This window comes from Macrobrachium rosenbergii, chromosome 23 (genome assembly GCF_040412425.1).
Source record: "Macrobrachium rosenbergii isolate ZJJX-2024 chromosome 23, ASM4041242v1, whole genome shotgun sequence".
Classification (NCBI taxonomy): domain Eukaryota; kingdom Metazoa; phylum Arthropoda; class Malacostraca; order Decapoda; family Palaemonidae; genus Macrobrachium; species Macrobrachium rosenbergii.
Window position 1 is genome coordinate 34,830,278 of NC_089763.1, and position 67,500 is coordinate 34,897,777.

Below are 67,500 nucleotides of genomic sequence, written 5' to 3' on the forward strand. Positions count from 1 at the left end.
ATGCTGCGGTGACAATTACCTTATTTTTCTCAGAATAACAAATTAAAACAAATATTTCAGAATAATTATCTAAATCATTTTATAGTGTCATCGTTACAATAGCAAAGAAAACTAGTTTTTAGAGTTTGAACCTTCCATTTAAATACGTTCATAAATTAATGCATTCACAAAGCAGGATCGAGGGGGAAGTTCCCGTGACCTCGCATGCCCCAATAGCAAGTGACAGTAACCTACCTTGTTGCTGACGTCATTCCAACTGGAATGCAAGGTTTATTAATATTGTGATGCTTGCATTGATAATTTTTTTTTCACTTTATTTCTTTTCCTTAGAGTGGCTGCGAATTTTTGATGGATGTGTGTGTGTGTGTGTGTGTGTGTGTGTGTGTGTGTGTGTGTGTGTTTTTTCCTTTGACTGATACTTGTTCAAGTTCAGTTAGCAAACAAGATGCATAAACGTATAAAACCGCCATCTTTTACGATCCCTCCTTTTTGAACGATGAAGATAAAGTTCGCCATTTTCATTCCACCTTACGGTCGATGGGGTCTATGGCGTGATAAAAGGGTGATACACTGAATACCCCATCACGCTGTTTCCATATTTATACGTAAGACTCTCATACTGCATAAACAACATTGCAACATTCATCACGACAGAAGTACCAAATGCCTTAACTTTAGGAACTAGGAATTGAAGATAGAAAGCGGTTGATTCCTTGTTATTTGAGGTTAAATTGAATAATTGTAACAAATCATATTTATTTATTTATTTATTTATTTATATATTTATTTATTTATACATATATGTATATCATCATTGTGTATATGTATAGTTTTATGTACAGTACCACAAACGCCAAGTGAAGACCAATAAAAAGGATCATGATTCTCTAACAAAGCTTCTCTGTGACCCACAATCGTCCATTTTCTCAGACCATAAAAAATAAAAAATGAAAAAGAGAGAGAAGAAGAAGAAGTTCGAAAAACTTTTCCTTTTGTCCGACAACTCAAACGTCCACAACTTCGTCTCTTAATTTAAAAGTCTTGACGAAACGCGAGTGTAAAATGCCCCTGAAACATCGGATTGATAGTGGCAAAGACACCTGCTCTCTTTCTGAGTCTGTCTGGCTGTCTGTCCACCTACCTTTCTGTCTATTTGCCTGTGAATTCGTTGATATCTGTTTTAAGAGACAGACTGAAACATATAAGTTTGAATATAGTGAAATTGTCTTCTTCTGTAAATCTTAAATGATTTTTGTTTGCTCCATATTTTTGTGTCTTTGGCTGTCTGCCTATCTATATGTCTGTCTGTCTGTCTGTCCATCCATTCGTTTACGTCTGTGTAGGAGACAGGCGGAAATATATAACATAAAATGTGAATTTTTTTTTTCCTAAAAAAGATAGAAGACATGCACAAATATCAAACACCGGTTTTCCATAATTGTGTATAGCTTAGCGATGACGTAATTCAGAGGTTGGAAAAAGTAAGCAGTAACTGAAGTATTGCAGTAGTCTGAAAATAATTTATATGGTTTATTTATATATAAAAAAACTTTATTCTAAGAAATATAGGTTTTTATTTCGTTTAGGCCTCAAGACAGCTTACATTTGTAGTTATGGTTTAAGAATGTTCCCTTTGCTCTCCTTGAAAAAGAGAATGATGAGTTCCCTTTTCTTAGAAAAAAAGAAAAAAGGGGAAAATAATTTTAACAAATCAGATGGGAAAGATATCAAACGTTAGGTGCGTTCATTAGTGAATCTGCCCAGCACAAAACGGTTAACCTGAAACTCTCTAGAAAAAAACCGGTGTGTCTCAACGAAAAAAATAACAAGTAAAAAATGCGCCGAAGAATTAGTTTCCTGTACAGCGTATAATACTGTATGAAAATCTCAGCCACAGCCCATGAAACTCTCAGCCGCGGCCCATAAAACTGTCAACCACGGACTGGTGGTGGCCTGTGTTGTTGGCACCCATAGCGGTGCCAGACGCACGATCATGGCTAACTTTAACCTTAAGTAAAATAGAAACTACTGAGGCTAGAGGGCTGCAATTTGGTATGTTTGATGATTAGGGGGTGGATGATCAACATACCAATTTGCAACCATCTAGCCTCAGTAGTTTTTAAGTTATGAGGGCGGACAGAAAAAGTGCGGCCGGACAGACAAAGCCATCTCAATAGTTTTCTTTTACAGGAAACTAAAAAAGCGGAAAGAAACGTTTATTTTTATGAAGAAAAACTACTTGATTCAAAGAAGATATAAGTTTTTCTTTTGTGTAAGCTTCAAGAAGCTTACATTTGTAGTTATAGTTGAGGAATGATTAGTTCCCTTTTTTTAAGAAAGAAAGAAAAAAAGGAGAATGAAATTTAATATATCAGATGTGAAAGATTTCGAATGTTTGATGCGTTCATTAGCAATTCTGCCCCAACACAAAACTGTTCCCCTGATAACTATCTAAAAAAAAATCAGGAATGCGTAAACGAAAAATGGAAAAAAAAGTGAAAGAAGAGAAATAAATCCCATAAAACATCAGGTAATAAAAGAAATGTGAAGTTTCCCACGAAGGAAAATTGCGAATGTGGAAAACTTGTTCTTTGTTGGGGACCCCAGAAGTTATGATTGCCAAAAGTTGACCAGATCGAGGAGGAGCCCGCAAAGTTCACACGATTTGCTTGAACTGACAGCTTCTGAAGAAGTCTCTCTCTCTCTCTCTCTCTCTCTCTCTCTCTCTCTCTCTCTCTCTCTCTCTCTCTCTCTCTCTCTCTCAAGAGAAGGAGAAAGGACACGCCGCGCGCCTCACGAGCGTCATTTGTTTATTGTTTATACTTTTCCCCTCTAGAATCTTAGAAATTCTTGAATTGACTCTGCCGAAAAATCCCCTTTTCTTCCTTCCAACAGGACTGACGTCAGCATAATTTTGACTCAGGGCGTTTAAATTCATGGATTAAGAAAATGGTTGCGTGATTGAACGCTATCTCTCGGCGCCAGGAGGTCGTTCACATTGAGGTCGTTCATATTCCCTTCGACGTCCCCAGGAGCAATATATCTTCCCCGACGTAATCCTCCCAGGTCCCCCGAGGTGGGACGTGACCTCCTCTTGGCTGTTCGGATAAGGGAAGATCAGGATAAAGTGACTTAAAGGCGGGGGGGCGTTGCTTTTGCGCTTAAAAGCTACGTTATCGTTGTACTTGGAGAGAGAGAGAGAGAGAGAGAGAGAGAGAGAGAGAGAGAGAGAGAGAGAGAGAGAGAGGTAAAGGTTTAATCTACACACACACACACACACAGACTTGGAGATGGTAAAGCTGTGTGCTTGCAACTCAGATGACACAAGTTCAAATCCTGCTTGAGGTCTGAAGTGTGATTCCCTAATTTAGTTGTCACTTGGTGCATTCATATATATCTCGTGAAAACGTAATTATAAAGTCATATTACACACACACACACACACACACACACACACACACACACACACACACATATATATATATATATATATATATATATATATATATATATATATATATATATATATATATATATATATATATATATATATATATATATATATATATATATATATATATATATATATATATATATATGACCATCAACCTTACACTTAGAAACTTCGCCATCTGCTGACTTCCTGTTGATTAAATTTGGCCCCTTTTGATATATATACAGCGAAACACGTACCTGGAGGTTATTCGACAGTGGAGAATGAAAAGTATGAAAGAGCAGGTCATGGGAAGCTAGCTAGCTCATCCCCAAAGGGCCTACTAACATTAGGAAAGTTAACTCCCCAATGGACGACATCTTCCTTTTCGCCAACAGAACGCGCCCATGAAAGAACGTACCTCCCCCCCCCCTAACTTCCCACCCACATTTCCACCCACCCCACCCCCCTATCCTCACCCATGATGGAATGTTACCCTCGTGTCCCTGAACTTGGCCTTGGACTGGAATGCCCAAATAAGGGCATGCTATGACGTCATGGTCATTTATCCATTTTTATACCCGGAGATAAGGTTTTTTTCTCTGTTTTTATTTTGTTCCTGACGGTTAATTACAAAGTACGTGACTTGGGGAACTCGTAAATATTTTCTTTTTTGTTTTTGTTTTTTGTTAAGCCAAATGTGTTCGAGAGAGAGAGAGAGAGAGAGAGAGAGTTGGTGTGCGCTCATTTTTGTATAAATATCTGGATACATAATTCATACATACACGCACAAACATACATATACATGATATATATATATATATATATATATATATATATATATATATATATATATATATATATATATATATATATATATAAATAATTGTAAAACTCCTTCTGTCATGTAAGTTCTGTCAGTTCTCGATGCTTATCCAAGGATTTGCAATTCCAAAGATCATTTTACGATTTAATTAATATTTCATGTCATTCTCTTCCAATTTTTTGTTTATATAGAGTAAATTTGCAGGTCTGTACACTATGCACTAATAATAATAATAATAATAATAATAATAATAATAATAATAATAAAATCTCTAAATCTGTCCTCTAATAACCTTTATACAATACTTTGTTCATTGATAATAATAATAATAATAATAATAATAATAATAATAATAATAATAATAATAGTAATAATAATCTCCCTGTTCTCAAATATCCTCCACATAATATTTTAATAAACGCGAAATATTCCCTAACCCCTTTTCTTGTAATATTTCGTAATAACCATAATTCGAAAATTCCTCCCCGGCCCGTCCTCGCGCGTTACCGCGCGCCTGCGCGCCCGCATCCGAAAGGACCCATTTGCATACATATTTGGGGGCTGACTGGATCCGTTATGCCATGAAGGATCTTTATTAGCCCCGTGTCCCATGCAATATGTCTTCTCTCTTTTTCTTTTTTCCTTTTTTTTTTCTTTTAATCTATATGTAAATGAAAGTGTATTATGAATCAGGTGACATATGCATTTTTCCATGTTTTTTTTTTTTTTTTTTTTTTTTTGAGGCTGGGATATAGATGGGTTTGTTGTCTGTTCCGGGAGGTGGGCGTATTTTTCTTGGGGGTAGGTATTAGTTTTTTCGGGGGGGAAGGTGCTAGTGTTTTATGGGGGGGGGGAAGTGTTAGCGTTTTTTGGGGGAAGTTTTACTGTACTTTTTTTGGGGGTAGGTGTTAGTGGTTTTAATTTTTGGGAGGTGTGTATTTTGGGGGGAGGTGTTAGGGTTTTTGGGTGTGAGGTGTTAGTGTTTTTTTTTTTGGGGAGGTGGTGTTTTTTTGGGGGAGGTGTTAGTGTTTTTGGGGAGGTGTTAGTGTTTTTTTGGGGAGGTGTTAGTGTTTTGGGAGAGGTGTTAGTGTTTTTTTGGGGGGGAGGTGTTAGTGTTTTTTGGGGTTGAGGTGTTAGTGTTTTTGGGGAGGTGTTAGTGTTTTTGGGGGAGGTGTTAGTGTTTTTGGGAGAGGTGTTAGTGTTTTTTTTGGGGGAGGTGTTAGTGTTTTTGGGGTTGAGGTGTTAGTGTGTTTTTTTTTTGGGGGGGGAGTGTTTTTTTGGGGGAGGTGTTAGTGTTTTTGGGGGGAGGTGTTAGTGTTTTTTGGGAGAGGTGTTAGTGTTTCTTGGAGGGGAAAGTTTTGGTATTTTTTGGGGTGGTAAGTATTAGTTTTTTTTTTTTTTTTTTGGTTTGGGAAGTGTTAGTGCTTTTTGGGGGAGGAAATTTTGGTATTTTTGCAGGGGTGAATTTTCCTTGAAGGGTCATTGTTATAGAATTGACTTTCGAAGTGTTTTCAATAATACAGAAATGACATTGAGTCATTTGTATAAAACAGGAAAAATGCCTGAGCTGTATTACATCTCTCTCTCTCTCTCTCTCTCTCTCTCTCTCTCTCTCTCTCTCTCTCTCTCTCTCTGTATACATATATAGTGCAATCGAGAGAAAAAAAAAAGGTTGTGAGGCCAGCAACCCCATCCCCAAAGGTTGCTCAAGTAACCGAAAGGTTGTATCCCTTCGGTGCCACAACCTGCAATGAATAAAAACGGATTATGGCAATTATTTTAATAGTCATTATTATTTTTAAGTTCCTCCAGACTTATGATAATGTTATTTACATTCTCAACTATTTAAATCCATCATTGAATCATTTATTATTCCGTCATCACTTGAGATGCATTTCAGCAGGGCAATTATGCATCGTGAATAATAGATAATAATAATTCTTTGCGCACACAAAGAAGTGATTTTTATTTATTTTTCATTTATGTTTCGTAGCCAAAACTCTTATTGAATGTTATTGACGCATTTATTCCTGACAAGGAATTAATGTTGGTTTATGTAATATTCATGTATTGGGGTCCAATGGGAAAAGTCTGATTTCCGTCACCAGTTAGAAAACTCTTTATCCCAATTTCCCCCCAAAAAAATGAAAATAAAATAAAATATCCATTGTGCTTCTGTTGACCAAAGCAGTGTATTGCGTATTTGTTGTTAGTCCACTGTAGTCAATTATGTAACTAATGTTAGTCGACTGTAATTGGTCTTAGAGTAAAGCTATCCCAATTTCCTAAAAAAATTTTTTAAAGATATCCATTGTGCTTCTGTTGGCCTAAGCAGTGAATTATGTATTTGTTAGTGGACTGTAGTTGGTCGCAGAGCAGAGAATGGTGTAGGTTCCGCAACGCCATCCCATAAAGATTTGTTCAGTTGAAGGGAATGATAGGTTTATTTGAGGAAGAAAATAAAGTTTAATATATAACTTTTTCCACATTTTTATATTTTGCAATTATAATTTTTATATCATAAGTAGGAATAACAATGAATATGGGTAAACAAAAGAGAATCGTAATTTCAGCTGTCTATAAAGTTACGATAATTGTTTTTCCACATTTTTCAACGTTTCTGTAAAAAGTTTGGGAATACAAGTGACAAAAATTATTTAGAATGGAACAAAACTCTTGATTTTTACATTCCATGAAACTACGTAAAATTCATTTACCAAATATATTACGTTTACGTAATAAATTTTGTAAAACGAGTTTTAGCAGAAGCCAGCTGACCAGAATTTTTTCTGTGTTTTTTGGGGCGCTGAAAATGTTTGTCACGTCGTTTTAAAACCAAATTTTTTTCTCAAAAAAAAAAAAAATCCGCCGAAGTTCTGCGACGCAATGGAGTTTTCTGTACATATATAATCAACGCCACCGAAAATAGCTCTATCTTTCGGTGGTCTCGGTAGAATGCTGTATGAGCCGCGGCCACTGAAACTTTAACCACGCCCCGGTGGTGGCATGGACTTCATCGTTGCCAGACGCACGATTATGTCTAACTTTAACCGTAAATAAAATAAAAACTACTGAGGCTAGAGGGCTGAAATTTGGTATGTTTGAGGACTGGAGGGTGGATGATCAACATACCAATTTGCAGCCCTCTAGCCTCAGTAGTTTTTAAGATCTGAGGGTGGATCGAAAAAGTGCTGAAGGACAGACAACTAAAATCTGGGACCTTGCCTCATCACGCTAACCAAGAAGGCTTCAGAGTTTTTTTTTTTCTGGTAGCGCTGGAAATTTTATTATGGCATTTCCACAATAAAGTTTTTTTCCCCTCTGACCTAAAAAACCGAACTCAAACTTTGCCTCACCAAAAAAAAAAAACTGCGAATAGTCGAGTCGAAACTGTGTGTGTGTGTTTTTTTTTTTTTTTGTATGTCCGTTAACTGTTTGTTGCCTTTGAAAACAACAAAGAGTTTTTTTACCCTGTCGGGTTTTGCCAACTTGAAGCCGCAAAATATAAAATAGAGGTTCAAGGAAAAACCGGAAGTAACTTTTAAGTGTTCACGGTCCATTAAAACATTTTCCCGAACGGGGGGAAAAATATATACATAAAAAATGCTTAATTGGAGACCTGCTGCAGTACGGAAATGGTTTCACTGAAGTTATTTGTACATGGAGTATATTTTATATATATATATATATATATATATATATATATATATATATATATATATATATATATATATATATATATATATCGTATATATGTGTGTGTGTGTGTGTATGTATATAAAAACATATATTATACATGTATTTACAATCATATCTCTCTCTCTCTCTCTCTCTCTCTCTCTCTTCTATCTCTCTCTCTCTCTCTCTCTCTCTCTCTCTCTCTCTTGGTGTGTATATATAAAATATATATATATATATATATATATATATATATATATATATATATATATATATATATGTTATATGTATTTATATATATATGTGTATATACATATATATATACACACATACACACACATCGAGAGAGAGAGAGAGAGAGATATAGAGAGAGAGAGAGAGAGATATGAAGGAAGTTTATAAAATTCTAATAGAATTCTTGCATTCTTCCTTCCCTAATATAATATATAATCCTGTGAAACGAACGCTTCCTCCGGGACGAATTAATCTTCCAGTTCCAGACATTTCATAAAATGCTGACGCAGCAAAAGGTCCCAGGAGATATATATACGTTTATATATATCTCCCTCTCTGCCTTGCACAGGGAATCACTCAGCGACGCTATTTCCCGATTTATAAGAAGAGCTTACAGTATCAGCTCCGTGAATATTGCAGAAACGACGCCAGAGGAATTTCCTTAATGGACTTCGGTGCGTTTGTCATTTTTTTTTAAATTGATTGGATTGTTAATCACAGTTAGTGCTGATTGTTAAGGACATGATTGATGGAAAGCTTTTCAGTGTTCCCAGTTATTAGTGTTCGGGAATAGGGATTCGAATTCGTGCAAAGGCTTTGGGAATTTTGCGATTTCGTGAATCTTTTGTGTAGATGTTTTCCTGGTTCGTTTTTTTTTTTTTTTTTTTTTTTTTTTTTTTTTAGTAGTCTGTTCCTCTCATAGCTCTTGATTCATGCAGACAAGTGTCTGTCAAGCCATTATTTCTCCTCAAAGTAACTTCATTTTGATGTTGAAAGCGGGTGCAGTATATTTCCTCTGCTCTGTCAATATCCCGAATACAGAGCTTGAATTATACGGGTATAGAAATTTAAGTTTAGCTTAGATTAAAGAATTCAGTTTTCTTCTTTAAGTGGTTCCTGTATTTTATTCATTTTTTAAATTCAATATCTGCGACGTCTTACGGGGTTCAGGAGATCCCAGCTCTGTACTGTTCAAATTCACGCGTTGTACATTATGTTAAAGCACAAAATTCCGAGTTTCATTCCTCCGGAAATGTTATTAATTCCCAATAACACCAGACGAGCCCAAAATTCCTTATTTTATTCCTCCAAAAGTATTATTAATTCCCAATAACACCAGACGAGCCCAAAATTCCTTATTTTATTCCTCCAAAAGTATTGTTAATTCCCAATAACACTAGACGAGCCCAAAATTCCGTATTTTATTCCTCCAAAAGTATTATTAATTCCCAATAACACTAGACGATCCCCATTTATTCTTCCATATATTTATTCTTCCAATAACACTAGATTTGCCTTTATTTTATTCTTCATATAACATTCCTAGAATACTAGGCGAGCTCAAAGTTCCGTATTTCATTCCTCCAAAAACGTTATTAATTCCCATTAACACCAGACGAGCCCAAAATTCCGTATTTTATTCTTTCAGATATGTTATTAATTCAAAATAACACCAGACAAGCACAAAATTTCGTATTTCATTCCTCCGGAAATGTTATTCATTCCCAATAACAAAATAGTCACAGATTTTATACCTTAAGAAATGCCAGTACCACACAATAAAACCAGGCGAGCAAAGGCTAATAGCAGAACAAAACGCGCCACACACACACACACACACACACACACACACACACACACACACACACACACACACACACACACGTCATCACAACAGGCCCCAACCCTTTGATGTCTGCTCAAACTGAGTTTACCCCGAAATTTCCGACCGCAGGTCTCACGCTGCACACAACACCTCTGCGGTCTCCTCTCTCTTTATCCAGAATGACGCGAAAGGAATGTGTAACCCCGAACCGTGAATAAGTAGAATAAACAAAAGTTGCAAAGTCTATATTCTGGACGGAGACTACAGAGGAGGAGGAGGAGGAGGAGGAGGAGGAGGCGGCGGCGGCGATGAAGAAGTCCTCCTGTGTGTGTGTGTGTGTGTGTATGACGAGGCTTTTGAAGTTTCTGTTCCTGACGGCGTTTCATCCGAAGTCCGGTTTCCATATCAAAGAGGCGTCGGTCACAACAGCCAGAATGGGTTTCTCTGTGAAAAGGGGGACGTGTTGACTGGTGGAAATATCAGGTGAAATGTATTTTTTTCCCTTTATTTAATACCTATTGGAACCCCTTTTTTGTTTTTGTTACGATATCAAGATAAATTGTGATTTTTCCTTTGTTTTACATTTATTGGTACCACTTTTTTAAGGGGATATTAGGTAAAATGGTAATATTTTCTTTTATTTTATTCTTATGGGTACCCTTTTTTAAAGGGGGTATTAGGTAAAATGATAATTTTTTCTTTCATTTTAAACATATTGGTACCATTTTTTAAGGGAATATCAGGGTAAATGGTACTTTTTTATTTTATACTTTGCTACCCCTTTTTTAAGGGGGATGTCCGGATAAATCGTAATTTTTAAAATTTTATTTTATAATTATTGGTACCCCCTTTTCAAGGTGGTATTACGTAAAAAATGGTAATTTTTCCATTATTTTATACTTATTGGTACCCATTTTTAAGGCTATGTTAGGTAAAATGGTAATTTTTCCATTATTTTATACTTTTTGGTAATTTTTTTTTTTGAGACAGATTACTGTATTGTTACCCGTTTGCCTTTTGTGATTGTATCGAAAACTACAATTTACATTTCGATTTTTCTGATAGATATAATTTTTAACGTAGATAATATTTAATGTCTGTATTAGAAGAATGTAATTACTCTTTTCGTTTTTCTGCGGACACTTACTTCCAAGATAATGTGGGAAAAATGATTTTATCTTTGATGGTATTCAGATTGACCAACTCTTAACCTTTTCATTACCACGTCCCCCTCTAAGAGGTGGTCCTTCCCTCCACGCCCCCCTTGCATCTGTGAGTAAAATTCTCTCCCAGATTTAAAGGAAAAAAAAGAGAAAGAATTTATTTTTTTATTCTTTTGCGAATGAATTAGTGAGATACTTGACACTGCTTCTTAGCGACTCTTGTTATGAGAATAACGAATATAATTAGAGAATTTTTAATTTTTCCCTAGGGCTCGCGCCCCCTTGGAAATTGCTGACGCCCTCCTAGGGGACGCGCCCCCCAGGTTGAGAACCACTGATATAATAATTGGGAAATTATAGAAATTAAGTAAATCACCTCAAAATTAAAACGTAATCATTTAATTACCCAAAAATAATATTTAATAGTAAATAATCATCGCTAAAATGCACCTCATGTGGTGCACTGTAGGCATTATTAAAGGGTGTTTGTAGCGTCTCTTCAGCCCCTGATGTATCCACTTATTAGCCTTTGTATTTTACCTCCATTTCCGCTTCCTTTCTTCAATCTTTCTGTCCAACCCCTCTAACCATTACTCTCTAGTGCTGCTGTGGACGTTTCTCTCAATTCCAAAATTAGATCTTTGTAATTCACTTCTTTAATCATGTTGATCTCTTTATTTTGCTCTCTAACCACTCTAACTCTGGCTTGATAGTGTAAATTTCACAAAAATGAACCAACACCCGTCCCCAAATAACTCATTCACAAATTCACAAAACTGAACTAACTCCTCCCCATAAAAAAAAAATAAGTAAAAAATTGCGCCGAATCGAGTTTTCTGTACAGCCGTTGCAGCGTATAATCAAGGCCACCGAAAATAGATCTGTCTTTCGGTGGTCTTGGTATAATGCTGTATAAGCCACGGCCCATGAAACTTTAAACCAGGACCCGGTGGTGGCCTGTCCTATATCGTTGCCAGATGCACGATTATGGCTAACCTGAACCGTAAATAAAATAAATATACTGAGGCTAGAGGGCTGCAGTTTGGTATGTTTGATGACTAGAGGTTGGGTGAGCAACATGCCAATTTGCAGCCCTCTAGCCTCAGTAGTTTTTAAGATCTGAGGGCAGACAGAATAAAGTGCGGACGGACAGACAAGGTCGGCACAGTGGTTTTCTTTTACAGAAAACTAAAAAGTAAAGTAATTTACAAACTAATTACATTAGGTAACGTTACTCAAAACATTTCACTTTCCCACGCCAAGTTGAAGGGGTCTGTTTCCATCCAGAATGGCCCGAAAGAAGAAGTTTTGAATCAAACCGATCATATCAGGGTATAAACTGCATCTGTTCTGGACAACAGAGTCTACTAAAGGAGACTGCAGGTAGATGGCTCTCCTTTGTGTTTCCCGAGGACGCCCATTTCATCGGCTTTTTGGCCTGCATATCAAACGAGTAACGGTTACGGTATGCAAAATAGATTCCGATATGCAAATGTGATGTGTTGGCGTTTGGAGAGGTGAATATCGAGACGGTTTCGGCTTATTTTTAACGTTTCCAGTTTCGTTCTGGATTTTCTAAGAAGCTGAGACTTCAGTTTACTTATTATTTTAAAATTTTAATTTTTGAAGATGCTTTGAGATTGTGTATAAAAAGTGAGCATTGTGTTTAAAAAGTCAGTTTGTTTTTATATTTTATCTTTCGTTTTAATTTTTGAAGATGCTTTGAGATTGTGTATAAAAAGTCAGTTTGTTTTTATATTTTATCTTTAATGGAAAGAGAAACCCACAAGATTCCTGATAACTTGTTTACTTGTAAATATTTACATGTTACTTTTAAACTCGAGTACTTTCAGGTCCTAACTGTGACCCTTTTTCAAGAGATGAGGTAGTCAGGCTGACAGTTAGGACCTGAAAGTACTCGAGTTTAAAAGTAACATGTAAATATTTACAAGTAAACAAGTTTTACACAGGAATCTTGTGGGTTTCTCTTTCCATCTTCAGAAGAAAACTGAAAGAAGTTTTTGTTTGGTTTATCTTTAATTTTAATTTTTGAAGAAACTTTGAGATTGTGTATAAAACGTCAGGTTATTTTTATATTGATCTTGTGTTTTCTTTCTAAAATGTCAAAAATGCAGAAATAATTTTGCATCTCATTTCCCCCTTTTTTCTGTCTCTTTCTTTCAGGTTTTATTTTCAGGTTTTATTATGAACCTCGGGGTAAAGTTTTCTTCTTAAAATTTGCTCTTATATTATCATATTTTTTCTGTGGGGTGGGGAGTGTTGGTTGAGGAATCCAAGGCAGAAATGTGTAGAATGATTTACTCCTTAATTTTAAAACAGGAGACAGTCGTCATTATCGACAATTCTGTATAGATAATTGTCATTATCATTTGTCAGTCTAATGTGGTAGGATGCGTTCATAGTCCACACCAGGCTTCTTATAATACCCTTTAACACCTAACCACTCTAACTACACCGAAGGCCTTTGCCGGCATAAGGCCATTTGAATCTAAAACTAACTTTCCTAAAATTAAATTGTCGCAATAATCTGACATCAATCGGATAAATGATTTCGAAGATCGCTGAAAATTAACTAAATCATATAAATAGAGAATTTTCAGAGTGCACTCAAAAAGCATCCATTACTTTAAGAGAAGATAGCTGAATAAAGAGAGAGAGAGAGAGAGAGAGATAGAGAGAGAGAGAGAGAGAGAGAGAGAGAGAGAGAGAGAGAGAGAGAGAGAGAGAGAGAGAGAGAGAGAGAGAGAGAGAGAGATGTGGGTGTGTTGGGAAATAAAAAATTTTTCTGTTGCTCGTAGCAAATTTACAAACAAATATTTCGCTTAGTTTGTCAAGAATTATTAACATTTGGTCTAAACTATCCTACGGCAGATGTAAAATGTCCAGTATTAAATTCAAAATGTAGAATATTGTATAACTCTTAAAAACAAGTTATAAAAAAAGCAGAAATTACTCCGCCACTTCAGTTATATTCCTCTCTGATCGTAAGCTCCATATGAATATATAAGATCAAAATTTCAGTTACGCAAACTGTCAATCAGTGCCTTTGTTCATGATGTATTCAAAGCACTACAAAACAAAACAACAACAAAACAGTACAAGAAAGGAAAGTCATCACAGCTTTACCCATTCCAGACCGTGATAATTGCATTCCCCTTTGTCATCCAAGTTTCATACGGGTATTGAAAATTCCCCGTTTTATATACGGCGAGCACAGGGCATTCACTGTGACCACGAAGCAACGAGCTCTTGCAATTTGCAATAAATTGCTGGAATTTGCATTAACAGCAAGTGGCGTTGTAGAAGATTTTTTGTTCTCCCTTTTTGTTTTATGCATGAGTCGGATTTGGGGGGTGGGGCGGGGGAGGGGGTGGTGTCAATTTGGGATTGGTGTAGTGCAGAGGGGGAGGGGTGTGCTCGAAATTCATTGAGATGTTGACAAAGTTGCGCTAAATGTTGTTTTGTTTGTGACAAAAAAGTTTGCGTAGTCTGATTGCTGAAACATTTGTTATTCCTCAGTTGTAATGATTTAGTATGGTCTTGTTTAAATAATCCGGTTTCTCTTTTAATATTATATCTGTATACTTTCATATTATATACTTTTATAATATATATCTACGTAATATTAGATAAATATATATATCTCTGTGAAGGCCACTGTGAGCAACGAAACATACACACATACATACATAAACCAAAATAAAACAAAATACAAGTTAGTAAATACCACAACTGTAAATGAATAATGTTTAGCAAAGTGGTTAGTAATAATGAGTAAAGAATTTTTCGGGAACTTTCTTCCAGTCTTTGCGACCGTGAACCATTTCTTAACTTTGGTCATGGCGAACAGAGCCTTAATTGGCAAAGTTCCCTCGATTTCATTTCTTCCTTATGCTCGCCAGGTTATGAGTGGCTTCCATATCCAAAGCCTAAAATAATCGGGAAAATGTCAGCCTGTATTTTCTTTTTTTCTGTAATATTGTTCCGTGTATTTCTTGCTTTGAGTTAATTCTCATTATTTGCACTTACAGAATACTGTTATCTGCGTAATATCTTGTTATGATTGTCGCTTATATGTTACAGGCAGGTAGCAATACCAGGCGTTTCGCGAACTGCCTGAAATTTCAGGCAGATAGCGAAATGCACTCAGGGACATTTGATCCCCCAGGGGCTAGTACTAAACACGGCGAAACAGTTACCTACCTACACTGTTTTGCCGTGTTTAGTACTAGCCCCTGGGAGGTCCAATGTATTTCGCCGTGGTTAGTACCAGCCCCTGGGGGATTAAATGTCCCTAAGTGCATTTCGCTATTTGCCTGAAATTTTGGGAAGTCCGTGAAAGGCCTGGTTTCACTATCTGCCTGTATAACATGCTGTATATACTACACTGGTCAACAAAAAAATAGGAATTTTCCTTAACGATATATCCTGTATGATATATATTCACTCAATGCGTGTCCCCCCCAGTGTTTGAGGTACCCCTGTGAGAAAATAGCTTTCCGATTTTCAGCAACTTTCTTTGGAATGAAATTACTATCGCTTTGCCTTTTCCACCCAGGCTGATGCGACCCTATACAGTCGACTGATCAGCCAGTACACAGTACCACACTTTCATCAAAGTTGGCACAGTGCATTTTTCAGGGAGTTTCCCCAAAGACGTCTCCCCAAGTAGAATCGAACTCCGGTCTTATATCAGTGAATCCAGCTGATCTGGAATTTTTTTTATATGCAGGTTTATTTTTTTTTTTTTTGCGTGATTAGGAATGATTCTGAAATAGGGATCTTTGATATTTTATTTTTCAATATTTTATTTTTTACATTTTTCAAGTATTTTGCATTGACAGGAAATAGTACAACGATAAAAAATGTTTTTAAAAAAGTTGTTATTTATACAACATAAAAAATGTTTTCACAAAGCGTTATTTAATTAAGAAACCTTATTTCCAGATCATTATTGGACAGTCTCTCTGGCCATAGAATTTTTCAAATTTGCAATACATTGATAACCGTTTACAAAATACAGATTCAAAGACAAAGGGAAAATTGGCTATAAATTTTACTAATTATTTTTTTTTCTACAATTTTTATCATGAATCTTCTTCAGACTTTCTACAGAGGAGAGTAGGCATGTTTTCTATTAGTATATATAAATTTTCAGTTAATTCTATCAGTTTGTTTCATTTTCATGAAAAATATCTTGACAGGCTCCTTAAAACCCCAAGAAGCATAATTCTTTGTCACTGACTGATCCCTGAAAGTATTTCAAATGCAACTGACCTCTCACAGACGCACAAGAAACTGCTGTACGATAATTCAAGATATTTTAAGGTTTTAAGTAGCAAGACACAACCACATTCTATCCCATTCTGTCTTTTACCGTAATCAGTAGTCATCAGCTTCTTTAAGTATTTGAAGTAAAGAGATTATTTCTTTAAGTTTTTGTCTATATATATCAATAACGCTATATTTTTTTTAAATCAAAGTAAGTTTTAAATATATGAAATCTCCGTAAAATTCTAAATGTATGACATCTGAGTAAATTCCCAAGCCCAACGGTAAGCGAACAGATTGACCTGTATATTCATTACACACACACACACACACATATATATATATATTATATATATATATATATATATATATATATATATATATATATATATATATATATATATATATATATATATATAGAGAGAGAGAGAGAGAGAGAGAGAGAGAGAGAGAGAGAGAGAGAGAGAGAGAGAGAGAGAGAGAGAAGAATTAAAGTATGAAAAATGTGCTAGGCAGCCATATTGATTTTCGTGAATTGAACTGATTCACAGACCAAAGCAAAACATCAGGATTATTTTTCCTACAGAGACAAAATTAACGTTTTAGAAACTAAAAAAAAAAATGAACTGGAAATTCTGGAAGTTTTATGGCCCTGCGTCGGTGAAATGCGAAAATGGTGTACTGTTTTAGTCTTTCACAGGCCCCATGACCGGTTTAAAGCAGTGGTTCTTAACCCTTTCAGTGTGTGCACCCCTTTCAAATCAGTAGTCAGTACTCGCACCCCCTGAATTTGCTGGAATAAAAAAAAAAAAAAACTAAAATACAAAGTTGATATGATGTGTATTAAAAACAAAGCCACATTTGTTTAATCTTCATTCACAAAGCTTACAAATAATAATAATAATAATAATAATAATAATAATAATAATAATAATAATAATAATTGTTATTATTATTATTACTATTAATATTTTTTTTTGCAGAAAAAATGACATGCGTATATATAAAAATATATTTTGCTTTAATTGTATATAGGCATCCTCGCACCCCTGGTGTTCCATTATCCTATATAAGTTCATTCAGTCAGCTCTGTTATACGTACTGTAATTGGTTCTTTGGCCGTATGATGTTTTCGAAAAATTTCATACCGGTTTAGTATTCCTTCAATGAAGTGTAATAATATTTAACCGATTCGTAATTGAGATATATGACATCGACTAAGAGCTCAAATATTACTGGGCATATCGTTGTCAAGTTTTCCACCGTTATTGTTTTTGCTCAGAATTTTTTTTTTTTCGATAATGTTGGGTGCTCACTCTATACTTTGTGTTCAGCGTATATGTTTGTGCATGTGTACACTATACTTCACGTTCAGTGGATCAACATATTGAGTAATTTCATTCGCCAGTTGTATCTTAGGTTTCACATCTATGAATGTAAGCAATTTAAGGAAAAAATCTTTTTCCTCTCCTTGTAGAAGTCGCGTTCGCAATGCCGTAGCTTTTTTTCTCTTTAATTTAACAGTACATGTGTGGATGACACTAAGATAAATATATAAAAGTTAATTAATAATAAGTAACTGAAACAGCTGGTGCTGTGAAGTTGTGAATTATCTATGTTGCAGGTCGACAAGCAGCGAAGAAATATACAGTAAATTTTACTAACGATTCCTTCGCCACTACGTTCCCAGACTACGTTGCCAGTAGTTTCATCTCTGGATCCCTTCATATTCTCAATTTTGGTTTATCAATATAATCTCTAATAATTGACAGTATCATTTTCGTTTCTTGTTCTCAAAATTATTCGTTCATCACTGAAGGAATCAATGGAAAAGGAAAACTTTGAAACTTTTCTTTCAGAAATGAGCTGCGTTGGAGTCTTCTGATTGGCTGAGAATAAGTGGGTTGAAGAAGAACCAGCAGTTCAGTCCCTTGACGTCAGTCTGACAGTGTAGAACGCTTCCAAGGTCAAGAAGAACGTTGTACCTGGACTGTGTTTCGAAGTTGATTGGTTTTTGTGATTTGCAGCTTCATGAGATGGTAAGGGTGCTCTCGGAGCGATGTGTATGTCATTCTAACTTCGGGGGAAAACGAGATATAGGCGCAGTAATAATTACTATGGTGTTTGGAGGTGACTTGAATCTGCCGGTATTTGAGAATGGCCGGGTCTTCAAATAAACTTATCAATTTCCAGTCCTCAGTAAAGTGTATGACGAGTCGTTACATTTTCCGGTCCCCTGTGATAAAAGTACACTTTAATGAAATGGGAGGTTAGGTAGATATGCACTAGGGTGATTATTGAATGCGAAGCTGAAATTACCACCAGCTCTGTGTTCTAGGCTAAGTGACGTAACGAGGCTAATGGCCGGGTCCCGGGTATGAAATATGATTTCAGAGGTAATTCATTCTGTTTATGAGATCGATTTTAGGTTGCTATCAGGTTTTCACCGCACATAGGGAGTAAGTTAGACAAAATATGACACAGAATGGACAGCAGAATGGTATTTCTTTAGTATGTTGCAGAATAAACCCAAGGTGGATGGCGGTGGTCAAGGTACTGAAAGTGTAGTTATGGTTTCGAAACTAGAATTTTACTCTGGGTTGGTGCCTTTGTTTATTGGGCAAGGCAAAAAATGGTCAGCCTGCCAAAATGCATCAGTGGTGAAGATTTCCAGTTAATTTTTGCCTAATACCTGAAGGAACTTTTGGATAATTTTTTATTTCTGTGCATCTTCAGTGAATCCATCTGTAGTTCATAAAAGCACGTATCAAATTTATCTCTGGTTATTTTTGAGCTTCATTTGCTTATTGGGCAAGATTGTGTAACATGAAAATGCCATTCATTGCAGAAGTAAGAACCTTGACTTTCAAAGCATGCCAGCGGCTTTACATGCTTCCACATAAATTTGGAGGTTTTTTCTCCTCTCTGTTACTGTGATCAGGTCTTGAAATAGAGCGGAAAGCTCAGGATCTACGATCTTGCCTTTCACCTTTTCCTGCGAGCACTGCTTATATTTATGTGCCACGGGACCATTGTGGTATTGGATGTATATCTTAGAGGTGGAGTGAATTACATATGGGCATTTATTAGGACCATTGTGTTACTAGATGTATATCTTAGAGGTGGAGTGAATTACATATGGGCATTAGGACCATTGTGATATTGGATGTATATCTTAGAGGTGGAGTGAATTACATATGGGCATTTATTAGGACCATTGTGATATTGGATGTATATCTTAGAGTGGAGTGAATTGCATATGGGTATTAAATGCAGTTACTTGACTGGTTACCCTTTTTTTTTTCTAAGGCCCCAATAAAGTTGGGGGTTTTATATCCTAGAGGTGGAGTGAATTACATATGGGCATTTATTAAATGTTACTTGACTTGACTGTTTGCCTTTTTTTTTTTTTCTAAGGCTCCACTCCGCCAAAAGCTCTCTAAGAGAACCGCAGAGTCACTTGCCAATGAAAAAAATGGATTTTCAGCTCAAAGCCTCAAATGTTGCACTAATGGAAATAATCTAGAAACCAATGACTGAATATACTTTTTCAATTATAATGAAAAATTTCTGCAGGGTCTGAATGGTGTGTACATTGTAATTGTAAATGGAATCAAACACATTGTAAGAATGCCGCAAGCCTAACTTGTGTTACCGAGCTCAGCATTCAAGTCTGGCATAATTTACTGAACATATGAAATTACTAAACTCACATGCAGTTACCCACTTGTCAGAAAAGTGTTCTTGCAATGCTGTAGTTTACAGATAATTAGAAGGCTAATGTTTTGGACTGCAACCTACAGTAATTAAGTTTTCTGACTGATTACTCTTGAAGTAAGCACGTTATTCAGTATGCCGGCACTTTTATTTTAGATTAAGCTTGCAGTATGGTATGCCGGCACTTATGTTTTAGATTAAGCTTGCAGTATGCCGGCACTTTTATTTTAAATTAAGTCAGCAGTATGCCGGCACTTTATGTCAAGTGTTTCATTATCAAGGACGGTGCCAGGGATGCTTGATGAAAAGTTTAGTTCTGTATTACAGAATAGAGGGAAAGAATTTCTCCCAAATCCATAAACGACCAGTCATAAGCCGCGGCTTTCAGATTGTTGTCAAGGATCTTGACCACCTCTTTTAACGTTGGAGACACTAGGTATCCTTAGTGTTCCATCCAGTAATAGTTGTAGATTTTTCCTTCCTAAAAATGGCGTAAAAATGGTATACCTTAGTTTTACCAGACCAGTGATTGATTTGGCCTGAAGGTAGAGTTGGTTGGTCATCATACCAATGTTAAGATTGCAGGTATTTTATCTTTCTTTTTGGGCATTTAAACTAATACTCAGTGGGCTTTTAAAGTATTAGGAGGAGGAACGGGGCTACTTTCGAGCAGTAGGACAATTCTTGCAGTAGAATTGTCCTACAGCTGACCTCCTGCTCAAGGACAACTATGTCACTGATGGCTGGGGTAGGGACTTGCTCGTTGAGCATTATTGCAATGGCTCTTCATTTTGTCAGGCATTCCTGTTGGCCATGCCCTTAAAAGATGATTGATCAGTGGCTTTTCTACAGGTTGGCTTGACCATACCATTCATTCATTCAACCAAATTGTATGAAAAAGGGTCTCTTGCCAAATATGCAGAAGCCATTTTTACAGTAATACCATTATAGTAGCTATTTGTAATGTTGAATTCATTGCAGTTTGTTTCTTCTTGCAGGTTCATAAAATTTTGAACTGACGAATAAGCTGAATGTGTAGTCAAGACCTATTGAAATGGTTTCACAGTCTGCTGACTGTGAAGAGTGGCTGTTGCTACATGTTAGGTGAGTCTACATAAGAACTATGAACTTTATTCAGTAGTTTGAAATCACTAGATATTGGGACACATTAGTTTTAAAAACTTAGTTTTAAAATATTTTAGAGCAGAACATATACATAATCTAAGCAAAGGCATCATTGATGGTGGATTTCCTGGTGTAATGTTAACTTGATAACTATTCTTGGATTGAGAAATGGAAGGATTTCATTTAAGATCTCAGTATGAACCATATATTGAAAATTTGGTACCTTGAATCAAAGGCCAGTCGTTATCAAAGCGTACAGAAAATAGTTTGTGGTAATTCTTGACTACACCGCCGAAAATCTGTAGGCCTGAACTCTAATTACATTTATTATCGTATTGATTACTACTATTGCAATTTGGGTTGTACTCTCGGAATTAAAACTCACGGTTCATCGCTGGAACAAAAGCGGGAAGGACTAACTTGGCTACGCACTAAGTAGAGTCATACCACAAAAATTTCTAGGTGGTTTGTAGCAATATTGAACCGATGAGAGAAAGTGCTTTTTATCATTTGGTCTATCTAATTTTCAAAAACATTCATTACACAACTTTATGCGATTAATATTCATAGAACTGCTCTGAAAAGGAAGATTTAAATTTGTATAAAATCTTGTCGAAAATAATCTGATAATCACGTCAGGGTTTTCTACTTTTTGCCTAGGGGAGAAATCTTAGAGATAAGTTTTGTTATATATTAGTTAAGAAGAATTTATTGGAAGGAACTTTAATTCCATTGTCGTCTGAACTTGTGTGTTGAGTAGAAACATTGATAGAAGCAAGACAAAATAAAGCCCATCATTTAAGTGTAGAATATGCAATAGGAAGTCCCACCTAATTGAAGTCGGGATGGGGATGCAAATGTTATGTTGTAGTTGTGCTGGCCAGCTAATTAACTTGCCCAGCTAATGCTGTTCTAACGAATGTTACGCTTCCATAATCCTAGAGCCACAACTCACTCTCAAATTATGTCTAGAATAATTAACTAACATTTGTATAATTCAAACTGTTGGTTTTGTCGTTTCCCATTTTTCATTTCAGAAATGTAATCAGATCTGCTGGTTGGCAAATGTATGTTTAGTATAGTTAGTTAACATGTGTAACTCAAAATGTTTTTGTAGTTCTTTACCATTTTTCTTCATTTCAGATATGTAATCAGATCTGGTGATTGGCAAGTGAAGTTAAATACGCTTTGGAATGGATCATCTGTTTACTTACTCAACCCGCTCAAATCTCTCGCACTATTCTGAACCTGCAGAAATTTTTCAAGAGATTTTCTGAGGCCTGAAGTATCATTGAGGTTTTAAAAGAAACTATTCAGCGGTGAAACGGAAATTGACAGTAAAAGGTTTGAAAGGTGTAACAGGAGGAAAACCTCAAAGCAGTTGCGCTGTGGATCAGTTGTTAGGAGAGGGTGGAAAGTGAGATGGAAGAAAGAGATTACGAACAGAAGTACAGTCCCTTGTCTTTTATAGGTGTGGTCTCTTTACCATGGTCTCGACCAGAGCCTGCGAGTGGACAAGTGAAGACTAGTGGTTAAAACCCGCAGAGTTCTAGCTTGGCACACTGAGAAAATTACGTGGTTTCTCCTCCAAGAAATTTTAAAGTCGTCAACCCACAGTGTCTCGCCAACATATACCTGAACACCACCAGCAAGTGTTAGGAAACTGGGAACACGCGTACTTATCCACGACTACAGCCACAGCCTTTGTATTTCGGAATATAACGAACTCGACTATTACCAAAGAATGAGTTTTCCAGCAGTGGAAATGCAAGCAGATTTCTAGTCTGCAATAGCCCACGGTAGGTCGTGAACCTTCTGATCTCCAAGAGATCACATGATCATCTCGTTCACAACCTACCCTAGTTCTGTTTTAAGGGTTAGAGACAATGTTGGTTGCTTTCTGCTGAGAACACTTAAGCCCCCATTATTCAGGAGCTTCAGTACTGGCTTCAAGAAAAAAACCATGGTTTATTTAAGATTTAATTAAAAAAATGTAGAAAAAAAATTTTTCATTTTTTATTTCCTCATTTTATTTAGAGTTGCATGAAAGTATCAAGACTCAGTCCGCAATGCTAGTTAAGCAAGACTTCAGTTAGTGGGGCAGCCCCAGACGCACGACTTCAATATGCCAAGAGAGTGAAGTATATCTCCAGTCTGTTTCTTTCGTCAATTTTCTAAGTAGTAAGTTAGCCAGATAGCTTGAGATTTCCTTTACTCAACACCAAGTTCTATCAAACGCTTTCATGTATCTAGTGAGTCATCACAACTGTCACATATCGCCTAAACGATTGTCAAACGGATAGTAAGTATTTTTTAGGAAAAAAAGGGCGTACTGTAAACAAACAATGTAGTAACTTCACGTATGTTTTTGTATACCTATTAAATTCAATACAGTTGCGGAACTCTCTCAAATGCCCTGAAGTTAATATTGACCAAATAAAACGTGACTTCCCTCTCAAATGTCCTGAAGTTAATATTGACCAAATAAAACATGACCTCCCTCTCTATCTCTCAAATGTACTGAAGTTAATATTAACCAAATAAAACGAGACTCGCTCTCTCTCAAATGCACTGAAGTTAATATTGACCAAATAACACGAGACACTTTCTCTCAAATGCACTGAAAACGAGACTCACTCTCTCTCAAATCTCTCTCAAATGCACTGAAGTTAATATTGACCAAATAACACGAGACACTTTCTCTCAAATGCACTGAAAACGAGACTCACTCTCTCTCAAATGCACTGAAGTTAATATTGACCAAATACAACGAGATTCTCTCTCTCTCTCTCAAATGCACTGAAGTTAATACTGACCAAATAAAACGACTCTCTCTTTCAAATGCACTGAAAATATTGAAAAAAACGACTCTCTCTCTCTCTCAAATGCACTGAAGTTAATATTGACCAAATGAAACGAGACACTCTCTCAAATGTACAGAAGTTAATACTGACCAAATAAAAAACTCACTCTCTCAAATGCGCTGAAGTTAATATTGACCAAATGAAACGAGACTCACTCTCTCTTGAGAGAATGCACTGAAGCTGATATTGACCAAATAAAACGAGACCTACCTCTCTCTCTCTCTAAGGTGTGCTTAAGTTAACACTGGCCCAATAAAACGTGACTCTCTCTCAACCACTTACTTGTATACAGACTTTTTTTTTCAGTGATACTGCTCCATTGATTTTGATGGCTACGCTAAGGCATACACAATTACTACATCGTTCAATGTTTAAACCCTTTTTTTTTCCTATTAAATACTGACTATCCCTCTGACATTTGTTAGTTGCTATGTGACAGTTGTGATGACTCTCCAGATGCATGAAAGCGTGCTGATAAAACTTGGTGTTGAGTAAAGGAAATCTCTTACTATCTGGTCAACTTACTACTAAAAAACTGATGAAAGAAATAGACTTCAGATCTACATCACTCCCTTGGCATATTAAAGTCATGTCTGGGGCTGACCACAAATTGGAGTCTTGCTTCACTAACATGAGGATTGTGTGTGGGTCTTTCCAGTCTCAGTAAATCTTCAGGAATACGTAGGGTGATGAGGTCCAGCTGAAAGACAGGGAAGAGTCCATTTTTTACAAGGATGTGGGGCCAATGATGGATCTAGATCTTGCCATTCCCTGGTCGACTTAACTTCTGTGCAACTTGACTGAAAAAATGAGAAGACAAAAATTAAAATACTGTGACCTGTAGTGATGAGAGAGAGAATTCCAACACTACAAAATGCCAAGATTTATAGCTGGAGTGCATTGGGAAACTCTTATTACAAAGGAGGAATTTTTATCAAAATATGGTGTCCAGAGGCTGGTCAACAGATTGAGATTCTATAGACTGAGATGGTTTGAACTTGTGATGGGAAGGGGCCACATCAATTAGTCAGAACAGTACAGTAATCAAAATAGCTGGCTGAACATCAGAAAGGCCAATAAAATCAACAAAGGCACATATGAAGACCTAAACCAGAAAGGAATTCATGCAGAAGATAGCTGGGAGAGATATTTCACGTATTAACTCCAAAAAAAGGAGAATCTGATGTAAAACCAATTATGTTGAATGAACAAATGAATGTGCAATTCAAGTTTCATAAGAAGAACTTGCAAATGCACATGCAAAAGGGAATTGCAAAGGTTTAAACTTTATTTTAATGCACATACAGAAACAATTAAGTGAATATATCAGTAAATATGTCTAACCAAAAAAATTTTGAGAAATAGGTTCCAAGGACAAATTGTGCAGATCCAAAACTATGAATACTGTATAACGGGTTTACTCGTGGGATGGACAATAATGGGATACAACCTACTGTACATCTTTGGAACCACACTACAGATCAAACCAAAGTTTCTTTCCAGTGCCAACCTTGGTCCTCGTGAGCATTACTTTCTACCCTTGCAATTATTCATCCTCTTCCTAATTAACTGTCCAGCCACTCAACTTTTCAAAACACTAATATTCACCTATCACTTCAATCAAATCCTTCAGACAAAACCTTGAGACTTGTTGACAATCTGTACACAAGCTCTAAAAGTACTAAAGTGTGACTGTCACATCATCACAACACATACAAAAGACCCATACTTAGTGTTTTGTCTAGCGAGGTCCATCAGTTCATTATTCTTAAAGCTTTGGAAGTTTATTTTATCTTTTCAATAGCACTCTTCTTCTCTGCAGATGTCATTAATGCCCTATTGGTCTCCTCAGTCATGCCAACTTCCTCCAACTCATATCCACTGTCTTCGTCTAGATCTTAAAATAACTGGCTCTATCATTTAAATTTTCTTAAGTATTTTCATTCCTTCATTTTCATCTTTTATACACTCTGCTATTTCTCATTTTCCATCTTTTTTAATATTACAGTATTCAACAGCTTAACCAGACCACTGAATTAACTAGTCTTCAAAGGTCTGGTCCAACGTGTTTTTTCTTAATGAATACATTATATGTATAGCTTATTTAATATACTGTAAATTAACAATTTAATGAACTGAAATGCTGGAGACTGACAAAATTTCTTTCAAGGGTTTGTTTCTACCAGTTGATATATATTGTAATATTAGTGTCAGATTAATTACCTGCTCTATAATGACTGTAAACTTGTACAGATTATTTCTGGAGGACATTAATACTCCTGTGGAGATTCCAAATCCTTCAGTGTAAACTGGAACTAAGCTTTTTAATGGTGAGTTTGATGCTGAACCATACATCTGACTTGCATACTCTAAAATTTCGAGAATAGATACTTTTCATAATAACATCAAGGTAGATTTGTCAACTCCCTACGTCGCAACACTTATTGTTTCCATTCAAATTCTTAAAATCAAGACTTCCAGTTTCCCCGTTACTTCTCTTACATATAACCAAATTCATTCTGGGTTCCTTAAAACAATATGCTAGGACTACATTACAGAATAAGGGCCATGACTGACAGACTATGAGCTGTAAACAATGTACTGTAAAAGCTACAAGCCTTAAGTTATCATAAAGATACCTCAAAAGTTCCACATTTCCCTCATTTCAGTTAATTATTATGGATTAAAAATGCCATGTCTTATTTCTATACTGTTCTAATATGTGAGGTCAAAACTGGAACATGTTAAAGTTAACATAGTCTTACAATTAGATGAGATGAGACTAAAATAGAGATGAAAAGTTTATGAATGAGAACATTGCTACTGAGAGCCGAAGGGGCAAGGCAATGAACCTATAGTAAGCAATGACCCTTTTTCAGGTTACCAATGTAAAATACCAAGAAATATTATGTAAAATATAAACTTACACAAAGCCAAGGCAGAAATCGCACCCGTTACCAGAATAACTAGATCACAACAGCTGAAAAGTACAAGTCCTACATGACAGTCTTGAAGAAAGCAGGAATTTTTGTTCATTTCCTGAAAAAATTATACAAGCTTAAAGTTTATACATACAAAAAAGATCAATGAAAAATTTATTTCTGGCATAAAAGTTTAGAAAACCAACACACACTTCTCTACTTATAAAACTACAAATTTTTAAAGTAATTTGTATTCTTTCTAACATACAAACCTGAAGGTCTTTACATATGGATGTTACTAGCAGCGTGAGCTGGGAACAGCCGTTTAACTTTTAAACACCCTGGCTGTGACACGAGTTTCAGAGGTTAATTAGGACCAAACCCCGGCTGTGATTTAGGCACCCAGCCTAATGTTAACATCCTTTAAGATTTTCTTGTCTGCCTTATTAAGGTGATTTTTCCCAACAACATTGCCATGCTTGAGGGGCTAAAACTTAGAAATTCTAAAGTTAAAAAGTTTCTCATTAGTGTTAGTGTCGACTGATAATGCCCCTTTCACAAAGTCAATGATATTGCCCAGCAAACAGACATTTAAAATACACTTACCAAGGTAGGATAATTGAATACAAAAGTGCAGGTATACAAGACAGGATCTTAAAGCAATACCATGCCAAAGAATGCATGCCTTTCGAACAAAAGACCTGAGAAAGGGCTGAGCACAGCCCTCAACTGCAAAGATGGAGAAGAGCTTGTCTCAGTAAGAGTTAAACAAGGAAATCTGAGATCTGTTGAATAGTGGCTCTGGCATAAGAGATACCCATTTCACAAGACCGATCAAAGAAGACAACCTGACATCTGCACATACTGGTGAGAAAAGCCCTCTCTGACTCTCAAAGAACCTGCCAATAGTATTTAGCCATGACACAGAAGTGACGCCACAGACCTGTATTACCTCATAGAGTGGCCATTGTATGTATCCTCTCGGTGTCTTGACAAGAAGGCTCAACAGATCTGGATACCACTTGGCTTGTGGTCAATAAAGAGCTTCCAGAGTCATCCTCAGCCCAAAAATAATTAAACTCATTTCATCGCCCAATGGCTCAGGCTGACTATGGGAAAAGTACAGACATCACTGGTGTTGGCTTAGAAAGTAGGCGCTGGCACTACAGTAGTTTGTCTGTGCTCAACAGTACCCAACTCGGGAGGATAAGGAACAATACCTAGTATGGGTGAACAGTTAGGCAGATGGTGGTCACTGAAACAGTTACCACTAAGTTCTTGGATGCTGGAAGGTGACAGGCTCTTGTAGTGAAAGTGTTATTCACAAGCACACTTGCATGCGTTTTTGCTTTTCTGTTACATAAGGTACCACTTTCAACCAATAAAACTTCATACATTGTACAATCTCAAGCTAGTGTAGCAGATGTTTACCAATCCTCTAAGTTTTCATCACTCAATAACCAGTTCAACAATGGCTAGCTTATGTGTAAGTGTCCAATGGAGTGTAATAACTACAGTATATCCATTTTAGCTTAAATTTAACAAGAAGACTACAAGAACTCCATTTCTCTGGAGTGTTTCCATTGGCAAATTTGCCTCTCCCAACTGAAATGAATAACCATGAAGTAAAGAGGTAGTTCCCAACCCCAATGTAAGGAATTATATGTTGTGTAAAAAAAAAAAAAAATAAATAAATAAACCACAGGTAGAAAGCGGGTAGCATTTGTCAGCTAGGGCCTAATGTACAAAATCATACTGAAATTAATTTCTGTAATTTTCTTTGTGATTTTGGGCATGCTAAGCTCCACCAGGTAAGGACCAAATGGTCCCAAAGTCAGGTTAGTATGCATGCATGTATTTATTTGTATGATTTTGCTACTAACTCAGGTGTAGCAGGTAACATTAGGTAAAATGGGTTTTTTTCTTTAATACAACCTGACATTGGGTTGTTATAGCAGGTAACATTAACTTCATACAAAAATCATACTAAAATCTATTGTATATTTACTGTTACCAAGATATTCACTGTCTGTTTGAACATTCCACGGAGATGATACCAAACACAGTGTTCATGGGAGAAATTGTGGTATTACAGCAAAAATTTACTACCCTGTATCCTTAAAATTGGGCTTGTGACTTCTGTATCCTTTTTAATGTTTTATATTACTAGGCTACTGATTAAATTCATGAACAATGCATTTTTACAACTGCATTATGTGGTTTATACACTTGACCAAAGACAGGTTATTACAGCATAACTTAAAACTTCATAACAATCTTAAGCTTAAGTAGCAGATGTTTACCAACTCCTAGTTTTCATCACTCAAGAACCAGTTCAGCAATAGCTGGCTTGTGGGCATGAGCCACCAACTTTATTCATTTTAGCCTATATGTAATATAAAGACTACAAGAACTCCAATCATCTGGAAGCATTTCAATCCATTCCACTGATAAATGCATATATTAAATGAAGTGAATAACCAAGACTGAGACAAGAGGTAAAGAGGTAACTCCCAATCTTACTGTAATGAATTATGCTACATATGCGATAAACTATGATAATGGAGAGAGATGGGGTGAGCCCTTGTCAATTAGGACCTGGGGTGCATGGTCAGACTGAGATGAATTTATGCAATTCACTTTCATGATTATGGCATTCTAAGGACAAGGGCCCTATGTTAGGTCATGAACGTCAGGTTAGGCTAGTATGGATGCATGTATTTAACACCATGACTTACAGTGCTCTTGCCTGTGCATGGCTCAGGTTTGGTTGGGTGGGGGTGGGGGGTACACCTAGGAAGGGTGTAGCACTTTAGTTACGGAAGGTAAGTTAAGCCTAAAATGCAGGTTGTTATACAGTGATCTTCAGTCTCCCTAATATACTTAATATGAAAAAATCATATCTGACATTCAATCTCCTTTATATCTTACATTCAATCAGGCAGGGCAGCCGATCAAGGTACCCCAACGCTAAATCAAACAGCACCGTGCTTACTGCATATGAAAAATGGGCACGTTAAATGAAGAAGAAGAAGATGATCTTGACATTCAATGGAGCGTTCACAGGAAAGGCTTGGGTATTAGTAAAAACTTATCAAAATGCATCCTTTTAATTGGTCTTGTGACACATTTATCCTTTTAAATGTGTTTTGTGAATTACAGCCTAATGATTATGGACATGAAATATGTATTTTACCTAAAACACCTTGGGGTTTATGTACCTCACCAAGGACCATTCAAGTTAGTTTTCACTGTTTTTATTCCTCTCCCTAAAAAACCAGTTTCTGATTACGGTCCTCCTCCAATTATACAATGAGTTGGAAACAAACTTGGTTAAAGCAAGTGATTGGCACCATCATAATGGCCAATAATACATAAAATACATGACCCAGTTGAAAAATATATGGTTCAGAAATTCTGCAAAAAATTGAGGTAAAATTTTACTTCAAACCATTATCACACTTTGGACTTGAAAATATAACGTTCCTATTTTTTAAAGAGAGCTTTCAATGTTTCTAACATTTACTTTTGTTAGCTAATGACATTACCAACCACACCTAACCTACCCTAGGGTTCACGGTCCTTATCCAAGTGCATAATGTTAGTCTGGAATCAAATGCATTATGTTAGTTTGAAAATATTCTATAAACTTAATCTGAATGAGAATTATCAATGAGATTTCCCACTGTGGTCCCCCAAGTTGTAGGATTAAAGAATGCAGTCCACTATCTCCAATGAGATTTCCCACTGTGGTCCCCAAAATTGTAGGATTAAAGAATGCAGTCCACTATCTCCAAAAGTACTTATTTGCTAATGAATAAAATGTCAGAAAGTTCAAAGCACACATTAAACATAGGAAAATTATATTTTCAAGTCCATTTTGCTATAATGGTCTCCCGCATTGGTTCACAACTGGTGGTACATAAACCCCTAGTAGCCTATGATGACCTTTTGGGGTGGGCCACGGGGTATTCATCGCATTTGCTAATAAACTGGAGATTGGTGCATCTATTTTTAAATTTCAAGAAAAATGCAGCACAAAAACAATTTATCCAAATAACTGGCCATTCAGGTTCTAGCACCAGGCCCTTGCCCAGTGCACTCATGATCCAAAATTTGGAAAGCTTGTCTGTGAAAAGGCTGCCATGAAAAATGAGACAAAGATGGTAGCTGTCTGGTTCGATTAAAAAATGTTAGACAAAAATGAAATAGGTTAGCCTAAAATAATACCCACATTTTTTTTTGTTACTGGGCTGGTGGTCCACGACCTGATACAGAGTTGGGAATCACTGGTCTACAGTAAAACAATGACAAAATTCAAGCAACAAGGCATTTTCATCAAAATTTCTTATATTAAACGGTGGCTAGTAAGTTATGACTGAATGCTAACGCCTACACCTGCCGGTTAAGTTGAAGCAAGACTAGGTTGCTTCAGTAGCCTTTTACTAGTTTATCTTAGGTCCTAACAATATTGGATTTTAACTTACTTTCGGTAATTTAGTAATATGTTCAGGGTACTTTATGTCCATAAAAAGCACCATACTTACTACAGATAATCATTTAAATAGCACATAACGCACAGTGAAGAAATGGTCCAAGAAAATCTTCCTTTGGAATCCCACGAGTCACAGCTGTCAAGTTTGCTGGGGGGGGGGGATATCAGTGTTACCATTAGCTAAGCAACAAAAAGCTTACCAACTCCATAGATCACTTCCTTATTTTTTCCTTTATAATACACGGCAAACTCCGTGCACTACAATAAAAACAAATATGACTTGTTTGCGATTTCATTTCATAATGAAAACCTAATCAAACCAATTTTTCACTACTGGTAAACATAAAGTGCAGGTGAAAAGTGGTAAAAATATATGAATCTATGAATAAAATATACTTCCAAATCCGAACAATGTACAGCACATTTAAAAGCGACATTCATACTTTTTTTGCGAAGTAATTCTCTTTGTTCTTGCGTTATTGCAGTGCTTACTTATTGTTGTAATAAGATTTAACTGGAATAGACCAGCTCTTATTACTGATATACTGTTTGTAAGTCGTGTGATCAGACTGCACCTGGTACGTCTAATCGTCTTAGCAGTTTCCTGTCTACATCTGCGTAGCAAGATGATAGCGATGCGTTAAGAAGGCACCTCGTACTGTCATTATCTAAAACATTCACACGTCTTATGGTGTCTCGGGTGTGGTTCGTCCCAAGGTCTAAAGGGAGCAATAGCATATGCTACAGCTGCTAGCAGTTGGAACAGAAGAGCAGCAGCTGTTTGGCTTCTCGGTGCAAACGACAAATCTAGCAACAGTGTTGCCAGTTGCACGTAGCGGACATCGTCTAATTTCTGTCAACTTTATCTTCAAATCCGTCCGTGATCACGTGCCTAAGATATATAAATTCATGTACGTATGCCAGACAATAATTCCTAGTAGTTAACTGCCTCTTCAAAGTGTTATGCGATGCAGCGACACGCACCGGGCCGTGGTTTCGTTGTTTATGGCGAATTCATCTGCATACCAACGACAGGTATCATCGATTTATAGTTGCTGGAAATCTTGCGCTGATAGCGAGATCTGAGCCCTATGATCATCACGGAAGGTTATTTATTATGACGTAGATGGGTATCCGATTAGGAATGTGAATTCAGTTTAATATTCCGGGCATCTGTGAATATATTAAACGGATACAGTAAGAGAATGCCACCTTGAAATCTATTTGAAGAGCCGAAGTTGAATGACATTAAGGCTACCAGTTTGGCACAAAATGCTGTGTGAGGAACCTGTAATATAATAGACCTATAACAATTATTTTGAGGGTTCACTTCTTTTATGAAGCTTCAAGAACAGTTTCCGATAGTTTACTGGCAAATGCTTTTCTCAAATCGACAAAACATTAAAGAACAGGAGAGAATGATGATACTGTCCTTAGTAAATACTTCAGGCTTTATCCTTTCATTTTACACGCAAAATAAATTACTGCCCTGTCCAACCCCCGCAACCAAAAATAACCGAACATCAAAGCAAAATAAAAAACGAAAAAAAAAAACTTGATCACAAACATTCCCAGCCCGGCGAACCAAGCAAATCTCCCAGAATCGCTTTCAAACGCGACAGATCCTCTTTGTGAATATTCCAGACTCCCCGAATTAATCATTCAAACGCCCTGTCATCGAAGTCGTGTCCGTGCGCGGCGGACGTATCCATAATGAAGGTGGGCCATAGAATTTCGGCCCAAAACAATTTCGTCGGTCTCACCTGAGGTCCCCGAGTTGAGTCTGTCTGGTCGGGGATTCAGGGCGGCGTCGCCAGCCTTCAAAACAATCGCGGTTCAAGGTAGGTTCGGTGTTGTTTTCGCAATGCTGGTTGTTTTGGCTTTGGCACTGTTTTGGCGTTGTTTTGACTGAGAGTGGATATAGGTTGGTTGTTTCCATTTGTTGTTTCGTCATCAGGGTTTTGGTTTTTGTGAGTGTTGCGTATACAAATAAATAATAATAATAATAATAATAAAATAGCACATAATCTACATCTGTATAGTAACTATCTGTATAATAAATAATGGACATTTTGAGTTATAATTTAATAAGGAAACAAAAGTATGGACATTATCTCTACTACTACTACTACTACTACTACTACTACTACTACTACTACTACTACTATACTACTACTACTACTAATACTAATAATAATAATAATAATAATAATGTTGATGATTATAACAACAAGCCACAAAAAAGGCCTAGAACAATGTTGTCCTATAAATTAAATGACTTTCCCTTCATAAGCAAATCTTAGAAAACCTTGCAAAATCTTATAAAAGCAAATCTTACAACTACATTCCTCACACTAAGTGTATTCCAAAATAATATTATAAATTTAAATAGGAAAAAAAAAAAAAAACAATTGTACCAAGTGTGAAAAACCTGACCAAAAAATCCTGTTTTGAATTCCAGATTCCCTTTGCCCGAAGCAGCTTCGAGCGAATTTTCATTCCAGTCAGAGATGAAGTTCATGCTGCAAGCTGTAATCTCCAAATGCTTCCCCGGGGGAAAAACTAAAAAGCTTTACAAATAGCCGCCATTTGAGATCAGTTGGTAATCTTCTCGTGATTAGGGAACGTAGAACAGACTGTATGAGAGGCGTGGGTCTGGAATGTCCTTGGAGAAAATACAAAAAAAAAAAAGAAAATAAAAAAGGAAGGATTATAAAAATCATCTCGTGAAACTACACCAGTAATGTTATTACAGAGGGGGTATATGGCATTACCACTGAAGCTGCCATTGTTGTATCTTTTTATGGTAGTAATAGTCTTCAGTTTATGATTTTATGTTCTGTGTCTTATAGTTCCATCTTTATTATTATGTTTTTTATATATATGTGTGTCTATGTGAAAGTGTGTGTGTGTGTGTGTATATATATATATATATATATATATATATATATATATATATATATATATATATATATATATATATTGCATTTTAATGTAAATTACACTACATGAAAACAAAATTGAAAATTTTCAGTTTTGTTTTCATACAGCATAATTTACATTGAAATGCATCTAATATATATATATATATATATATATATATATATATATATATATATATATATATATATATATATATATATATATATATATATATATATGCATTTCAATGTAAATCACACTACATGAAAACAAAACTGAAAATTTTCACCAAAACAAATTTTAGAATTTGACAGATACGTTGTAGCTAGCATACAGTATCCTACTGATTTATCTAATATTGAGTAAATTATAAAGGTAAATATGCATAACATCACAGAAATACGAGCTGTATTAACGGCCACGCTTCTCAAAATCTTGGTAGCCTTACTTTGAGCTTAAGGAGTATGAATATTTAATAAGCCTAATTAACTCCTGTGAATCCACTGACTACAAGGCAAGAATGTTTCTCACCTTCAGGTCCATTAACGTGTACCATACTCCTCTTGGTACACCTGTAACAGGATATATATATATAAATATACCTTAACTAAGTTGCGTTAAATTAAAATCCAGCTGGCAAACTGAAAGATATTGCCTTGTGGCACTCATTAACCTACTTCAAGCTACGAGGATGTCATTTTGCTTAACATAATTATTTTAATTTGGTATTCTCTAAAAACATGACCAAATTGATTTGCAGACACTTGTAAGAACTCAGAATTGATAGAGTTCGACATTGGCCGAGGAAGACGCTACCGGACGCGAAATGATGAATTGTTCTTATAATCGACGCACTTTAAGAATCTCACTCGGCCACGCCCCCTTCCCCTGGCACCGCAGATAATGCATGACGTTATCGTACCGCACTCGCCGACGATATCAGTTGCTGCTTGGCTATGATACTGATAACATCGCAAGGTCGTTCATTCAATAACTAAAGGAGGCTCTAGAGCCTATAAATTGGTACTTATTTTTGTACAACTGTTCTATCAATGTACTTTTGAAAGTTTCCTCTTCACGACAACACAAATAGTAATTCTGTGTGTGTGTGTGTGTGTGTGTGCAACTCGCTCATCCCAGGGAGGAGCAGTAGACCCCAGTATTCAAAAATCTGACTTTCTTATTCATGCAGCTAGAGCTTTGAAATAAATCTGTATTCTGTCAACCCCCCCCCCCTCTATCCTTATAGGGGATGTTGGGAGCAGGGGGGGAGGGTTGGTTGGTTGGTGGGCGTGCTGTTTCTCTCACCTTGTAATATCCCGTTGATATTTGCATAAAACGTCAGCCAGGGTACGAGAAGATTGTCAATTCTAATCGTCAGTGTGAGGGACGCGCCCTCGGGCACCCTGCAAATATTGTGCTTCTTTCTCATACCAGTTTCTCCGTCCTCACAGCCACCTAGTCTTTTAGTTTTTTGGACCTCGTGATTTTCTGTACATAGATTTTGAGGATGAGGTTGCCAGCCCCATGCCCTTGGCCTTCAGTCATGATGACTGCATTACAAAAGAACAAAATTATATAGTGACGATACATCCACATACCCTTCACCATTCGTGGGATAACTTTTAAAATGAGGCATTTGTTTTGTCAAGAGAATTTTTAAAGTTTACTTAATATAAAACCAAAAGAGGTACTTCCCCGTAGGGGGGTAGTGCCGCCAGTGCACCTCATGCGGTGCATTGTAGGCATTACTTAAGGTTCTTTGCAGCGCCCCTTCGGCCACTGGCAGCAACCCCTTTCGTTTCTTTTACTGAACCTCCTCTAATATTCTCTTTCTTCCATCTTAGTTTCCACCATCTCCTAACAATTGATTCATAGTGCAACTGCGAGGTTTTCCTCCTGCTACACCTTTCAAACCTTTTACTGTTAATTTCCGCTTCAGCGCTGAATGACCCCATAGGTCCCAGTGCTTGGCCTTTGCCCTACATTCTATATTCAATTCAATTCAATTCACAAGAGGTACTTGGTCAAGTCACTGGTTTTATTTACAGGAATTTGTAATGTATACAGAACTTACATTTTATGCTTAAAAAAGACACCACCAAAGTCGAATGATATGATTGAAATTTCATTTCGTAAAGACCTGCAAAAAGGTTATTAGCCATACCTCATGTTTTTTTTATTGATCGGTTTGGGGTACATATGAACACCAGAATTTTAAGCCTTAAAGGACAAATTGTAATTAAAAGTGAAAAGTCTGAAAGGAAAAATCGTAATTAAAAGTGAAAAGTCTGAAAGGACAAATTGTAATTAAAAGTGAAAAGTCTAAAAGGACAAATTGTAATTAAAAGTGAAAAGTCTATGTCTTAAAGTACAGCTGGTACTTTAAGACACAGACTTTAGGGTTTTAATTACAATTTGGCACTAATCTGAAACGGGGAAAGTAGCCACAGTCATTGTTTTTGAGAATGATTTCGAAAGGCCCATTTACCGAGCCAATTAAATCGAGAGCTCCAAATTCCCAGAGCCACTCATTTCCTACCGGAGGCTCTCGGAAAACTGCACATCGTTATCCCAAAGTGCCACATCCAATCTTGGCACTAACGCCCAGGCATCAACACCTGAGACACTTTCCTTCAGAAAATACAACAACAGGGCACTTCAATCCACCTCGATTTTCCAGGAAAAAGTGGACCCTTAAAACTAACTCTCTCTCTCTCTCTCTCTCTCTCTCTCTCTCTCTCTCTCTCTCTCTCTCTCTCTCTCTCTCTCTCTCAAGTAGGTGTTGTCAGCTTCTGGTTAATCGATGTCTCAAGCAGGTAATAATTCTTGCGCCACTCGATTTTCTGGTAAGTGCTTAGCTTGGATAATTTTTTAACACTTTTCTTTTTATAGCTGGCCACACTTTGAAGTTGCGAAGATTGTGTGTGTGCACGTGTGGATGTATATATGTTGGTAGGCACATATGATTAAGTTTAATTTTGTGTATGTGTTTGCTAAGAACAATTGTTCTCATTTATGTAGTCCATTTGTCAAATTCTAGGTTTATACACAGACACAAACACACATTCATATATATATATATATATATATATATATATATATATATATATATATATATATATATATATATATATAGAATCTATTGGTCACGTTTTACCACATACATATGTAATTGTAATAAATAATATATTAGCAAAAATTAGCATTCATAATAATGTATATTACAGAAGGGATTTTTTCAGAGCCTGATGTGAGTGACGGATATTTCAGACATTACCCTGTATTAAATAAAAATGGTAGTCAACACACACACAACAAGTAAAACATAAAATTCGCTGGCAGGGAGAAGAATGACAATAATGGAAACTATCAGTAACATCGATAAAAACCGAGGAAATTGTTTGCTTTTGCCAACCACTCCAAAAACGTTCTAAATTCAGACCATGGGATGCGCGCTCTAATGCTTGTATGATGTCAGTGAGAGACGCCGCACTTATACTAATTTGAACTTTTGCACCATTGCCAAAAGTGGCGTTTGCTGTCAACTTTGGAAACACGCCTGCCTATTTTGGGCAGCAATTGCACTTTTTTTGTTTTATTTTGGCTGAAAAGTATGTGCTTTTAAAGCCCATGGAAAAATGTTGCATAGCTGGGTGATATTTAATCAAGTAAAATACTTCAGTGAATACTTTGAACATTTTTTTGAAAGAATGTATGTCTTTAAAAACCTCCCTATTCGTTCTGTGATATATTTATAGATATTGCAATTCCGAACTTCATGTAATTTTGTAGGGAAAAGTTTAATTCGTATTTAGAGAGGTAAGGAAGCTCTTATTTGTCGTGCCATATATGTAAAGGTAGGATTGGTTTTACAAATGGACTTTATCATTGAAAATTACTAATCACTTATTAAGTATATATATATATATATATATATATATATATATATATATATATATATATATATATATGTAATGTAACACACAAACATAATATATATGTACATACATACATACACATACACATATAGCCTATATATATATACTGTATATACATATTTCCTAATCTATTTATCGACTGATTTTGTCACGTTACTCCTTTTAATTATCATTGGTATTAACTCATTAACTTATATAAAATCTAATCATTTTCCTTAATAGTTGTGACATTACAAACTATTACAACAGAAAATGAGATTTGGTGAGTATGTTTGGAAATGTGAAGATTAGGAAGAAAAGAATAACGAACAAGGTAAAAAGAATATGGAATAATGAAATTTAAAGGTCAAGAAGGGAATTATAGGAAAGAAAAAATAACTGATCACACGGAGGCAGTAATAACAAAACACCAAAAACCTGGAATCAGAAAAATGACGAATTAAATACAAAAATAAATAAATAAATAAATACAATAAATACAGCATGAATACGTGGAAGCAAAAGTAACAAAAGTACCCGATAATAGGTCAGAAAAGAAAATATGAACAACAAGACAACCGCCAAACCTAAAATGAAAAAAAAAGCCTCAATAAACAAAAATGAAAACCCCAGATAAGTAGGACACACGTCCCTGGAGCCGAAAGAGAGAGAAGCAGGTCGCTTAATATTATCCCTAAGTTATTTCCCTCCTCAGCACTTTATCTCCATGTAAGGGTGATACACACTAGGCAGGAGAGATCCATTCCCCTGAAAAAAAATCCTCCGAAGGGGTATTATGGGATCCTTTTCCCATTTTGCCGCCCGGTGTAGGACCGCGGAGGATCTCTCAGAAATGGCCTTGCCCCCTTATGGAGGGAAGTACGGATGTGGGGGAACATCAGCCGTAATACAAGTAATAGAGGTGATAGTAGTAGTAATAGTAAGCGTTGACCTTTGTAACGCCTCCCCAAAGTTTTGGCATTGATCTTTATATAGGCCTTCTCGCTTTAACAGCACCTGTTGTGATAGTAGTAGTAGTGAGTATAAGCCTTTGTATAGTAGTAGTAGTGAGTATAAGCCTTTGTAAAGACTCTTTAGAGCTAAGTTTACCATGAAATGTTTATAGCAACCACAACAAAAACAACTGCATTTGTAGTAGTAGTATTTCCCTTTGTAAAGGCTCCCCAATTTTTTAAATAGTCTTCCCAAAGACCTTGCTGTGGAAGCAGCTACAATAAGGACAACAGTTGCTTTATTATTATTATTATTAGCTTCAGAATTTAAATTAATAGAAGGTTTTAACAGCATTCCTAGATCTCTTGCATCCGGGTATGACTCTAGCATGAGTAATTAAACTCACACCAATTCAATTGTTTCAATAAAAAGCTAAAATTCCTCGTATTGATATTCCTGAAGATGAAATTTAAATCGTCAAGTTAAAAAGAATTAACACTAATTGGCAACTCTTCTTACTCTGGTATCTGAAGGCGATATTAATGGGCAATTCTTTATTCCGAAGCTTGTTGGAGTTTTCTATTGTGCGTTCAAACTTTCGGGAAAAGTTTGCTGAGTGCTTTATGAATATACTTAATGAAGCTAGAATAACGGCGGCGTGGAGAGAGAGAGAGAGAGAGAGAGAGAGAGAGAGAGAGAGAGAGAGAGAGAGAGAGAGAGAGAGAGAGAGAGAGAGAAATATTTCATAATGAAAAAACCTTCTTTATACTTGCCCAATTAATTACATCTATGAAGTGGTATCTCTATCTCTCTCTCATTTGGTTTGAACTTCGTGTTGAGTTTTCCAATTTGCCTTTTTTTTCTGATAGCTCTTGTTAACTTGTGCAACAATACGTATTTAGCATTAGTTTTTCAGTTATTTTCTGCTCCATATAAAAATGAAGGCCGCTTTTAATTCAAATCAAAACAAAAATACACTCTACTCCAGTCTCGTGTCATTTGAACACTTTACTTGTTTTCCATACAGGTTTCAAACTCGTATTGACAACTCATTATTCTGTATAAAATTTCTTAATAGGTACTTTTCAGTTCACTTTCTCTGCAACACATTAGTATGAAAACCTCTTATACATAAAACAAAAAAATATTCACTTCAAATTTTCCTTTTGCTGGATCGTATATTTAAAACCAAAAATATACACTTGAAAAATTTCTTTTCATTGGATCGTATATCTAAAAAAATATTCACTTCAAAATTTTTCTTTTACTGGATCGTATATCTAAAAACAAACAAAAGTAAAATAGTCACTTCAAAATTTTCCTTTCCCTGGATCGTATATAAAAAACAGAAAAAAATATTTACTTCAAAATTTTCCTTTCACTGGATGGTGTATCTAAAAACAAAAAAGTAAAATATTCACTTAAAAATTATCATTTCACTTGACCGTATATAAAAAAACAAAAAGCAAAATATTCACTTCAAAATTTACCATTTCACTCGATTGTATACAAGAAAAAACAAAATAGCAAAATATTCACTACAAAATTTTCCTTTCATTGGATCGTAAATAAAAAAGTACAAAATATTCACTAGGGTTGGTGCAATGATATATTCCTCTTATATTCATATCCACACAAATCTGAATATATAATCTATATAAATACGAACTCACGAACAAAATAAAAAAAAAGGAAACTAATGTTTTATAGTCATACCCACACAAATCTAAATACGTAGCTTATATAAATACGAACTTACATACAAAAAAAAAAAAAAGGAAACTAATGTTGAGCGTCTGTTACAGTTTCCAGAACAAACATTACAAACCTCTCAGCCGAAGAACAAAGGGAAAGAAGTTATCAGGGGAAAGTAAAAGCAAGACCATGTCAACCTGGATTCCAGATTTTCTTCCAATTCCAGGACCTTCACAGGAAGCTTCCAGCACCTCGGGCGTCCTTCCTTCCTTCCCTCCCCCTACCTCTCTTCCCTCCCCCTACCTCTCAAACCTTTAAAAAAAAAAAAAAAAAAAAAGAAAATTATTCCAGAAGCCAAATTACTTAATGAACAAATGCACAAAAGCAAAAACTAAATTGATTGATTAAAGGGTAATAATTAATGAGTTGTTGAATTGAACTGAATATAGAATTTATGCTAAAGGCCAAGCACTGGGACCTATGAGGTCATTCAGCGCTGAAACGGAAACTGACAGTAAAAGGTTTAAAAGGTGTAACGGGAGGACAACCTCAAAACAGTTATACTATGAATCAACCGTTAGGAGAGGGTGGAAAGTAAGATGGAAGAAAGAGAATACGAAAGGAGGTACAGTAAAAGGAACGAAAGGGGTTGCAGCCAGGGGCCGAAGGGACGCTGCAAAGAACCTTAAGTAATGCCTGCAGTGCACCGCATGAGGTGCACTGACGGCACTAGCCCGAAAAATGAGTTGTTGATATAAAGAAAAATGGACAAAAATAATCTTTCATTTTGTACCATTTGTTTTCATTTTTGGGTGATCGAGAATGAGGCCTCATTAGGTTTGGTGACGATAGGCCTAAAAGAAACATCGTACTTAATTCGTTTTTCTTGTCTTCTTCTCTAGATATTAATCAGATGCGACAGCTAACGAGCGAAAGGTTGTGAGAAATGTTTATGAACAATAAAAAAATCAATGAAATCGTATATAGAAAATTAACCAAATGACAAGGTTTACTTTTGTCAACTTAATTTTAAAAAGATGTATCTAAACTGAAACACTGTTTGATGATGTTGAACATATACAGTATAAATGTAACTTCATAATTTTCTTCATATAGAGCCCTCCACTCCACTCTCTCTCTCTATGAATGAAAGATAAGTTACGATTTTAGTAAGGAAAAATCCCACCCCTACTCTCTCACTATGATAATATGCTAAGTAAGATCTGAGCCAGAGAAAGCTCTCTCTCTCTCTCTCTCTCTCTCTCTCTCTCTCTCTCTCTCTCTCTCTCTCTCTCTCTCTCTCTCTCTCTCTCTCTCTCCATGAATGAAAGATAAGTTAAGGTTTTAGTAAGAGAAAATCCCACCCCTACTCTCTCACTATGATAATATGCTAAGTAAGATTTGGGCCAGAGAAAGCTCTCTCTCTCTCTCTCTCTCTCTCTCTCTCTCTCTCTCTCTCTCTCTCTCTCTCTCTCTCTCTCTATGAAAGAAAGATAAGTCAAGATTTTAGTAAGGGAAAATCCCACCCCCCTTATCTCCCACTATGATAATACGCTAAGTAAAGATCTGGGGGGCCAGAGAAAGCTATCTCTCTCTCTCTCTCTCTCTCTCTCTCTCTCTCTCTCTCTCTCTCTCTCTCTCTCTCTCTCCCCTACACATGCACACACAATATCTCTACACACACCCGACGCATATGAAACTTAGATAATGCAGCGCCTCGAGGAACCAGCTGTGACTCAGCGGCTCTGAGTGCCACCATTAGTTCTCATCAATGAAACAAGGAGTGCCACTCGAACCTCGTCGAGTCAGGACCTTGACCGAAATGATGTTGGAGTGCAACATCTGTGGGAATGAGGTTGGGGGTCGAGTTAAGCAGAATTAATGGTGGTAACTTGGTCTTACTTCATTCACCTCTGCAGTGGGAGTTTAGGCTTGTTCAAGTAGGTCTTAAGCCTTGAGAAAGAGTTCTGATGCGTGGATAAAGACCTCTTAAGCCTGGATGGGAGGTCTTAAGCCTTGATAAAGAGTTCTGATGCCTGGATAAAGACCTCTTAAGCCTGGATGGGAGGTCTTAAGCCTTGATAAAGAGTTCTGATGCCTGGATAAAGACCTCTTAAGCCTGGATGGGAGGTCTTAAGCCTTGATAAAGAGTTCTGATGCCTGGATAAAGACCTCTTAAGCCTGGATAAAGGGAGGTAAGCCTGGATGGGAGGTCTTAAGCCTTGATAAAGAGTTCTGATGCCTGGATAAAGACCTCTTAAGCCTGGATGGGAGGTCTTAAGCCTTGATAAAGAGTTCTGATGCCTGGATAAAGACCTCTTAAGCCTGGATGACGGATCAAAAGTTTGGATGCAAGGTCTTAAGGCTGGATTAAAAGGTCTAAAACTTTGATTGTAAAGTGTAAAGTTCGGATAAAGGTTCTTTGGTCAGGATACGGGGTCTTCATTTAGGCCGTATGAAAAGTCTATGACCGGATAAAAGGTCTTAAGCTCGTCTTAAGCCGGATGAAACCTGATAAACCTAGATAAAGGGTTTGAAGCTAGTCCTAAGCCGGATAAAATCGTATAAGCCCAAAAAGTGTCTTGAGCTCGTCCTAAGCCAGATAAAATCTTACATGCACAGAAAAAGTCTCAAAAAATATGTATAGAAGTCTTAAGGTCTTATGCCGGATTAAAACTTATAAGACCACATAAAGGATCCTAAATATCGATAAAAGATCTCAAGTCCGACTAAAAAGCCTTAAGTCCAAGCCACAAGCAAGTGGAAAAGGGATATAATACGGCCCAATTTAATTACCAGACGTCAATAAAAAGTCCCTTGAATTCTACGAGAGAGAGAGAGAGAGAGAGAGAGAGAGAGAGAGAGAGAGAGAGAGAGAGAGAGAGAGAGAGAGAGAGAGAGAGAGAGAAAGAGAGAGAGAGATGTGTAGTTCTCATCTTGAGAGAGAGAGAGAGAGAGAGAGAGAGAGAGAGAGAGAGAGAGAGAGAAATGTGAGAGAGAGAGAGATAAAGAGAGATTTGTAGTTCTCTTCTTGAGAGAGAGAGAGAGAGAGAGAGAGAGAGAGAAGAGAGATATGTGTAGTTCTCTTCTTGAGAGAGAGAGAGAGAGAATGTGTAGTTCTCTTCTTGAGAGAGAAAGAGAGAGAATGTGTAGTTCTCTTCTTGAGAGAGAGAGAAAGAGAGATGTGTAGTTCTTTTCTTGAGAGAGAGAGAGAGAGAGAGAGAGAGAGAGAGAGAGAGAGAGAGAGAGAGAGAGAGAGATGTGTGTAGTCCTCTTCTTGAGAGAGAGAGAGAGAGAGAGAGAGAGAGAGAGAGAGAGAGAGAGAGAGAGAGAGAGAGAGAGAGAGAGAGAGAGAGAGAGAGAAGACGAAAACAGGACAATACATTACCCACGAATTTATGAAGGCGTCTTCCTAGGAGCGTCAGAGAACAGCCGAAAGTTCGCTCGCGGTGCTCCGGGACTAAGATAAAACTTCTTCTGTTCGGTTTCGGACGTCGGAGGAAATCACTTCGCAGGAGAAAGAAAGTTGAAAAAGAAAGACAGAAGAAAAATGGAAACTTTTCCTTCATCGAACATCAGAAACCTTTGTAACTCTGGACTGTTAAGCGAAAGTCGAAGAAAGGAGGTGCTGTGAAAAAGAAGAAGAAGAAGAAGAAGAAAAAGTTTAGGAACATGGGATGAAAGGGTTTTAGTATGAGAAACTCTACTTGCTCTCTCTCTCTCTCTCTCTCTCTCTCTCTCTCTCTCTCTCTCTTTCTCTTAGTTCTTAGGTATGTCAAACAAAGTTTGTTTATAGCTTTATCTATTAATGATATTTCAATTCTTCTACGAGAATTAATAATCAACTTTTTTATTCTCTCTCTCTCTATTAAAAATTCTTATTTTTATGTTTACATGTTCTGAACCTACATACTCAACAATTACTTTTCTCCAATATTTTTCTTCTATCAGTAAATAACATGGATCTCTCTCTCTCATATATATACATTCATCTGTTCTGTATCTATTTAACCATTTTTTCCCTTGCCAGTAAACCTACAAATTTATATTTTTCTCTCTCTCTCTCTCTCTCTCTCTCTCTCTCTCTCTCTCTCTCTCTCTCTCTCTCTCATAAGTTCATATTAAGCCACTGTTTTCTTCCTATTGGTAAATATATGGAAAATCTCTCTCTCTCTTCCATAAGTTCATATTCAGCCACTGTTTTCCACCATTGGTAAGCATATGGAAAATCTCTCTCTCTCTCTCTCTCTCTCTCTGTGGATATTCTGTTCATTATCTATATAATAATCCATTGTTTTCCTCTTACTAGTAAGCAGACGAAGTTTCCCTACTTAGAAAGACTACGCTAAGATAGCAAATGAATTTAAAATGAATGCAATTTACTAATAAGTTTTAGAAATTATGACCTTTATCTTACATACTTACTGAATTGAACTGAATATAGAGTTTAGGCCAAAGGCCAAGCACTGGGACATATGAGGTCATTCAGCCCTGGAAAGGAAACTGAGAGTAGGTAGGTTTGAAAGGTGTAACAGGAGGTAAACCTCAAAGCAGTTGCACTATGAAATATTTGTTAAGAGATGGAAGAAAGAGAATATGAATGGAGGTGCAGTAAAAGGAATGAAAGGGGTTGCAGCTAGGGGCCGAGGGGACGCTGCAGAGAGCCTTTAGTAATGCCTACAGCACACCGCATGAGGTGCACTGACGACACTATCCCCCTAAAGGGGGTGAATACTTACTGACTAAATGGAAAACGAATATGAGCACAAAAGGAAACAGCTAACTTTGATGCAGCAAAAAGGAAGGTATCATTACCTTCATCTCTGAATCTCCGCCTGTCCAAAACTTTTACCTGGCACGCTTGCAGCTGAGAGAGAGAGAGAGAGAGAGAGAGAGAGAGAGAGAGAGAGAGAGAGAGAGAGAGAGAGAGAGAGAAATATAAAAAAGTTGATTCCTAATTCTTGTAGATGAATTGAAAAATAATCATTAGATAAAGCTATTTGACAAACTTTCCTAGACATCCCTAAGAATTGTGTGTTTGAGAGAGAGAGAGAGAGAGAGAGAGAGAATAAAAATTGATTCCTAATTCTCGTAGATGAATTGAAAAATCATCATTGAATACAGTTATTTAATAATGTGAGAGATGGACATCCCTTTGAAGAGAGAGAGAGAGAGAGAGAGAGAGAGAGAGAGAGAGAGAGAGAGAGAGAGAGAGAAGAGAATAAAAATTGATTCCTAATTCTCTTAGATGAATTGAAAAACCACCATTGAATACAGTTATTTTAAGAATAATCCCTAGACTTTGAGAGAGAGAGAGAGAGAGAGAGAGAGAGAGAGACATCACTTTGAATTCTGAGAGAGAGAATAAAAGTTAATTCCCAAGAGATGAACTGAAAAATCATCATTGAATAAAGTTATTTAATAACCAGAATTTCATGAAGAGAGAGAGAGAGAGAGAGAGAGAGAGAGAGAGAGAGAGAGAGAGAGAAGGTAGGCGGACGGAGACGCAAAGAATAAAAGAGAAACCTCATAAAACTGCAAACATCAAACAAGGTGATGTTTCTCTCGAGGCAAATAGGAATCTGGAACACGTATTCTCTGTTGGGAATCACTTGAGTTATGATCGAAGTGTCTCCGGACTCCCTGTGATTCGCTCCCAACGCCATCTGACGAACAGAGGCGAAAGAAAAAGGTCGCATCTCGACTGTCTTTTGTTTTTTTTTATCTTCCTAAGAATTAGAGAAACTTCGTACGAATGTATTTCTTTTAATGCGTTTTCATCTTCTTCTTCTTCTGCTTGAAAGGGACACAGACTTGAGTTATCATTCCTTGTTGTTTCTTAACGAAATAGATTAAGTTTGTCTTTTTGTATAATTCTAGTGGGGGTGTTATGAAGATTGTTAGGAAGATGAGAAAATGAAAATTGCCTGAAACTATATTATGCTGTAAAAACCGAAAAACATATGTTATATATTATAAAACATACATGTATATATATATTATATAATATGTAGATAATATATATATATATATATACATATGTATATATATATACATACACACACAAACATATATATATATGTATATTATACATATATATATTTGTATATATTATATATGTACATAAAAATACATACATATATATACATGTACATATTGATAATCCTGTCCTTTGACATTTTCCAATTATTCCACGCTCGCCTTGTCAAAGTAAGAACCTCTTTGACAAGGTTATTAAATATTCTGGGCAACCTTGCTTGTCAAAAGAAGAAGTGTATTTACTTATGCATCAACAGAATTAAAGAGAAACTCTTTTATCTCTTAATTACATGCAAGTTAGGTCAATGATTTGCATTATGGAGGAGTTTCTTGTCTCGAAAGCCTTGACAAACAGGAAATAAATATTTTATTCTCTCTCTCTCTCTTTCTCTCGATCGTTAAAATGATGAAGCCATGATGAATATCTGTTCCTCTCTCTATTACGCAATAAAAACATACAGGCCTGATACAGTATATATATATATATATATATATATATATATATATATATATATATATATATATATATATATATATATGTATGTAATGTACTATATATATATATACATATATATATATATATATATATATATATATATATATACACATATATATATATATATAAATATATATTTCTCTTTTAATTTTGAATATAAACAGCAGAGGTTCACAAACACACGAAAATTGAACACGTAAACCTCTTCATAGGCTAACAGAAAACTAGGCGATACCTTCAAACAGAAAAAGAAAAGTATTTTCCTTTCAGAAGAAAAGATTTCTACTTCAAATAAAATACATACTTTCTATTATAAAAAAATAATAATGTATTTTGTTTTATGCAAATGAAAACCTGAGCAGAAGCCACGTGCCGGGGACAATCTTCATATTTTTGAATAGCGAGACACTTCCATAAGGTCCCAATACAAAGACGTAAGTTACTTTCTTTTATACATGAGAGTAGCCTACGAAAATTTAACATTATTGAAACAAGTAAAAAATGCGCCGAAGTTTCTTCGGCGCAATCGGGTTTTCTGTACAGCCGCTGCAGCGCATAATCATCAAGGCCACCGAAAATAGATCTAACTTTTGGTGGTCTCGGTATGATGGTATATGAACCGCGACCCGTGAAACTTTAATCACGGCCCGGTGGTGGCATGGTCTATATCGTTGCCAGAAGCACGATTATGGCTAACTTTAACTTTAAATAAAATAAAAACTGCTGAGGCTAGAGGGCTGTAACCTCTTATGTTTGATGACTGGAGGGTGGATGATCAACATAGCAATTTACAGCCCTCTAGCCCCAGTAGTTTTTAAGATCTGAGGGCGGACAGAAAAAGTGCGGGCGGAAAAAAGTGCGGACGGACAGACAAAAACAATATATATATATATATATATATATATATATATATATATATATATATATATATATATATATATATATATATATATTTTTTTACAGAAAACTAAAGCCAAAAACCTTTCTTTTTTTTTTTTTAGAAATTCACACAGACACACAACCTCTCCAAATGTAAACAAACCCTCTCCCAGTCCTCACGTCAAGAACCATCCAATCAGAGACAATTTGCGATCGCGGAAACTCTGGTCGTGACTCGGGTTCGAATATTCGAGTGGGTTCGGGTTCGAATCTGCCCCATGTCGAGTTGGTTTGCGCTCCACAGAGGCAAATTAGGAATTTTTTAGTCAAAAATCCAAGTCCACCATTATTAATTTTTTTTAGCACAAGCCACTGAGACCGGCAACATAATAAGTTCTTATAAACCTTCAGTCTCTTAAAGGGAAGGTTACATGCGTTAGGAAAAGCAGATGCCGGTAGAGAATTCCAAAGCTTAGCGAGGGATCCCATTATTCATTTTTTTAAAATAAAAGGCAAAAGCCACCGAGACAGGCAAATAGTTCCTTTTTCTTAAAAACCTTAACCCTCTAAACGGAAGGAGGGCTGTATGTGTCGGGAAAAACAGATGCTGGTAGAGAATTCCAAAGCTTAGCGTGGGATCCCATTACCTATTTTTTTAAATAAAAGGCAGAAGCCACCAAGACGGGCAAAATAGTCCCTTTTTCTTAAAAATCTTCAGCCTCTCAAAGGAAGGAATGATACATACCCCAGGAAAAACAAAAGCAGAGAAAGAATTCCAAAGCATAATAGAGGAAGGTAATGAACAACCACTTAGCCATGTACTCCAAAAGAGGAGTACAGCTAGCTCTCTCTCTCTCTCTCTCTCTCTCTCTCTTTGATCCTCTCTGCTTTGATCCTCCGAAGGGCCTCTGAAGGTTTGTCTTGCCCTCCTGGGTAATGGAAGATCAGTGGTTGAATTATAAGGACTCAGGAGGGCGGAAGTTAGGATGTCAGCTAATACGAGAGAGAGAGAGAGAGAGAGAGAGAGAGAGAGAGAGAGAGAGAGAGAGAGAGAGAGAGTTAAGACTTTGCATATATATATATATATACACACACAAGTATATAAAATATATATTTATATTTAATTATACATATATATGTATATTTATGTATGTACATATGTGTGTGTTCTGTGTGAGCGTACAAAAATAAACAAAGATGAAAAGACAAACGAAAAACGTAAACAAACGAGAGCTAATAATTAACAACTTGATGAAGGAAAATGGGAAATAAACAAAGAACTCCACGCTGATAACGCTTACCATTTGCGAGACGGACGAGAACAAAACAACATTAGTATTGCAGGCCAAGAGAAATGAAAAGTAAAATAAAGAGGTAAAAATGAGGAAAAAAGGAAAATGAGGTGGCAGGGGAAGGGGAAATTGCACGACCCCTCCTAAAAATCTAGGGAGAGGGCGAGGGGAAGTTATCAAAACTGAAATTGGTATTAAGAGGGGAAAGTTTTTATAAAGGTTTATAAATAGCTCTAAGTATTATGGCTGTCATATTGATCGCATTGAGTCGAACATAGAATTTAGGCCAAAGGCCAAGCACTGGGACCTATGAGGTCATTCAGTGCTGAAACGGAAATTGACCCTCGCAGTTGTACTATGAATCAATTGTTAGGAGAGGGTGGAAGGTCAGATGTGAGGAAGAGAATATGAACGGAGGTACAGTAAAAGGAGCGAAAAGGTGTTGCAGCTAGGGACCGAAGGCACTCTGCAAAGAACCTTAAGTAGTGCCTACAGTGCACCGCATGAGGTGCACTGACGGCACTAACCCCCCTACGGGTTACTGATCGTGTTGGATGGGAACTTTGAGAACGGAGGATGGAGATGAGTGGAGATTTGTGGAAGTGAATGCACGCTGAAAGCCACAAGTGGCGGAATCTTACAGAAGAGTTGGAGATTACAGGATCATGATTTTATTTAGGACATTAGAGAAAAGGAATAATATTCTCTCAGAAATATTCCCATATGCACTGCAAAATATGATGGCCAGTTGTCTAAAGAATGAAGAAACATTATATGAAAATATTTCTTTTATCTAAGAAAAATGTTTTCTCCTGATAATGAACCCTGAGATCGAACGCAAATCCAGTCCTGATGCCTCTATGAGTTATTAGTCCATGGAATCATCCCTGGTAATTTGTCCAAGGGGGGGGGGGGCAAACACTCAGTTGGTGATTTTGAAAAGGCCTTTGTGTCTGGATAATATTTTGACCTAACAACCTTTCCAGACGGTATCATTTACTCTCTAAAATGTACTGTACAATAAACCTGTTGCTGGAAAAAAGACAACAGGTTTAAATTCCATTATGATACCTAACAGGAACGGCTACTAGGTTTAAATTCCAGCGTGAGACTTAACTGGAAAGGCCACTACGTTTGAATTCCATCATGGAACTTGACTGGAAAGACCACTGCATTAAAATATCACCAAGAAACTTACCTAGAAAGGCCAGTTAGTTTAAATTCAATTATGGTACTTAACTGGAAAGGGAGCTAGGTTCAAATTCCTTCATGAAACTTATCTGGAAAGGCCACCATGTTTAAATCCCTTCACGAAACTTATCTGGAAAGGCCACCAGGTTTAAATTCAACTATGGTACTTAACTGGAAAGACAACTAGGTTCAAATTCATTCATGAAACTTAACTGGAAAGGCCACCACGTTTAAATTCCTTCATGAAATTTAACTCAAAAAGCCATTAGGTTTTAACACCACCAAGGAACTTAACTGGAAAGGCCAATAAGTTAAATTCCTTTACGGTACTTGAATGGGAAGGTCACCAGGTATAAATTCCTTTATGAAACTTAACTGGAAAGGCCAGTAGGTTTAAATTCCATCACGGTATTTAACTGGAAGTACCACTAGGTTAAAATGTAAGGCCACAGGCCCAAAAATGACAAAACGACAATGAATTTGCCCACTCAGATTATAACAGAACCTGGACTAATCCCTGGACTGTTCCATCGACGTCTTTGAGTTGTAATTTACCATTCCACTATAATCCTCTGAGCACCTCGGAGAGGGCCTCTGCTGAGGGCCTCTGAGGGAGGGCCGTGACTTCTCCCTAACTTTAGGGATGATGGAAGACCAGAATGAGAGGATTAAAAGCGACCCTTCGTAGGTACGAGGTAGGGCATGGTTAATATGAGAGAGAGAGAGAGAGAGAGAGAGAGAGAGAGAGAGAGAGAGAGAGAGAGAGAAACGAAATTCGTATGGCGAATGACAGGCAGGCACACGGACGGAAAGAACAAGGGAACAGGCAATGATTCCGAAAAAAGGGGGAAATGGGAAAATACTCGAAAGTCCGATAATAATATTAAAGATAATGATAATGACGGAAAGCGGATGGACGAACAAAGAGGGGGGAAATGAAAATATAGAGGATAATATTAAAAATGCGATAAAGAAAGGGGAAATTTATTGCATGAACGCTACTAAAAGGAGGGAGACAGGGCGAGGGGACCTCATCAACAAAGAGGGGAAATCTGCTGAAAAATATTAACAAATAAATTCTTTTTAAAGAGATAAAGCGGAGTATTTTCACTGAATAATCGGAATATTATTTTATTAAGAGACTCTGACTGACGAAACATGACAAATAAATGTTTTAAATTTAATTTTTATTTTTTTTATTGCGTTATCAAAGGCGATAATCCCGAATATTTTCATTGCAGAATCAATAAGGCAATAATGCCAAATATTTTCATTGCAGAATCAAAGTAAAATTTCATTAAAAGGCTTTGACATGAAATATGATATATAAACGTTTAAACTTTACTTTTATGTTTTAAACTTTATTTTTGCATTTTTATTATCTCATTATTAAATGCTAGATCGAGGGACTTCAAGGCGATAGTATAAAATGTCTCCATAATATTTAAATTAAAAGATTCTGACTGATGAAATACAACATGCAAACATTTTAAAATCTATTTTTGCAGTTTGATAATGTCATTATTAAATGGCAGACCGAGGAATTTACCGTTTTCCACAGACCTTTGCCTTTGAGTAGCAAAACCGCAGTGTGATGGTCGCCGGTTTGCAAGAGGGACAATAACAAACATTCGTTCCTGCTGAGGCGACAAAGTTGCACGCATACCCTGAGCATTAAGGCTCGATGGAGCCATGCTTTCTATACATGGAAATTTAGTAGGCAATTCCACTCTTACAAAGCCATTACAGGGAAATGTATTTCACCATTAATGACTTCGGTAATAGAGAATTGAAAACTAGGTGATAGGTTTTACGATTATTTTAGTTACTTATTTTATGGTAAATTCGGCTTCCGTTATCTTCTTACACTAGAAATTTATGGGTTAAAGCATCAAGTTCACACAGCAGTATAAAATCTATCTCACGAAATAATTAAGATAAGTTGACTGTGGAACAAACTCCCTGAGGATGTGGCGCAAGTGGAACTTCGCGCAAGCGGAACTTTGCGCAAGTGGAAGTTCAAGCGAAAATGCAACGTAATACTGCCCTAATACAATTCTTGTTTTCAATAATTTACTTAAATTTTTTCTATTTACATGATAATTTTTTAATTTATTTTTTCTTTTTAATAACTAATCTCATCTTTCTGTATTTCCCATTACCTTATATTGCTTCTTTCTAATGAACACCATATTCTTTGCAAGCTTGAATTTCAAGTTAATGGCCCCTGCGGTGGGCTGGTTCCATGTGAATACGGTTCATCTTCTGAATAATAACAATAAAATTCTCCCATTTCCCTTCCCAGTTTCCTAGGGACGTCGAAGTTATGGCGTGATAACAGAGACATAATCTGAAAGTACTCTTTCGTTCCTGCAGCGTACGACTAATATTTACTCTCCAAACACCCAGGCCATTACATGACCTTTTATCGTTACCAGACCATACCAAACAAAGCAAGAGGGTTATTGGGTCGCTGTCTGTTCTAAATGGTAATGAGGGAATCTCTAATGAGAGCCGCAGAAGCTAAAGCCAACCTTTTTCCGTGTTCAAACATACGTTAGTGAACGGACTCTCGAAAGCTGCTTTGGGTTGTCATTGGACGAGTGAAAAGCTAGTCTTGCCCTCTTGATGTCTGCCGTGTTTAAGGGTTTAATTTTGTTGTTTGAGTACCTAGGAAGCCAAATATTCACAGCAATTTGCATCCGCTTACCCAGTTCACAAACTGTCTCGGTGAAGATTAAGGTTGATTACAATCTTTATCTTCTGGCTTAGATACGTCAGCAATCTGAAATGGGCAAAGAGGATATTGCATTCTGCGATGCTTCGTTATGGCCAACAGAATAAAATAAACAAATAAAAATTAAAAAGTGGTAATAACAGACTCCGGAAATTCATTCCCCACACACACTGGCCCATCCGCCCCCCCCTCATCCCCAAGGTATGTTTAGACTGAGCTGGCCTCATGGTAACACTGGCCATTTCCCAAAAGGTGTATATAGGGGGAATAAGGGAATAACAGGCCTGATGTGGACCACTGGGCTATTTAAACCAACAGATATTGCAACCGCTCTCCCACAACCCCCAGTCAATATCTACCCAGATTAAATATATAATTTCAGAATAACATTGTCATATTCAGTCCCGAATATTTGTAGCAATAGAGTTCAAATACAAAAAAAAGAAAAAGGAAAAATCGCTATAGAGTTCACATAAACAAAAAAAATAGAAAAAAAAAAAAATCGCAGTAGAGTTCACATACAAAAAAAAAAATCACAACAGAGTTCACATACAAAAAAATAAAAAAAAAATTCGCTAATAGAGTTCACATACAAAAAAAAAAAACGAAAAAATCCCAACAGAGTTCACATACAAAAATAAAGAAAAAATCGCCATAGGGTCCACATACAAAAAAAAAAAAAAATCACAATACAGTTCACATAAAAAAAAAATCTTAAGAGAGTTCACATACAAAAAAAAATAAAAAGAAAAAAATCATGTATGACTCACCTAAAGCATAAAAACTCGTAAATGATTAAATAATAAAACCCATTAAACCTTAAGAAGATTTCATCTCCGGAAACTTTACTCCATAACCGAGATTTCATTCCCTCAGGGCTTCAGAATCTTTCGAGTATCGTAAGTTACCCTTTCTTTGTTAAGTGATTTTTCTCATTGAAGTTTTTGTTAATCGCCGGGGATTTCGGGCATTTTACGCCCCGGATTTAAGTGGAAAGTTGAAGTGTGTTCACCCGTTGCTCTGAAAGTTACCAGGAAAACTTTTAACCTTTCAGGAATATAAAGTTTGGCCTGATTTTTTTTTTTTTTTTTTGCGCTCCGAGTTCTCTCTCTGTTTTCAGGAATCAGTGATGTGTAGTTTCCCTCAGGTATTGGGGAAATATATATATAATTATATATATATATATATATATATATATATATATATATATATATATATATATATATATATATATATATATATATATTATCCCTCCTAAAGCACAGATTGATGCTTTAAAAAGCGTCTGTATCCTCTGAAAATAAATAAACAGTAGATAATGCGTTTTATTCACTGGAGCATTTACTATTATATGTAAATAGATAATAATAATAATATCCTTTATTGCAGCTCAGGGCCACATATGGAATACACAAATACAATACACACAATCTAGATACATAAGATAACATGATAAGAATAATAATCGAGAGTATCCACACAGTCTCTGAAGAAGTAGAAAAAACAGAATTCATAATAATGGTAATGACAGTAATTATATGGAGAACTATTAGTAAAAAAAATATATAAAAAATTATAACAATTAAAAATACAGATTGCAGACGATTAATTTCCAGCCAGTTGGACTGCAAAAAGTTTCTGCTATATATGACCTGTCCAAAGGGTATTGTAAAAGTTAAGAAAAAAACGTTTCTGATCCAAGAAAACATTTCCCTGTTCCAGCTTTAAACAGGTAAAAAATGCGCCGAAGTTCGGCGCAATCGAGTTTTCTGTACAGCGTATAATCAAGACCACCGAAACAGCTCTATCTTTCAGTGGTCTCGGTATAATGCTGTGTGAGCCGCGGCCCACGAAACTTTAACCAGGGGACGGTGGTGGCCTTTCTTATATCGTTGCCAGGAGCACGATTATGGATAACTTTAACCTTGAATAAAAAACAAAAGCTACTGAGGCTAGAGGGCTGCAATATGCTATGTTTGATGACTGGAGGGTGGATGATCAACATTCCAATTTGCAGCCCTCTTGCCTCAGTGGTTTTTAAGATCTGAGGGCGGACAGAAAAAGTGCGGACCGACAGAGAAAGCCGGCACAATAGTTTTCTTTTACAGAAAACTAAAACAGGAATAAATGATAAAAAACAAACACACGAAAACGTTTGTGCCTCCAGCAACATCTGATAGGCCTCACCCCCACCCCCGGAGTAAATGACAATGAATCAATGGCAGATAAAGCATCAATGCTCCTTCCCATACCCCTACCCAATGCCACCAATAACGTTCATACCCTCCCCCTCCCCATCCTCCCCACAAAAAAAAAAAAAAACATAATGAAATCCATAATCATTTCTTGCAATATCTCGTTATCACTTGACTCAAACAAATAGAATTTGTATCTTACCTATGCTTCAGAGCAATTCTTTCAGTCAACTCCGGGGAAGCTCATTTTCATCCAGGGTTGCTCTATAATCGCTGCGTCATTTCTCGTGCGTCATTTCTTCAGACTCATCCCTTATGACTCACTTCTTATGACTCATGGAATAGGAAGGGGATTGTTCGAGGTTGTTTATCCCTCACTGGTGTTCCTCTCTCGTTGTTGTTCATCTGAAAAAAAAAAGATGGTTTTACTTGTTTATTTATAATAGTTATACTTGATTATTTATGTATGCATAAATCCACACAAGCGTAACGCCTTGTTAATCTAAGCAAGCTTATATAACTTCTTTCTGCCCATTTCAAGGAAGCAAAAGCCCCCTCAATAATTACGAAATATTGTAAATATGATAATAAATGAGACTTCCTTCCAGAGAGAGAGAGAGAGAGAGAGAGAGAGAGAGAGAGAGAGAGAGAGAGATTTAGTTTTGAGAAAAGGAGCGAGGTGGTAAAATTTTCTTATCGGTAAATTGAATAAAATAACAGTTCTTCATCGAGTACGTAAACTTTTAAATGTTAAAGTCTCCCCAATCTACGAAACCACAAAGTTGCAAATATAATCTGTATCACCAGCAGTTGAATTCTCTCGTGTAAAATGGGGAGAAAGAAACTTCAAGAACTTAACACTTCAAACGTTTTATTTTTTCTTTCACTTCCTTCGTCGCGAATTAGAAAAAAAAGTTTGATCTACAGTGTCTTTCTTCAAAACTTTCTCCCCCTTTCTTTCTTTTAATTGGAAAGAGAGAAATTTATTTTTCAATTTTCTTGAGGAGACTTTTGGCAAAACCAACCCAACGTAAAAATGAAATAATGACCAAAGAACGTTTGTGCTCTACCAAAGTAGTATTCTACAAAGACTTAAAGGTATAATAAGAAGGAGAGAAAGACTACAAATGAGCAAAGCAATCGGAAACGACAGAAAGAAAGACTAAAGATTACTACAAGAAGCGGAAATGGCAGGCATTTCAAATAACTCAGTTGCAATTAGGTTGCAAGGTCATAGGTCATGGGAGTTAGCTGTCACATAAGTGACGTAACGTACTAAGAAACTAAAAAACATAATTTCCAACCAATGAGAAGACATTACCTAATAACTAATAAATTTTCTTATTCGTTCCATCATCAGCCCCCACGTATGAACATAACGAACGTGTGAAGTCAGGCCACTAATATCCGAAATGGCCCCCAGCTTCAAATAAGCCAGCAATTCATCGAGAGTAATAGATAGACCAAGGCCAAGGGAAAGAGACAGTCTGCCCACTTCCCCCCCAAAGTCCCCCTTGTAGGCGGAGCTTTATCTACCTCCTCATTACGTCAGCGGGCGAACTGCCGCAATGAGCAGGTACCTCTAAGATACGTCATCGCCTACGTAGTTACCCCAGGTGGGAGGCAACTCCACCCAATTGGGCAGAGCCTTGAGATAGACCATCATTGACGATGAAGGCATAGTCATGTGGTAGCGTGGAAATGCTAGCGCGGAAAACTGTTTATAGAAACTGTTTATATGAACTGTTTACAGGAAGTGCTTATGGGAAGGCTATGTGGTGGTATATTCTTTACGTTGAAAACGAGAGTAGTGGAAGATTTCGACTTTCTTTGATGAGTTTATAAACACGGGGCGTTGCTGTTAAAAATACACTACATATTATATACTGGGACACTGAAATACCGTAATCAATGGAGATATATAGAATAAATATCGAACCTATAATGGCTATATATACGTACACGCATACACACACAAACACACATATATATCCATATATACATATATATATATACACATATAACTATACATATATATATATATATATATATATATATATATATATATATAATATATATATATACACATATATACACACACACATATATACACATATATATATATATATATACTGTGTATATATATATATATATATATATATATATATATATATATATGAGACCTTTGTTCCTTAACATTTTCCACAAAATGAAATGATCACTGAGTGGAGCGCCACACACAAGCATTTCAAGAGCACTAATGAGGCAATTTTTCAAACTCGGTGTCAGCAAGCACTTAATGTACGACAAGAATCGCGACCGTTGCCTTTTAATGAAATTCTTTCTTTCTTTTATTTTCTCAACGAGCTTTCATGAAATTTGAAATTATATAAAAGCTAGTAAAAAATGCGCCAAAGTCTCTTCGGCGCAATCGAGTTTTCTGTACAGCGTATAATCAAGGCCACCGAAAACAGATCCATCTTTCGGTGGTCTCGGTATAATGCTGTATGAGCCGCAGCCCATGAAACTTTAACCACGGCCCGGTGGTGGCCTGGCCTATATCGTTGCCAGAAGCACGAGCATGGCTAACTTTAACCTTAAATAAAATAAAAACTACTGAGGCTGGAGGGCTGCAATTTCATATGTTTAATGATTGGAGGGTGGATGGTCAACAAATCAATTTGCAGCCCTCTAGCCTAAAAAGTTTTAAGATCTGAGGCGGACAGAAAAAATTGCGGACAGAATAAAGTGCGGACGGACAGACAAAGCCGGCACAATAGTTTTATTTTACAGAGAACTAAAAAGATACCTTTTACTTTTTGCGTCATCACATAAACATAATTAATGTTCCTCATGTCCTCATGAGGTTGTGTAATAAATTTATTCTTATTTTCATTCACATTTCTTTTTGTTGACTTTTACTCTACTTGGTAACATTTATTGTGCGTTTAATCTAAATAAGTACTCATATTTCAGTCAAAAGCAGACTGGTTTTGTTCTATCCCATCCTGATACCAATTGACCTGTATCTCAGTTCACTGGATGCAACTAAGCCACAATTGTGTAGAGGTCAAATTTGTTTTTTCATGAACGTTATAGTATTCCAATTAAATATTTCCAACAGATTATCAAGTTTCAGTTATAAATTTTTGTCTAATCTCCTTTATTAGAATATGTATTATTCTCATATTTTTCTATATTCGTTTTCTTCTGATTTTTTCATAATCCTACCACATAAATATTAAACTAGAAAAAAAAAAAAAAACATGGGAACCAGGAAGTTACTCCTCTTCATCTGCTGAAGTCAGGACATCCATATCACGACCTGCAATTAGACGAGAGCCTTAAGAGTTTGGGGGGAGCCATTCTTCTTCTTCAAGATTAATGGGGGAAGTTGGTTATGAGAGGCAGTTGGGAATTCTGGAAGTGCTACTGACCTCCTCCTCCTCAGGCTTTCGGCAGCGAGATCGGTCGACGATTTCCGCTTCCAGACGAACTGATTAAAGGCGCAGTTTCGCACAACTGATTCAAGACACATTTTCAGACGAAGTGATTAAAGACATTTTCAGATGGACTGATTAAAGTAACATTTTCAGACGAACTGATTAAAGACGCTTTCAAACTCGCTGATTCAAGGCACATTTTCAGACGGACTGATCAAGGCGACAATTACACAGACAGTTTCAGACGGACTGATTCAAGAAACATTTTCAGATGAACTGATTAAAGAAAGTTTCAGCCGACCTGATTCTGGACACATTTTCAGACGAACTGATTAAAGACAGTTTCAGACGAACTGATTAAAGAGACAATTACAGAGACAGTTTCAGACGGACTGCTTCAAGACACATTTTCTGACGAACTGATTAGAGAGACAATTTCAGACGGACTGATTAAAGACGCAGTTTCAGACGAACTGATTCAAAGACATTTTCAGACGAACTGATTAAAGACATTTTCATACGGACTGATTGAAGAGACAATTACAGAGACATTTTCAGACGAACTGATTCAAGAAACATTTTCAGACGAACTGATCAAAGAGTTTCAGAGGAACTGATTAAAGGCGGTTTCAAACGAACTGATTAAAGACAATTTCAGACGACCTGATTAAAGACAGTTTCAGACGAACTGATTAAAGACGGTTTCAGAAGAATTGATTAAAGCCAGTTTTAAAGGAACTAATAGAAGACAATTTCAGAAGAACTGATTTAAGACACAATTTCAGACGAACTGATTAAAGACCCAGTTTCAGACGAACTAACAGAGCACAATTTCAGACGAACTGATGAATTTCAAATATATTTGTAGCGAGTGATTTTGAAGCTATCTAAAATGGGAGCTAAATTGGCCATCCTGAAGTAACATTGTTCATATATTCTGACCTCCAATATGGCTTGGTAAAATGAGGGGTTTCATTCCAAATCTATTTTTAAAATAATACATATTAAACTCATAAATCTTCATGATGATTTCAATGAACTTTGAAGCATCAATAGATTGATCGATAACTGTTACCTTTTAGTTTTCTGTAAAAGAAAATTATCGTGCCGGCTTTGTCTGTCCGTCCGCACTTTTTTTCTCTCCACACTTTTTCTGTCCGCCCACAGATCTTAAAAACTATTAAGGCTAGAGGGCTGCAAATTGGTGTGTTGATCATCCACCCTCCAATCATCAAACATACCAAATTGCAGCCCTCTAGCCTTTGTAGTTTTTAAGATCTGAGGGCGGACAGAAAAAGTGAGGACAGAATAAAATGCGGACTGACATACAAACAGGCACAATAGCTTTTTTTTTTTTTAACAGAAAACTAAAATCCACAGGTATAGAAAATTACATAGAGAAAAAGCTTGCCCTGAAAGAGTAAATAATTATTTAGCACTCAGTCACTCCAAGATCAATAATGACTCACTTGCCCTATAAGCTGTTTCTAGACAGACTTCAAAATTTTGTGGAACATACTTAAAAGCAAATCGAAAAGCATTCTTTCTGAATACAAACTATCTTTTGATAACAAACGTCCAGTCGAAAGCAATTACATCACGAGACCTTGAAATTCATTCTCTTCTAAATTCCAGTCCAATTTGGGCTAGAGATATTATCACTGGTTCAGCAGAGATAGGTCTTCAATCTTCTTTGACCTCTCCCTATCGCTCCGGATGATTGAAGACCCGTGTGACTGAAATTCAGAGAGAGAGAGAGAGAGAGAGAGAGAGAGAGAGAGAGAGAGAGAGAGAGAGAGAGAGAGAGAGAGAGAGAGAGAGATCATGAAGCTCATATATCTAACCATTAAGAAAAACTGACGCACAGGCAGGTAGACAGAGTGAGAAATTTAAATGCCAATAATGATTTTAAATTAAAGTAGAAGAAAACACAAAAACAAAAATAAAGATAAAGAACAGTTCGAGGGAAAGAGAACCAGATGTTGAACAAAGGTCCTCCGACAAAAACGCCAGTATGAAGAACGAGGGTGAAAAATGAAGGGGAATTTCTTGCTTGAGCCTTGTTTAAATGATTAAAAAGAGGGCGAGTGGAGATTACCGATACGTAGCATGATGCCAAGGGGGGAAATATTTAAAAAATAATATTCATAATCAAAATTTTTCCTCAAGAAGAGATCCAGAGGGATTATGATCACGGGACGGAAATTGGACTCGAAGAGGTTAAAGCAATAATGAATGAGAAATAAAGGAAAATAGTTCGTCTTTATATTTTCTTATCCATTTTGAGAATGGAAGGATGTAGGCAAAATGGAACTGGGTAATTCAAAAAAGGAAATACCGCATTCCCACTATCTTAAGCATTAAAGTATTTTTTAAAATATATCTTTTTTTCCCACTAAGACAAGGCGACTTTAGAGGCTTCTACACTTCCGGCTTTCAGCTTACATTGTAGGGATGATGTTGCAAAACCCACCATATACATATACATAGAATCTACTGGATACTTATTTTAGCAAATACCAATGTATCTGTAACAGCCACAGTTCTCTCTTAACTACTCAGTTTCTTCATACTTTTCTTTACATACTCTTGTCACTACAAAGCCTAAGATTCAAATGAAGAAGTTGGTTCTTCATTTGGAATTTAAGGTTTCTAGTGACAAGCGAATCCAAAAGGTGCGAATAAATCGAGAAGTTAAGAGGGCACTGTGGTTGTTACAGTTAAATATACATTATTATTATTATTTTTCAGAAGATGAAACCTAATCATATGGAACAAGCCCACCAAAGGGGTCACTGACTCGAAATTCAAGCTTCCAAAGAATATGGTGTTCATTAGGAAGAACTATGAAGAAGTATGAAGAGGTAATGGAAAATACAGAAAGAAGAGATATTTATAATTAAAAAAATAAAAAAATAAATGAATAAATTAATAAACAGATAAAAATGTATTAAAATTTAAGGGGAATAATGTTAGGGTAGTAACGCAATGCACTGTATTACATACAGTCATTCATGTGTGTGAGTTTGTACATGTATATGTATATGTATATATGCATACATACTTATCTCTCTGAACTTCCGAATTTAAAGTCTTTTCTCTAAGGCGGAAGTATCAACGACACGCTGAAATCCGAAGCGGACCAATGACAAGATAAGGATTTTCTAATTCCGCCTTGGACACAGAACACCTCTTCTCGAAGGGGGGGAAAAAAAGAGATAAAAGAGAGAAGAGAGGGAAAAAAAAGTTCGGAAAACTTTCCCTTTTATCAGGGAGCTTAAACGTCTCCAACTCCCGACTTGTGAAAGGAACGTTCGGGGCAAGAAGGTGACATCAAAATGGCTGGGAATATTAGGTGCTGCATGTGTATTACAAAAAGGGCATGTCCAGCTGGACTTTTTCCGTGTGTGTGAGTGTGTTTGTGTGTACACACACGAAACATACATACACACACACATATATACATACATACATGTAGTGTGTGTGTGTTTGTATGTTTTTTTGTGTGTGTGTACAGTACACACTAACATAGAGCATATGCACGTTTTATATTTCAAAATAGGCTTTCTCTCTCTCTCTCTCTCTCTCTCTCTCTCTCTCTCTCTCTCTCTCTCTCTCTCTCTCTCTCTATATATATATATATATATATATATATATATATATATATATATATATATATATATATATATAAAGACAGACAAATAATGTAAATTAAAAAATATAAAATACATCTAGTCTCACATAAGGTAAAATTCAAGGCTATACTTCGGCTAACTATTCAAGTATCGTAAGATTAAATGACAAAAGTAATACGTATCTTTACTCCATAGTTAAAGAAGACGAGGACTCTCACTGAAATTAAACAAGTAAAAGGTAAGCCGAAGTTTCTTCGGCACAATCGAGTTTCCTGTACAGCCGCTACAGCGTATAATCAAGGCCACGGAAAATAGATCTATCTTTCGGTGGTCTCGGTATATTGCTATGTGAGGCGCGGCTCATGAAACTTTCACCATGGCCCAGTGGTGGCCTGGCCTTGATCGTTGCCAAACGCACGATCATGGTTAACTTTAACCTTAAATAAAATTACAACCACTGAGGCTAGAGGACTGCAATTTGGTAAGTTTGATGATTGGAGAGTGGATGATCAACACACCAATTTGCAGCCCTCTAGCCTCAGTAGTTTTCAAGATCTGAGGGCGGACAGAAAACGGTGCAGACAGGAAAAAGTACGGACAGAAAAAAGTGCAGACAGAAAAAAGTGCCGACGGACAGACAAAGCCGGCACAACAGTTTTCTTCTACAGAAAACTAAAAGAACATGGTCAAAGAGATTAACAATTTACCTCTACATAGCTACTAACTTGATTCTACCGGACAATACCTTCCAGGAAGGGCAGAGATAACAACGTAAGTTTCCCCACTCCCCTGAAAAAACGTTCATCATAAAACGTTTGACGTTTTTTTTTTCTTATAAATAGAAATGCCATAAATTATTCAACGGGACAACAGAAGCAGCAGCAGCGACGTCACAGATCTGTTGACGTTTCTTTGACGGAGATGTCCTCGAGGATTTTTCTGCTGGAGCGGCGGAGTTTTGGAGATTTTTAGACAGGGAAGAGCCATGTCGGAGGGGATTTTGTTGATGTTGATATACATATACAGAGAGAGAGAGAGAGAGAGAGAGAGAGAGAGAGAGAGAGAGAGAGATAGAGAGAGTGACAAACAAAGAGAGAGAGAGAGAGAGAGAGAGAGAGAGAGAGAGAGAGAGAGAGAGAGAGAGAGAGAGAGAGAGAGAGAGAGAGGAAGTGAAAAGGTGGATAGAGAGAAAGTGGAAAAGGGAGAGAGAGAATAAGAGGAAGTGAAAAAGAGAGAGAGAGAGAGAGAGAGAAGTGAAAAGGTGGATAGAGAGGAAGTGGAAAGAGGAGAGAGAGAGAGATAAGAGAGGAGAAAGTGAAAGAGAGAGAGAGAGAGAGAGAGAGAGAGAGAGAGAGAGAGAGAGAGAGAGAGAGAGAGAGAAACAACAACATCGTAACGCACGGTACAGACGAACACACAAACATAATCACAGGAAGGGTTTAGAGGGGAGACAATGATATTGGAAAAACGTAAAGCAGCAAAGAAAAGGAATGATGACGATGCTTGCAATTTTAATGAAGAGAAGAAGGGTCAGAGAGAGAGAGAGAGTTAATCAAGGAGGGGGAAGAGAGATGACTGAATAACAGAGAGGAAAATAAAATATGAAAGGAAATAAAAAAAAAATTAGTGAAAATTCTTGAGGATTGGGGACAATTGTAAGAGCCATATTTAAGAACTTTTGAGAGAGAGAGAGAAAGAGAAAAAAAAATTAGAAAATTCTTGAGATTGGGGACAATTGTAAGAGCCATATTTAAGAACTTTTGAGAGAGAGAGAGAGAGAGAGAGAGAGAGAGAGAGAGAGAGAGAGAAAATAGATTATGAGATTATGACGGTCAGTTATTTTCAATAAGATATCGAAGAAATATGATTGCAGAATTTAAACAATTTGAAAAGACAATCTGTGTGTAATAATGAGACAGATTTCTTCCTTATGTTAATTTCTTACTTTTCTCCAAATATATATTCGTTTTATATACACACACATACATACACACACACACAAACATATATATATATATATATATATATATATATATATATATATATATATATATATATATATAAAATTCAAGATTTACCAGATACCGAAATCACTCTTACAGGCACCATCAGCCATTAGCTTCTAATATAAATTCTCTGTTGCGAGCGAAAAGAAGCGCATCGCGAAAGTCTTTTGTTTTGTTGATCTTCTGCTTCTTCTTCCCACGAAATGGGAACTTGATTCTGTGTCTTTCCGGGAAAACTTCTTTTTCTTAGCTTCTTCCAACTGGACCGAAAGAAGTTGAATTAAATGGCTTCGGAAAAATTTGTACCAGAGTAATCTAGGCTACGTTTGGTTAATTATGACCTCAAGTAATAAAAGACTACAGAATATTAAGGAAAAGATAATTAGTAGTTTTTTTAGCATAGAATGGTTGAGGAACTGTCACAGTTTTTGTTTCAAATCCTTAGTGATGCAAGAGTTAGGGAGAAAATTCTACTGGTAATGTTATGCTCATCACTTTTCCTTTTGCCCCATTTTGAATTTGTCTTCAGGCCAAACAAGACATGGAGGTGCTCTTGTCATTCATAACCGAAAATGTCATATGTGGTAAACAGGTAACTTCCTTCAGATCTTTGAAAATGTCATATGTAACCAAGGTGAAAATGTCTTATGTGGTAACTTCCTTCAGATCCTTGAAAATGTCCCATGTGGTAAACAAGTAACTTTCTTCAGATCTTTGAAAATGCCATATGTGGTAACCAAGTAACTTCAAATCCTTGAAAATGTCTTATGTGTAACCAAGTAACTTCCTTCAGATCCTTGAAAATGTCATATGTGGTGACCAGGTAACTGTGTTCAGATCCTTGAAAATGTCATGTGTGGTAACCAAGTAACTTCAAACCTTGAAAATGTTCAGATCCTTAAATAGGTCGTATGTGGTAACCAAGTAACTTTCTCTGAATCCTTGAAGATGTCATATGTGGTAAGCAAGTAACTTTCTTCAGTTTCTTGAAAATTTCCTATGTGGTAACCAAGTGACCTTTCTAGAATCCTTGAAAATTTTCTGTGTGGTCGAATCCTTGAAAATGTCATATGTGGTAACCAAGTAACTTTTCTTAAAACCATGAAAATGTCAATTTTGGCAACCAGGTACCTTTCCTCAAATCCTCGAAAATGTCACATGTGGAAACCACGTAACTTCCTTAAGATATAAAATCTGAGTGACTGAAATCCCTAAACTATTGCTATAAACTGAGCTGAATTTAACCGACTGATTTTGGAAGAGTCAAGGAAGAGACGAAATGGATCTATATTGAAGCACACACCATTACAGCCCAGACAGCTCCTCGTCCATCATTCCCGTGACGTCAGTTGGGAATATTCCGTTCCCGTATTAAATCCAGTAGAGGTCTGGGAGGTGGAGACAATCGAGGATCAGATCCAGACGATTCGGACGACGTCAAGAATGAAAGGGTTAGGATGCAAGATAAAGCAAAATTAACACTGAGAGATGAAAGATAGTTAGAAATAATGTTGATGTCAAGGGTAATGGGAAAATAAAGCGGGGAAAAATATAAGAAGAGAATAACAGAGGGGACATTAACCCTATCTAAGGGCTTAAAAGAGGGCGAGGGGACGTTAGTAACTGAATTTACTGAAAAGACCGGAAAGATTTGGAAAACATAAAGAGGAAAATGTTCATTTTGTATTTTATTCGATAAAGGATAAAACAAAACGAGTTTCATATACTTCAATCGATTATTGTCATAAAAGGCAAATAAAATTTTAAACAAGTGTAAAATGAGCCGAAGTTTCTTCGGCGCAATCGAGTTTTCTGTACAGTGTATAATCAAGGCCACCGAAAACAGATCCATCTTTTGGTGGTCTCGGTATAATGCTGTATGAGCCACGGCCCATGAAACGTTAACCACGGCCCGATGGTGGCCTGTCTTATATTGTTGCCAGAAGCATGATTATGGCTACATTTAACCTTAAATAAAATTAAAACTACTGAGGCTAGAAGGCTGCAATTTGGTATGTTTGATGATTGGAGGGTGGATGATCAACATACCAGTTTGCAGCCCTCTAGCCTCAATAGTTTTAAAGATCTGATGGCGGACAGAAAAAGTGCGGACGGACAGACAAAGCCGGCACAAAAGTTTTCTTTTACAGAAAACTAAAAATAAGAACCAAACGTTAATGGATAAAGCAAGTCGAATTCGTTGTGCTACCATTGATAATTGTTGTAAAACGAAAAGTAAAATGCAACGAACAACGGCTGACGCAAAACGAACTTCCTTCGTTTCCCTGTCTGTTCGATGCAGAAGCGTTGAAGTTACGCTTCGCATCCCAGATGTGACCAGTCAAAAACAGCAACTTCCGTAACTTCGGAATAAACATATACGGTCTGTTGAATAGAGTTTAGATTTGCAAAGTTTGTTTACAAAACACCAGTGAGGTAATGGTGTAACAGTAATAACTTTGTTCCTCAGGTCTGATCAGTCAAAATCCTAACTTGATTTTGATGGAATAATGATGTATTTTTTAATAGGTTTTAGACTGAAGTGAAGGCATAGGAAATTTAATTTACAAAGTGAAGAAAAAAAAAGCTTGCGAATTTCAGAAATTTCAGAAAAAGGGTAGGAGAAAGTCTGGATTTTTGTTTATACGTGACGTGGTGGAGGTGGAACAGTGTCAACAAATGCACACATATATATACATACATATATATATATATATATATATATATATATATATATATATA

At 36.5% G+C, this 67,500-nt stretch overlaps 3 long non-coding RNA genes across 3 annotated transcripts in view; 1 reads left to right on the top strand and 2 right to left on the bottom strand.

Annotated features, from left to right (window-relative positions):
• Nucleotides 1-17,555: 17,555 nt before the first annotated feature.
• LOC136851472 (uncharacterized) lies at nucleotides 17,556-23,014 on the top strand. The gene is made up of 3 exons (XR_010856887.1): nucleotides 17,556-18,271; nucleotides 20,948-21,053; nucleotides 22,218-23,014. It is a non-coding gene; the product is annotated as an uncharacterized lncRNA (long non-coding RNA).
• Nucleotides 23,015-23,041: 27 nt separating this feature from the next.
• Nucleotides 23,042-31,522, bottom strand: LOC136851471 (uncharacterized). Its single transcript, XR_010856886.1, has 3 exons — nucleotides 31,407-31,522; nucleotides 26,866-26,977; nucleotides 23,042-24,738 (listed from the first exon to the last, which is right to left on the bottom strand). It is a non-coding gene; the product is annotated as an uncharacterized lncRNA (long non-coding RNA).
• Nucleotides 31,523-55,881: 24,359 nt separating this feature from the next.
• Nucleotides 55,882-67,500, bottom strand: part of LOC136851475 (uncharacterized) — a 277,737-nt gene continuing 266,118 nt past the window's right edge. Inside the window, exon 4 of the long non-coding RNA XR_010856889.1 lies at nucleotides 55,882-56,079. This is a non-coding gene — a long non-coding RNA (uncharacterized lncRNA). The remainder of the gene's footprint in view (nucleotides 56,080-67,500) is intronic.